The sequence below is a fragment of the Indicator indicator genome, chromosome 11, assembly GCF_027791375.1.
Source record: "Indicator indicator isolate 239-I01 chromosome 11, UM_Iind_1.1, whole genome shotgun sequence".
Lineage (NCBI taxonomy): Eukaryota > Metazoa > Chordata > Aves > Piciformes > Indicatoridae > Indicator > Indicator indicator.
In genome coordinates this window covers 25,002,531-25,074,619 of record NC_072020.1, presented here as the reverse complement: position 1 = coordinate 25,074,619, position 72,089 = coordinate 25,002,531, and the positions used below count along the sequence as shown (strand labels likewise).

Here is a 72,089-nt window from a genome sequence, read left to right as displayed (position 1 = left end):
TCTGCAAATCCAGTTTAAAAATACGTTAAATGGTGCAACATGAGGCAACAGGGTGACCTCCACCAGCGTATTCCATGTACAAGACATTACAATATTAAATCTGTAACTCCTTTTAATAGAGGAAGTGTATTACAGCATGAGAAGTTCTTGTTTAAGACTGGTGATTTATACCACTACTCACAGGATCACAGGATCACAGGATGTCAGAGGTTGGAAGGGGCCCAAATAGACCATGGAGTCCAACCCCCCTGCCAGAGCAGGACCATACAATCTAGCTCAGGTCACACAGGAACACATCCAGATGGGCCCTGAAAGTCTCCAGAGAAGGAGACTCCACAACCTCTCTGGGGAGTCTGTTCCAGTGATCTGCGACCCTTACGGTAAAGAAGTTCCCTCTTGTGTTGAGGTGCAACCTCCTGTGCTGGACTACTATTGCATGCAAAGCAGAAGCTCAGACCAGAAATCATTATTTTTGTATTTCTGTAGTATTTCTGTATTTCTGTAGTAATAGAGGCCTTCTAGGACTGTTGATCTATAAATTACACATATATAAATACATCATCATAAGTGACACAACACACAGGAGATGCAGGGCACACGACCAGATTTGCAAAGATTGAACTGTGGTTAGAAATGCTGAAAAATGTTTCTGTTTGACAAGTATTTTCCCCTTCACCTTGCTCTGTATTTGTACTCAGATTTGGTGTAACTTAGAGATTTTACAAATGCCTCTCTAAGATTAGTATCTTTTTGTATAACTTTCTCTGGGTTTTTCCAGCTAAGTTGGTAGCTGTCTCCTCTTACTTTACCTAGCAGTGGAGAGATCTGGCTTTGTGTAAAATGATGCTGTCTGTATTCACAAGAGGAAGAATGTAGATGTCCAAGCAGCAAATAAAGTGGCAATGGCTATGCAATCTCTGATCCATTCAAAGCAGTTAAGGGCAGTCCTCTGAGGCAAAGAAGTTTCTAAGGAATTTCTTTTGCAACTGTATCTTTATCCTCTGCTATGGGAGAGAAGCTAGGAGGTAAAAAGATAAATGAGAAACAAGAGAACTCAGAGAAAACAAAAAGTCTTTCTTTTCCCACAGAATATACTAACTGTACTTAAGGCTGATGTCTGTCATCTTTATGGGGATTAATGATATCTTACACATGGCAAAGTCTGCCATGGGGAGTAAAATTCCTTAAATGACTTGGAAGGGTTTGGGGTTGTTCATTTATTTTTTTATTAAAGCAATGAACCTACTTACACACTTTTATGTATTTATAATAAAATAACTACTCTTACAAACTGATAATCCATTTATATATGATACACTTGTGTCACACACAAGATATTAAATGTATCATTGCACATGACACATACTTACATACTGTGCATGTGTATTTTCTTCCAGCTGGATATATATTATTCCACAGAAAGAGTACAGAACTTTGTCTCACTTATATCCTATTTTCTTAATTATTTAGATCCTTGCTTTTAGAATAGAATGTGTTTGTTTAAAGCAGTAGCTGTGATCAGGTTTTCCATGTTTTGTAACTGCATGCTTACAGACTCACTTTAGGCTTATGAACATTATCGCCTTTTAGTATTTTTTAGTTTAAAACACCAACCAATGCTTCTTTTCTGAACAGATCCTGCCTCGACCTGTCCTTTGCCCAAGATTAATACTCTTGTTTTCTACAGCATTTGAAAATTCTGGCAACTCTCCAAGTGCTATGTGGAAACGATTTTCTTATTAGCATCTTATCTGTATTTCTTGGAGGGATGCTTAGCCCTGAGCATATAATCAATAGTTTTCTAACATGTAAATTCAATAGGATAGCTTCTCAATTTCATACAGAAGATTCCCCACCCCCCACCCCCCCCTTGCCCCCTTTTCTATCTATTTTTCTATAGATTTGTGATTTTACAAGAAAATTCTGATGGAAAGAAACATTCCCTTTCTACCAAAAGTAAATATAAAACTTATGGCCATGCACCATAAAATCCAGCTTTCTACTTTAACAGAAAGTTTTGGATGACAGCGAAAATGTGCCTGAGGACAGCATGGAGCTTGGAGCAGGAAGATGTTTGTCTGAAACAATATAATGATTTATTGTTAAATGACAAGCCTTTTCTCCCCAGAGTTACGAAAGCTGCTGTACTTGGATTAGGAAAAGACATGATGCATTTTGGCATAGGCTTTTTATTTAGGACGTTTCTTCTGCCATTTTCTTTGATCTCAGCGAAACACAAAGTGAGCATTGCTAGAGGGAGAAGTTTTGTTTCAGTCCTATCAAAGCACTTTATTTGCAGAACATATTGGAAAAAAGCCAGGAGACTGAAATCAGTGAGAATGACACATAGCAGGATGATTACTCTTGAAAGGAGGGAACACCTTAGAACCCAATATCATCTACTGCATGCATTGAACTGTTCGTCCAGAATAGCTCCAATGCCACAGGTTTCCCAACCCAGTTTCTTAACAGGGATTTTCTTTCAGTGCTGCGTAGGAAAGCTATTGTCTTCTTCTACAGGCAGCATTTGTCTCTGCTTATGATCCATTTTCTTAGTCATTAGCAGTGAATGCATCAGCTACTATTTCTCCCTGGGCAAGGGAAATCCAGTCTCCTCATGGTCCCTTCCTTCTTTGCTTTTGTTACACAAGAATTCATAATGCTCATGATGTGCAATCTTGCCCAGCTTAGTTTTATTTACAGGCAGCTGACTTAATGTGAGAATGGTAAAACTCATTCTTACAGTAAAACTTGACTAGATGCCACTTAATTACAAGAAACAGGTAAAACAGAAATTAAAATCCCTTTAAAAATAAATTGTATTTGATCTCTTCTATTCACCCCTGCCTCCTCCCTAGGCTTCTGCATTGGGACAAGGAAAGCAAATCACTGTCTCTTGGTTAAAATACCTCATCCTTTAAGCTCTCTTCACAGCCACATCATGCTAGGTACTCAGAAATAGTTTCAATGAAAGAAGGTTTAAAAAAACTAATGAAATTGGAGATTTAGCTTACTTACTAATGCTCCTGAAATACTTGAACACACTGTATTCCAGGAACTCAGTTTATCCTCTTACATTGAAATACACAGTTTTAGGTATAATTATACAAATAGGAAAAGACCACTGAGACTTAATATTAGTTATTGAATCACATACTCAGCTAGAATCATTATTTTGGCAGTGCAGTAAGGAGGCAGTTTTAGTTAGATGCAAACTTCAAAACACTTAAAATGTGCCATCCTAAATCAGAATCACAGAATTGTTAGGGTTGAAAGGGACCTCAAGGATCATCCAGTTCCAACCCCCCCTGCCATGGGAAGGGACACCTCACACTAGCTCAGGTTGCTCAGAGCCACATCCACCCTGGCCTTAAAAACCTCCAGGGATGGGGCTTCCACCAACTCCCTGGACAACCTGTTCCAGTGTCTCACCACCCTCATGGTGAAGAACTTCTTCCTAACATCCAATCTGAATGTAAAGGTGAATAAGAAAGTGAGTAAACACACCTGTTGTTTGCAGCCAGGCAAGGTTAAAGTGATTAAGTCTCTGATGCCCACACATTAACTGTTTCCTTGCCCTCAATGTACAGGCTTGTTGACAAATGGATGCGTAAAAGGAACTGACTGTGAAACTCTCTAGGGCTCTGAGAAGAGATAGCTCTCTTCCTTGGGAAAGTGACCCCTGTGGCGTGTATTTTGTCACAGTGAAAGAGGTGGGTATCAAAAGTCAAGTCATCTAAATCCACAAACTTCCAAAACTCATAATTCTGCAATTACTTTATGGGCTGAGAAATCTGGAGCTTGAAGATCAGTTCCCTGGGGCTGGACTTAATATACAGCCTCAAGGATTTTACAAACAAAAAGAGAATCGTTTTTACTAGCTATCTTGCTTCTAACTGTTTGTGTCTTAAAGAATATTGGGTTCCTAGTAGATTTAATCCCAGAAAACTAAATTCTTGCAGTGAAGCCTCTTCCCCCACTCCCCTCAATCCAACATTCTTGCTACAAAGGCAGATTCATGCAAGTGGAAACTTCTTTTAAACAAACACACCAAAAAGACGATATTGATTTAGGATGGACATCAGAAGGAAGCTCTTTACAATGAGGGTAGTGAAACACTGGAACAGGTTGCACAGATTGCTGGTGGAGGCCCCATCCCTGGAGACATTCAAACTTGATGGGGCCCTGGACAGCCTGATCTAGTTGCGGATGTCTCTGCTCACTGCAGGGGGATTGGACAAGGTGACCTTTGAGGGTGCCTTCCAACCCAAAGCATTCTATGATTCTATGGAGTCCACTGTGAGTGGGGATTGCAGAAGGATGAACTCTCTGCAGTTCATAGTGTGCAAAGAGAATAGGCTGCTCACAGCTGAGACTAATTTCTCTGCATCCTAAAGTCGTTATCCAAGAAGTTCTTTGCCCAGCAGCCCTGCCAGCTTGTAGGGTCTGTGCCCAAGAGCAGTAGCATGTTATGGTAGCAGCATAGGACATGCACTCAGGGCATTGCTAGTGCGACTGGAAGCCGCAGCAGAGTAAAGCTTCAGGGATCTGTACAAAGTTCATGTGTGCCAATAGATGTCAGTGTTGCATACCTTATGTAGCTCGCTAGCACTGGCAAGCGCTATCCAACCTGTCTGGGCTCGGAAAGGTCTGCACATGTGTTGTGTCTCTTTCCACAGGCTCCTCTATGCTTTGTCATATAAAGGCTTGTCCATATGACAGAGCAACTAAACTAGGGCATCTTCTGGCTAGTGCTTCATCAGTTAGTCAAAAATAAGTTTGATCTGTCGTGTAATGGTAAAAGCAGATCTTTTACCATTGATCTGTTTTAATTTCCAGGCCTGGCAATTAGCAATACCATCTGCAGTGCAGTTGATAATCAGACTTCACCGAGATAACAGAGGTGAAACTGAGGAGCCACAGAGCTGCACATAGCAGCCTACAGCTGCTCTGATGTCTTGGTTGGCACTGAGATAATGTCTGCTCACGTGCAGTGTTGTTGTGGGCACATGTAACTGAGAGCAGGACTTGGCATGTTTTTTTGGCAGCCCCAGCATCTGGCTCAGGCTCCAAGAGAAATACCAGAGCACTCCTTTGCTAAAGCACCAGAAAAGGCACCTCTTCCATGCCAAATGCATCAGCTGAAGACTCCACTCTGCAGGGAGGAGAATTTACAGGAGGTTTATTCTCTCATCAGGGGTTTATGTTCCCTTACTGGCCAGATCATCCATCCTGGCCACCTCTTTTTCATGCTCATGCTCCTGCATCTCTGGTTATGTAGCAGGCGAGTCAGAAAATGTTACTATAATTAATGTGCTGCTGCAGAATCCTGTCCTGCCTGTGCTCCCATTCTTGGCTAATGACTCAGACCCTCTTTTATTCCCCCTTATGGCAATCAATGCACATCAGTGCCTTTGACCTCAAATGGTAATGTTTTTATTAAGGACATCGAGCATGTCCCTTGCTCGGTGATGCCAGGTAGAACCAAGCAGTTTTGATCCTGCCAGAGTAACCAGAACATCCAAAGAGGATTTTTGGCCTCCTGAGTTTCCTGCATCTCATTAGACTGACTGGCAGACATCTGTAAGAGCTCACAACCAGGGCTGTCAGCACATGGCTCATTAAAAAGCCATGGCTGCCAGCTTCTTTTGGCCTCCAGCCTTCTCTTCACGGCGTAATACAAATACTGCTCTGTGCACCGAGTACCTTCGTGGGAGCTTGAGGGAAACAAAAGCAATCTCTTATCAGACAGCTCAGCTCTCCGTGGGTGTCAGTGTAAGCTGATGTGCAATAGCCTCTGCACTTCTTGAGAGTGAGGAATTGGAAAATCCCCGTGGATGAATCTCTGACCTGAGGAATTTACCTCATAGATTATACAGAAGGGTCCAAGGGATGAGAAGGTTTTGGGTTGTCCTCATGCACTTATTTTCTGGTATCTCCCAATCATATCATATGCAACCTGCAAGGTGTATACTTAAAACAAAAAAACAAAAAAAACCACCACCACCACCAACAACAACAAAAAACAAACAAAAAAAAAAGAGGGAGAAAAATATATGAATATTTAAGTCAGGGCTGTTATTTCCAATTCCCCTTTACTCTGTCCTAACTAAAAAATATTTCTCATAAACTAATAGAATTTCATTCTCAGAGCACGTGAGTTACTAAACTCATGCAAAGGCAGAATACCTCAAACGTAAGCTGTCTTGAAACCTTTGTCATCCTAGTAACAAAATTTGGAGGTAGAGACTGAGCATCATCACCTTGCACTACTAATGTCTCAGGAATCTCAGACATTTCCTGCAAAGGGGATCCAGAGAATTTTTCACGAAAACATTGCTCAAGACCTATTTTGCCTAAAACAATCTTGATTTATGGCAACTTAAAAATATTTCACTGCCCATTGAAACATTAAAAAGCACTGAGAGTTTTATAGGTATGTATTAAGGAAAGAGAAAGTGTGGCTTTTTATTTAATACTAGCAAGTTGGGTCTTGGTTCAGTTTTTAATTGTTGAAATCATGTAATCAACCCAAATATGGATGAAAAGAGGTGACATGTCTCCTTTCTCCTCTGGGCCCTGTTTTTCCTGTGGGTGAGAATGTCAGAGGGGCAAAGCTTGCTCAGAAGGCCCAGACAGGGCAGTACCAGCAGCCCTGGTCCTTGGCTGTTTCCTGTGGGGCAAGGGAGGTGGAAGAGGTGTCCCACCTGGAACAGTCTTCAGGGTCTCTCCGGGCCAGAGCATGGCAGGTGCAGAGTGACACAGCCATCCTCATCACACTGAAACAAGTGTTTGTGTGCTGAGTGCTGGAGAGGCATAGCAAGGATGGGCAGCAGCCATGTCCAGAGGTCGAGGTAGCACTGGACACAGCATGGAGGACAAGAAGTTGTGGCTTCCTGCCGTTGTTCTCCCTTTCCTCCTCCACACATCTGCCTCCATCCATTTCCCATAAATCTTTCTTTCTCATCCTGCCTGAGCAATTTAGTGAGCATAGATGGGGTGACCATCAGGGTGTAGGTCCTCTTCTGCTCAGGCTGATGAGAAGGGCTCTGTAAGAACCACAAGCTCTTTCTGCTTCTAACTTCAGATGCTGTGTCCTCAGCCAAGCCTCACTAATGCTAAGCAGGCTTCTAAGACACTTTCCTCCCTGGCCTAGGTTATTAAGCCAATCTCTTTTCCCTGGTTGAGGCAAGCATAGCTAGAGACAGAGCAGTCTCACAGAGCATGAGCAGAAGATGAACAATTTTATTTATCTATTTATTTATTTATTAATCTGCTTTTCCTCTCTCCAGCCTCCCTACCTTAACAGGAAGTCACAGGAGTCACTTGCCAGTGTTGTATCCTGTTTATTGGAAACAGGGTTGGATGATTTGCTTTGGATGTATACCTTCTTCAGGAAAAAAAGGCAGCAGAGGTGAGCTAAAACTATTTACAGCTGAATATGGAAAATGGTTTTACCCATGAAATATTGCCCATGAAATATTTACCCATGAAATAAAAAGGTTGAAGATCTTTATCTCAATGTATCTACAACAACAACAGAAAAGATTTTTACTTGGGTGAATTGTTTCTAATCAAGAATTTTTAAAACAGAAACAAAACTTTCCATACCTGTTTGAACAAAACGTTCAAACTATTTGGCTTAGCTGAAATAATTTGTAGTGATTGCATTTTCATTCTGGCTTCCTCCACAGCACACATAGGGGAGAGCAGATTTGCAATGGGTCTGCAGTTTCAATTTACTAGGGAAGAACTTTTCATGGCAAAATTAATGATGTCAGGTAAGACCCTCCAGCTAGTTTTGGAAACCTTGGCATTGATCCTGGTGTATATGACAAAGTAACTGCTCCTGCAGACACATCTTGCTTCCCTTTGTCTCTTCAAGGCTCTCAAAGTGGCTTTGGAGGGCTGTGACAGCCCCCTCACACTTCAAAACTTGAACTGGGTGGACAGATTGCTTATCTTGGGTGTCGCTGGACAGAGAAAATCCCCTGTCCTGTGATCTGAGCATAGCAAAGCTTCTTAGAAAAATATGACCTTTTGAAATCTCTGCTACTAATCATCTAGAGAGCAGCCATATACCCGAAAGAAATCCTGTCTTTTGTTAGCTTCCTGTATCATCATTACTCACCATTTCTGGAGTTTGCTTACCCTTTTCATGCACAGGACTTCTGTGTTTGAGACCCTTTATTATTGTGCTTCGTGTGCTTGGAAGTACTCAGTCAGGACTGAAGCTGAACAGTGCTAGTCATTTGATAAACAGCTTGGAGAAACACCTCCCCCCTTTCTTGACAGGTTTGCCATTTAATCTGAAGCAAAATAGGATCAAGTGAATGTGATGACCTGAAACAGGGAAGGCCACGTGAAAGATGTATGGCTAATGTCCTTGTAGAATGTCATTTGCCCCTTGAACTTCATGAAATATTTCCAGAGAACACACATTTGACTATCATTCAATTCAGCCTTTAATTGTTGCCAAGTTCTTTTGGGAGGTTAAAATAGTGCAGAGCCCTGAGGAAAGATTTGGAGGTTTCTGTGTGTATATCTAACCACATACTTCAAGTGTTTAAGGATCCCCCTGGTTTGTTGTTTTTTTGTTTGTTTTTTTTTTTTTTTTTACCAGATTGGTCTCATTTGGGGACAAAATTTTCCCTGCCTCATCAGAAAGAAGATGGCAGATTTTAGAGGTGATTGTCTAAGTCATAAATATGACAACAATTACAGTAGAGCCCTTCTGACTTTGACTTTCCATCAACCTGGGGTTACATGCAGTGACTGCATTTCAGTACTGGAATTTCCCAGACGTTTCCAGTTCTAATGGTTGATCTTTATATCCATTTTTATATCCTCCCCAGTAAATGTAACACAGAAATCCACTTTTTTGTGTTCCTGTTTCCAGGGAAGCGTGGTCTCAAGTAATGTGATCTCATGAAGTGGGCCCCTGCCGGGCTTAGTGAAGGGTGGAGCTACCAGAGTAGCTCAGTTGCTTTCTCTGTGGCAGTTTGCACCTGAGACATTGACTAAAATGTGGGGTAATCTGACAGGGGATGGGGAGTGAAGGAAATTCCATCAAATTCTGAGAAAAACAAATAGATCTGCTGATGTAAAAAAACTGTTATACATTTTGCAGCAGATAGCTGTAAGTGATATTCTGTTACTGGCAAATCACACATAATCAGGTAGCATAACCTATTATACACAAGATGAAAAAACACTTACCAAACCCTGTTCTCTTTTGCTTATGCTCAAGGATTTTTTTTGTACAGAAACCCTGAGATTCAGTTTAAATATGACTTAGCACAATTTTATTACAAAAACATGTGGAAGTTCATGGGAATGTGCCAGTCCTGGTGGCATTATGACTTAACAGGAAGAGTTAAAATGTATTTTTAGGTGCACTATACTCCCCATAAAGATGAAAAAATGCTAAAGAAGTTGTGGCAAAAGTTGAACTTTAACCAAATGTGTTTTAAATGTCACCCACAACAATACAGTTCTTTACTGATGCTTGCCAATAACTATGTGATGATGACTGGGGTGGGATAAACTGTGCTCCTGTTGGCTTGAAACAGTTTGAGGACACTCAGTGTGAGAGTGTTGGCCCATGACAGGTGGCACTGCTAGGCTCCCTGTGTGCTGAACATTTTCTCAGCACTGATTGAGGTCCAGAACAGCAGCAGCAGGGCAGTGCTGCCCCAATGTCTTCCCGAGAATGATGTGTAACTGTGGGATGGCTGGGGAAGAGTGAAAATACGAAGCCATCACAGGAAAGCTGTGCTTTCTGAAAGAAAGCAAGCCTCTGGCAAAGCAGAGAGATGAGGAGAGGTTTCATTTTGCTGCAAGAAGTGTTTGCAGAGAAGCTGGTTTGGGTTGTGTAGTTTTTTGTAACACCATCTCCCACAGAAGCCAGGGGACAGCTTCTGGGGTCTGGAGAGACCCACTGCTGCTTTCGCAGCATGAGCTGTCTGGGCTTTTCAAGTGCAAGGAATTTAATTGCTTTCTTGGGAGGCATTGGCTAAAAGACCTGGACTTAAAAGATAAAAAACATTTATCTGCTGAAAAATGGAATAAATATTAGTGAGTAATTAATGTCATGTGAGCAAGTGGAGTATGTGAGTCAAGAGTGATGGCTTAAGAGTCTGACTAAGCCAAAAAGAGAAATTGCATCATCAAAGCTTGATGACTGTCAGAAGAAAAAGCTGCTTTTGACTCTGCAAGATTGAATTGAAATGATGAAAGTGAATGGAATTTCCCCATTATTAATTTGAAACTCTTGGATTTGAAAAACTTGGATTCTTTCCAGGCTTCTGATCATAGGGGAAGTCTCTATTGAAATACAGACAAATATGTGTTTTTTAAATGTAAAACTATATATCCATTTAAGTATATTTACATGTATTACAAAGTAAATGATTTCCTGTCTTTCATAAGTAGAGCAGATTAGATGTTTTCTCTCAGAAAAAGGACATCCATAACTGTTTATTTGTGAGAAATAATGAAGAATCAAAGATTATTTAATGATTGTGGATACAGAAAAATTTATCACAATCAATATAAGTTATAACATTAATGCAACTAGGTCCAACTAAATATGTAAAGGTGAAACAATTATAGCAAGGTACTAAGTTATATTTTAAAAAAAATAGAGAGAGAAAGAAAACATTTGAAAAGTCTCATAAGGATTGGCATAAAATCATGGAAAAAGTTGCTCCAAGTCTCAAAGTATGTGTGAAATAAGAAATTGAAGAAAATAGTCATGTGAGTCTTTATTGGGAACCCCATTTATGCCAACTAAAGCTACGTTAGTGAATATTTAAAAGTACATCACATTACAGATGTCTTTTCACATTGCTCAACCACCATAAAAATGGCCCATTAAAATGTTGGTTTTGCATTCAATGTTGCTGATATACACTTCATTTATAGTAAATAAAAAACATGTACTGGGTTTATAACCAAGATCACCAAGATCATTAGCGGAGTATAAAGTGATGGTGGTGTGGTTGAGTTTCCTCTGAAGCAACACACTCAGCATGTTGCCAGGTGTATGTTCATGTGAACTGCAGATGTGAAAATGCAAACTCCACTCACCTTTCTGAGTGTGGTTTCGTAAAACCCAGGCATTGTATGGAATTGTCAGAGAGACACCATCTATTCTGATCCCTGAAAATGTTAACTCCTTGTTTAAAAAATTCCCCATATGCCATCTAATTGGGAAAAAATAATCCTAATTCACTTATTATTTTGGATGCTTCTCCAGTCTGTGCATTTCTTTTCCATCTTACACATTCAGGATAAATAATTCCTGTTTCCTGAATGTTTGTCCTTCACTTCAACCTTCTTGCGCTGCTAATACCTAGATGAAGAAACTTCACCCTCCTGCACTGCAGAAACCCTTCCTCTTCCTCAAGGCATTCCTTGTCTGTAAGAGTACATTCCCCATAGCCTTTTCGGTCAGGACCTCCAAAAATGGTTAGCAGTACTGATACGCTGACCGGGCAATCTGTTCAAGAAAATCACACATTCAGAGCGGGATTCTCATCACCTAATGTAAATAGACTATCTGAACAAAACCTGAGACCTCTCATTTAGATTTATGGTGAAAAACAGGCACTTCCCTGGTGTGGTTCACTGTGTGCTCAGACAGACATTCAGAAACAGATGAGTCATGCCCTAGAGTGTTTTAAAGGCAATCTGATTGATTGCTTCAGTCCTAAATGTCTACACTTGAGTCCCACCAGTGCCTCTTTACCCATTGTTTCCCTCTTGCTGGAATACCATGTGCATTCTCTGGGAATGCTGCCGGCAGTGGATCAAATGCTGAGGTTATACTTGTGCAACCAGAGATGAACCTGAACAATGATTTCCACAAAAATAGCCCTTCTTTCAGCCCTCAAGGACCATAACAAAAGGAACTATTCTAGTGATGATTAACTGTGAGGTGGTTTTGCTTTGGACAACACAGGAGAGGGCAGCAGTTACAATGTTCATAATGATTAGAAAGAAATTAGAACGTTTACTCCTACGGATGCAACAGCGCAAAGAAATATGTAATGGTCAGTTCAACAGATCCACAAAATCTATTTGTTGAGCTAAAGTATCTTTCTGTGAAAGCATTGAGTAAAATCAAGATTGGCATTTTCAGGAGAATTACAGGAAGGCTTAGAGAGTTTGCTTTGGAGCATGTGATGCTGATGTCATTGGGGATAACTCCAGCAGATGTCTGAACTTCCCTAAGGGCACAGCAAATCATTATTTCCAGACAGCAAAGCATGCTTCAGAAAATCATTTCTAGACATAAGTGCTGATGATCCAGGTGGGCAATAAGTGGTAAAATAAGATGACTGCTAGGGTCTCAGGTAGATAACAGCTGCCTGCAGTCTGGATGACAAAGCACAGCACAGCGGCAGATGGAAGCAGCCCAGTGTAAATGATTCACTCACTCCATGCTGAGAAATTTTTGATAATTTCAGAAAGTAATCCTTTTGCATTGCTATTGCTTTTGGCACTTCCTCTCTCTCTCTGTCTACTCTTTTGCATCAGATCACATAGTGCAGCATCTGCTGTGTGTGCTAGGGAAGGTGCTTGAGGATCAAAACCAGCCCAGGCGACAGGAAGAGAACCATCAAGCAGAGCTAAAGCCCTGGAAAATGTCAGGGTGATGGGCAGTCTGTGGTGTGTGCTTATATACAGGCCAGCTGGAGGTTGATAAAGAATAGTGTTTCTTCTTTGCATGGAAAACTATCTGTCCTGTACAAGCACCTAAGCACCAGGACTTAGCAAAATAAGCCCCTCAAGTATAGTTTACAAGAAGAAACCACGGATATGCTGCTAGGGACCTCATTGCCAGGCTTTTTTCTATTCTTGCTGAACTATGCTGAAGATCTTAGAAACACCTTCATGTCTCAGACCTGGAGAAGATGTTTTACAGAAGCCAGGTTTGTCGTGCATACAGCAGCATGGATACAGGGAAGCAGATCATGTAATGTACTGACTTTGATCTGCTGTCTTGACAGGTTCACGTACAGTTCGGGTACAGCACATTTCTCCAGTACAGTTCAAGTCTATTTGCAAATAGAAGGGTTTAGAGATAGCTTGGAAAAGCTCTCACCTTATTTCCTTCTTCAGCAAGACACAACCACAGCTTCAGAGATGCTGTATGAACTCTTCTGCTTTTGGTTGTTTCTCCTTAGAAAACAAAGCATTCCCTGGGTCGAGCATCTGTGCTAGCTGGCAGCAGGTGAGTTCTAAATGCAGGCAGAGCTGGAGAATTGCTATGACAAAAGCTTCATCTAGGAAAAGTGTTTAACCCCTGAAATCCAAACTCCATTGACACTAGGCTACCAGCTGTTCTTCTGATACCTATAGGGTAGGCTCTAACAAATCAAGACATGGTCGTGGTTTTTTTTTTCTTTTTTTCCTCTTTTAACGGGTGTTACAAGGGCAGCTTTTTTCCTAGAGCAGTCAGTCCAGGAGAGCAGTTTCCCTTTGAACCCTCCAACAATGTCAGGTGAGCAGACCTTAACGGTTCTGCATAATCTCTGAGCGTTTCCCTTAGTAATTTAGGTGAGAACAACTGCTATTAACATTTTAATAAGCTTGCTCCCATGTGTGACAGGTATTTTCCTACAGCTCAGTATGAGAAGAGCCATTTGAGCTCTCCTTCAGCCAGACACATTCCCACTTGCAAACACATAAGCAAAAAGTCAGCTCTGCAATGGCTGTTGATGGTGGCCAAGAAAGGACATGTTAGGTACCACCAGAATTTTGCAAAATCTTCCAATTTTAATTAAACTCATAAATCTAATCCAGGCACAGCTGATGTGCTAGCATTTCAGCTGAGCCTATAAAAACCTCCATTTGTTCTTCTCTCCCCAATTCTCAACCCAAGAAGATAGTTTCTCAAAGTATAAGGGCTGTGAACTGCAGTTTCAATGAAAGCTTCCTTCTGGCCATACAACCAGCATTGTCACATAAGTTCTTTAAGAGGATGTATCCTTTACAGGTTTTAGATTAGTATAAATTGACATTTTGTATGCTGCAGAGAAAAGCAAGCATTTGGGAGAAAAAGCATGATTCCTGAATTGCTGACACCCACTGGGACAGTTGCACCCCAATGCTCATACAAGTCTTGTTTAACACCTTTGTTGGCAACATGGACAACGACATTGAGTGCACCCTCAGTAGGTTTGCTGACCACACCAAGCTGTGTGGTGCAGCTGACACACTGGAGGGAAGGGATGCCATCCAGAGGGACCTTGACAGGCTGGAGAGGTGGGCACAAGCCAACCTCATGAGGTTCAACAAGACCAAATGCAAGGTCCTGCATCTGGGTCAGGGCAATCCCAAACACTGGTATAAGCTGGGCAGTGACTGGCTTGAGAGCAGCCCTGAAGAAAAGTACTTGGGGGTGCTGGTGGATGAGAAGCTCAACAGGAGCCACCAGTGCGCACTTGCAGCCCAGAAAGCAAATCACATCCTGGGCTGCATCATGAGAAGCATAACCGGCAGGTCAAGGGAGATTCTCCCCCTCTATTCCACTCTAGTGAGACCCCACCTGGAGTACTGCATCCAGTTCTGGAGCCCCTATTACAGGAAGGATCTGGAGATGCTGGAAGGGCCATGAGGATGATCAGAGGGCTGGGGCACCTCTCCTATGAGGACAGACTGAGAGAGTTGGGGTTATTCAGTTTGGAGAAGGCCGTGAGGAGACCTTATTGTGGTCTTCCAGTATCTGAAGGGGGCTACAAGAAAGCTGGGGAGGGACTTTTTAGGGTGTCAGGTAATGATAGGACTAGGGGGAATGAAATAAAACTAGAAATGGGTAGATTCTGATTGGATGTTAGGAAGAAATTCTTCCCCATGAGGGTGGTGAGACACTGAGCAGGTTGCCCAGGGAGGTGGTAGAAGCCTCATCCCTGGAGGTTTTTAAGGCCAGGATGGATGTGGCTCTGAGCAACCTGATGTAGTGTGAGGTGTCTCTGCCTATTGGCAGTGGGGTAGAAACTAGATGATCCTTGAGGTCCCTTCCAACCCTAACAATTCAATGATTCTATGATAAAAAAGAGGGCAGTCAACACTTCAAGGCTATAAAAACAATAGCGTTCTCTACCCTTTTAGGTCACTTGCTTCTATCACCTACTCATACCACCAGGGCTTCAGTCTGTATCAGTAATTAACATTGTGACTAGATTAACAATTGCAAAGCTCTAGTCGAATTTAACAGCTATGTATGACACCACAATGGAGCCAAGTGTTTAAGAAACACTGGATTCTTTCTCCAGAATCACTTATGAATGTCTTCTCTGAAGTCTTCACTCTTTTAATTTCCATAGGAGTAGTAATTCTGTAGGAGGCTTAGATCAGTGCTGGCATAAAGCAAGTGTCTGGGCTAAGTGCAGCTTGTCTAGTCATGAACGAGGCCTTTGGTGTTCCTTGACAAGCATGGGCTGATGTGTTTCCCTCATCATTATCCTTGTGGCAGTCATTTTAGGGTGAGGTCCCCAGTGATGCAAGCAGTGACTCACCACCTTGTGGGCATGTTTGGAGAACACTAGCCCCTACTTGGATAGGAACAGGGAAATTTTTTATTAAACTCTGGTATCTGGGGTAGATGGCAGCACAGGACTGTGTGAGGGGGGCCATCAAACCCTCTGCTCTTAAGATGTGTCATCAGGCTTTATTGTCAGGGCTAATTCTTTTGATCTCTGTATCAGTCAAGGGTTTGGTGCTGAAAAGGTGCTTTTAACATACATTTGTCTCCAGATTTAGGTCTGCGTTTAGTTGGAGCACAGCTAGTCTGCAAACTCTATGGATGTATCCAGCTGGAAGGGTGACTCGAACGGTCTGAAATAAACCATAAGTGCACAGAGTTTGTTGTTAGTGCCTACAAGCTGAGTATATAAATCTATTTATATCTCATGGAGTCAGTACAGTCATCCAGCTTCGCCTGTCTTTTAGCAGGCATGCAGGAACATGTGCTTTTGTCATTCTTACAGACACTTGGGATTTTGCTGTTTCCTTGCTTACCACCTTTGTTGAGTAGACCTTGTGTTTATCTGGTGTTTTTCTTGGGCCTGCAACTGGTCTTTTAAACAAGGCTGTGATATGAGTGGATTTTAGTATGTTTGTATTCAGGTAAATTAGTAAAATATGTTTCCATGTTACATAGCACCTCACTTGTGAACATAAGCAGATCAACACCGTTTACATCAGTTGTGTTTTCTGTTTCCCCTTTTCAAGCAGAGGACGTTCTGAGGCAGAGCACTCCAGCACTGCTCTTTCCACAGCTGGTTGTCACAGCATGGAGCAATGCACAGATGCTGCCTCCATCATGACATCATCACTTGCTTCTGCCTCCAACTGAAACCCACACTTGCCTTTCTGTAAGGAATGATCCTTAACATACCTAGCTGCTACTGAGCGTGCTTGCCTATCGCAGCATGAGAATGCTTTATGTAAACAAGGGTGAGGACCATGACAAGTGCAATAATTTTTCTGACCAAGGCAAATTTTCATCCTGGGCTGCATCAAAAGAAGTGTGGCTGGCAGGTCAAGACAGCTGATTTTGTCACCCTGCTCTGATGAGCCTTCCCCTGAAATACTAGGTCCTGTTTTGCAGGCCTCAGCACAAAGACATGAAGAGGATCTAGGGAAGGGCTACAAAAATGATCTGAGGGCTGGAGCACCTTTTCTACAAGGACAGGCTGAGAGAGTTGGGGGTTTGTTCAGCTTGGAGAAGAGAAGGCTGCTGGGGGACCTTATTGCAGTGTTTCAATACTTAAAGAGGTCCTATGAGAAAGAGAGGGACAATCCTTTTAGCAAGGCTTGTTGTGACAGGACCAGAAGTGATGATTTTAAACTAAAAGAGCTGGGTAGATTCAGACTAGATACAAAGAAGATTTTCTTTTTTTCTTACAACGAGGGTGGTCAAACACTGGCCCAGGTTTGCCCAGAGAGGTGGTAGAAGTCCCATCCCTGGAAACACTCAAGGTGAGGTTGGACAGCACTCTGAGCAACCTGATCTAGTTAAAGATGTCCCTGCTTACTGCAGGGGAATTGGACTAGATGTTTTTTAAAGATCTCTTCCAACCTATAGCATACCATGATTCTTCCATGGTAAGTAATGTTGACCTCTGAAAGGGCAAATAAGGGGAAACATAAGTCATAGAACTTGTTTTCTTTCTAGCCTAACCATGCTGCAGCTCTTTCAGCACCTTCCAGGTCAAATAAGACATATTTCCTCACTCCTCTTGCCCCTGAGTTAGTAAATAATTCCAGGCTGGTGGGAAAGAAGCAAGTTTTGGATTCTTCTTTGTTATCTGCCATGGATATGAATGCAGTATTTTCCACAGAGATACATCATTTAACTAGCCCCAGATGTTAAATGATTCATTATACTACAGAGCCATACCTTAGTGACTGTTTTCTCCTTTGTATATATTTACAAATTAATTTTCCATTCTTACTTCATCTTACTTAACTTTTACTGAAGTAGATAACTTATTGCAGTGTTAGAAAAAATTATTATTCATCACAATTGTAATAAAAAAATAAATATACATCTTACCCAAAAGTACAAAATAGCTTCCTTTCCCCCAAAGATTTCTGGGTTAAGAAATTAGTAGAGTTTATTTTTAAAATAAAATACCTTCTTTTGTTTTTGGACTGGAGTTAAAATTAAAACAGGGAAAAGGGAATTAATTGGAGCCCACATTGGATAATTGGTAATGTAATAAAGGCAGCAGCTCCTGTAGACTCTGCCTATCAAGAGAAAGTGAAGAGGTCACACCAGAGGGGTGCCTGAATGAATGATAACTCCCTCTTGTAATAGTTCCTGAGAAAAATCGTGTGAGGGAGAGCAACTGTGTTTGTTTTGGCAAAGCTGAGAGTAGAATTTGTTTTCTTTGGTGTGTTTTATTCCCCTTGTGGGTCCTGATGCCGGAAAACAATTGAAAAGAGCAAAGGAGATAGTCATTACTGTAAGTTTTGTCTGCTACAATTGAGCAGAGTTATCTGGAAATTATAAAGCATTGCAGGTTGCTCCAGGCCATAAATCCTAACTCAAAGCCATGTGCAAAGCCTTGGAAAATTAAAATGCTTCAATTGGGTTTAACAAGCCCAAAAAGCCCCAGCTGCTGAGTCATTCTGACTACACAGTACTTATTCTTCAACTGTTGAAGGATGGATTGCAGCACTCTGAGGACTAGGTCAGAGAAAGAACCAGTTATGAAAGTACATGTGTAAATGAGTTCTGCCAACACTTCAAACAACCTCTAGGATTATTCATAGAACCATAGAAACATTTAGGTTGGAAAAAGACCCTTAAGATCATCAGGTCCAAGCACTAATCTAATACTTCCAATTCACAGAATCATAGAATAGCCTGGACTGGAAGGGACCTCCAAAGGTCATCTAGTCCAACCCCCTCTGCAGTCAGCAGGGGCATCCTCAACTAGATCTGGCTGCCCAGAGCCCTTTCCAAAAAAAGCCACTTTGCCTCCCCTGCAAGACTTTTGATATATGTAAAGAGTGATTAAACTGTTAGGTCAGCAACTGAAACACACTAAACAAGGTGATGGTATCTTTTGTGCCAGTTTGTGTGGAAAGCTTCTCATTATTACAATTACTGTTGGAAACTGAGTATTGAATCTCCAAGAAATGTGAACCAGAGCAATATTAGAGATGTGGCATAAACTGGAGAAAAAGGACCCCAACAACAAACTCACAGATCCAATCTTAATTTAATGCAAATGTCTTTATTTGGAGTCTCAGTGGTCAGTAAGGATTGACAGTGATCTTTGGCTAAGAAGACTTTACAGCTGCATCTAGCTAGTGAAGAAAGCCAAGGGGCAAGCACAAGCACCAGCTCACTGCTTATGCATGATGGTTGATCTCTGTCATACTGAGGTTGTCTGTGGTATCAGGTATGGGCCAGGGTATGAGTGGGACAAAGAGAAGAAGGTGTCCCATCTCAGTCATGATGTAGATGATATGACTCTGATATGACTCCGGATCTGGCTCCCTCCAGCTCACACAATCCCCAAAACTGCCCAGCGGATTCAGCCTCTGGGACATCCCTGTGTACCTTCCATGACTTACCCAGGGGCATGCACTGCTCATCTCCAGAGTGTGTAGGGCAAGAGAAACACTAGACAGAGCAACCAGGCTGCAACACATGGTCCCTGCTCCATCAGCACAGACACAACCAACATTTTCTCTCTGTAAGCTTTTCATGTCTTCCCAGGAAAAAAAGAAGAAAAAAATAGTAATAATAAAAAAAATAAATCTGTTTACAGTACTACTTAGAGACTTGTGCATTTACAAGGGCATAGTATTGTCCCTCCTTTGCCATTAACTGGCTGTGGGTGCCCTGCTCAACCACCCTGCCGTTCCGGATCACTGCAATGATGTCTGCAGTCTGCACAGTCGTCAGGCGGTGAGCAATGACAATGCAGGTTCGACCTTGCCGGGCGTTATCCAGAGCTTTCTGGACAATCTGCACACAGATGTCAGGAAAATGCTGTTAATATTTGGAAAGCCTTCACTTGTCGTAAGAACCATATTTCATTTACCTTTTAGCATCACCTGAATATATTTCCTATAGACATACATGAGATCCTTATTCAGTGGGTTTCTCACTGAGGTCGGTGATTGATCAGATGAGCATGAGACTCGTTCACCCAATTAAGTTCTTGAGTATCCACTTTGGGTCAGATTGCAAAGTCAGTGTTTACTATCAAATACAGCTAGTAGAAGGATAGGTGAAGAGTGTTAGCTCCCCACAGTGTTTTCTGCTTAAAGTTTTGCCTTTTTTTCCCTACTTTAGAGGTGCTCAACTTCCTATCATGGTTCAATTCACAGCTTGCAGTTGGAAAAACGACTGCGATGCACCTGCACCATGTTTCCATTGGTTTTATTCTACAGAAAGTAACTAGCCACATCCATAGACATATGTATTTCCCATACTAATCATTACTCACCTTTTCACTTTCTGTGTCAAGAGCAGAGGTAGCTTCATCCAGAAGCAGAACAGCAGGATTACGAACCAGGGCACGGGCAATTGCTATTCTTTGTTTCTGACCTCCAGAAAGCTGTGTTCCTTTCTCACCCACTCGGGTATTATATTTCTGGATGTTAAAAATTAAACAAGGCCTGTGAATACTCTTAGAGAAGGAAGATTAGAAAAGTAAAGTTTTATGTGAGGCTATAAAGGTCATTAGGTATTTCCATCTTGAAAGAAAAGAATAGTGCAAGTGGTTTTAATAAAGCTAAGGTTTCATAAACACCTGTGATATAAACAGTTATATATACAGCCACACATTTATACCTGGTCTGAAAATCTGCTTTCCCAAAGACTGGAATAGGTTTTGAATGGTAGCCTCAGCCATACAACAATATGGTGTCCACAGGCTTCTGCCCATGAGCATATGATCATAAGATTAATTAGAGATTTAATGCTTACTGACATATAAATGAAGGACTTGATCCCCTGTTACTTGAGAATAAAGAGTCCCAAACATCATTAGTAGTAATGAAGATGAAATATTTTTCAGCATCATCACATCATTTTCAAGTTATACAGCACTACAGTGAAAACAAACTATCAAAGCATTTTTCCTTGTTAGAATCAAATTCTTGGCAAGCATGAAGGTCAAATGCCATGTCATTAATTTTTGATTTATTGTCCCTTCATATTTGTTAAGAAACACTCCCTGTGCATGCCCATCCAATTAGAAATAGAACTTTCAGTTTTAGATGATTTTTTTCTAAAATAATTCAGTTTCTCAGAGTAACTTAAGAAGTTTCAGCTGTCAAAAAAGAAAAAAAAATTAATCAAAGAAATTACGAGGACTTATTTATACATAGAATGTCTCATTATTCCCCTCCCCCATATGCTGCTTTGTCTACCATTGTATCACTGGGAGCACAGGGGGGTTTTGAACAAAATAAGGATTTTAAGCTTGAAACACACTGATATTTTTTTAACATAAGTTCTATACTCTTACCCGTTAAGGGAAACAAAAATATTTCTTTTTAATTTGATCTATGTAAGGGAGCATTAAATAGATTTTTCCATATCATTCCAGTTCTATGAAGATCACTGTCTTTTACCTCTGGCAGTTTTTCAATGAAGGCATGAATATTTGCTGCTTTAGCTGCTTCTTCAATTTCCTTCTGACTAACCACTCTGCTGTTGTCTCCATATTGAATATTTTCAGCAATGCTGCAGTCAAACAAGACGGGCTCCTGTGACACCAGGCCCAGTCTGGACCTCAGCCATTGTAAATGCAAAGATCTGGTATCAAACCCATCTGCTAACTAGAAAAAGCAACAGAAAATGATGCCAAGTTTACTACAGAGCTCATCCACAGATACAGACCATAAACAGGAAACACGAATTGTAATAGGAAACCTGTTACATGTCGGATTCCCAGCTGAAATCAAGTAAACTTTGCATGCAAAATGGAAAAGAACCAGCAGTGTAGATGAAACATTTCCTTTCATTAGTTTTTAATTGTGTGTGTGTGTGTTTGCTTCCATTTCCCAATAGACAGAGCACAAAGCTCAGGCTATTCCTGCAGTCCTTCCAGCCCTGCTGGCCACAAGAAGCACTGAGAACATCGCAAGAAAATCTGTCCCTAAGAAGCTGATCACAACAATAAATATTCTTGGCTGAAGGTGGTTAACTCAATTGTAAAACCTCTAAGGAGGATTTAAGACCTTTCTATACCCATTGAAGGGGATTGCTTCAAAAACCCACTGCAACATTCTGACAATGATGCAGTAGTATCCCTGTGGGATTATATCTGCATTACCTGATTTGCAATGTCTATGTCTCTATGTGTTCATTCATATCAGTGAGACGACTTACACACTGACAAGCAAGTGACATGAACATCATGCCCCTGCGTGACCAGCCTGTGAGCAGCTTTGAGGAGGCAACACAGCCTAACCTGGCCATTCTCTCCTTGGTGGGACCTGTACCCCAAGCCAGTGCACTGTGACAACACAGGTGCCAGTGCTGGTGTGTGTGGTGAATGCACAAGGCAGGCAGTGACACAGGTGCCAGTGCAGGTGTGTGTGGTGAATGCACAAGGCAGGCAGTGACACAGGTGCCAGTGCAGGTGTGTGTGGTGAATGCACAAGGCAGGCAGTGACACAGGTGCCAGTGCAGGTGTGTGTGGTGAATGCACAAGGCAGGCAGTGACACAAGTGCCAGTGCAGGTGTGTGTGGTGAATGCACAAGGCAGGCAGTGACACAGGTGCCAGTGCAGGTGTGTGTGGTGAATGCACAAGGCAGGCAGTGACACAGGTGCCAGTGCAGGTGTGGGTGGTGAATGCACAAGGCAGGCAGTGACACAGGTGCCAGTGCAGGTGTGTGTGGTGAATGCACAAGGCAGGCAGTGACACAAGTGCCAGTGCAGGTGTGGGTGGTGAATGCACAAGGCAGGCAGTGACACAGGTGCCAGTGCAGGTGTGGGTGGTGAATGCACAAGTCAGAGGCAGTGACACAAGTGCCAGTGCAGGTGTGTGTGGTGAATGCACAAGGCAGGCAGTGACACAGGTGCCAGTGCAGGTGTGGGTGGTGAATGCACAAGGCAGGCAGTGACACAGGTGCCAGTGCAGGTGTGTGTGGTGAATGCACAAGGCAGGCAGTGACACAAGTGCCAGTGCAGGTGTGTGTGGTGAATGCACAAGGCAGGCAGTGACACAGGTGCCAGTGCAGGTGTGTGTGGTGAATGCACAAGTCAGAGGCAGTGACACAGGTGCCAGTGCAGGTGTGTGTGGTGAATGCACAAGGCAGGCAGTGACACAGGTGCCAGTGCTGGTGTGTGTGGTGAATGCACAAGTCAGAGGCAGTGACACAGGTGCCAGTGCAGGTGTGTGTGGTGAATGCACAAGGCAGGCAGTGACACAGGTGCCAGTGCAGGTGTGTGTGGTGAATGCACAAGGCAGGCAGCGACACAGGTGCCAGTGCTGGTGTGTGTGGTGAATGTACAAGTCAGAGGCAGTGACACAAGTGCCAGTGCAGGTGTGTGTGGTGAATGCACAAGGCAGGCAGCGACACAGGTGCCAGTGCAGGTGTGTGTGGTGAATGCACAAGGCAGAGGCAGCGACACAGGTGCCAGTGCAGGTGTGTGTGGTGAATGCACAAGGCAGAGGCAGCGACACAGGTGCCAGTGCAGGTGTGTGTGGTGAATGCACAAGGCAAAGGCAGTGACACAGGTGCCAGTGCAGGTGTGTGTGGTGAATGCACAAGGCAGGCAGCGACACAGGTGCCAGTGCAGGTGTGTGTGGTGAATGCACAAGGCAGGCAGCGACACAGGTGCCAGTGCAGGTGTGTGTGGTGAATGCACAAGGCAGAGGCAGCGACACAGGTGCCAGTGCAGGTGTGTGTGGTGAATGCACAAGGCAGAGGCAGTGACACAGGTGTCACCGTAGATAGGTTGTCTACAGCTCCATTGGAGCCACAACCTCAGGAGCCCTTATCTCTAAAAGAGGATGTCTTGCCAGAGATATGGCAAGGATTGTTTAATGTCTTTGAAACCTTGGAAGAGAAAGAGTTCTGTAGATTTAATTATTATTAATAGCCACACAAGTCTATTTTTACCACTTGTCCTTCCACAGGGTCATAAAATCTCTCCAAGAGCTGAATGGATGTACTTTTGCCACAGCCGCTGCTTCCTACTAATGCCAGAGTCTGTCCTTTGTTAACCTTCACGTTGAGTCCTTGCAAAACTTGAACTTCTGGCCTTGTTGGGTATACAAAATGGATGTTTCTGAACTCCATGTTGCCTTCAAAATTGCTCTGTAAAGTAACAGAGAGTTCACATGCTCAAATTGGCATTTATTAGCTTCAACTACAATAACACTTGTAAGACTTTGTTTTTACAGTGAAAGAACTGACAGGAAAGTTTGGGAAGCTGTTTTCAAAATTGCTTTTGAAGTGATTTTAAATTACATATTCGATTTCATGTAGATTTATTTATGGGATTATCTGCAGACGTTATGTTGCTAGAGCCTTCTGGAGAAACAGTTTTCGTCATCTCATCCATTTTTTATTTCATCTTTGAAAAGAATATCTTTAGATAAATAACATTAATATTTTTCATTTCTGACACATGAAATTGAGGCACTTCTATTCTTGATATAATCTACAGCATTTGCTTTCCTAATCTCACACTGGAGGTAGCACAATTTGATCAAATGGAGCACAAGGTCAAGATGAGCTATTAAGATAACAGAGCTAAATTCTCCAGTAGGCAATTCACAGGCATGTAGGATAAGGTGTGTTGTAAAAGGCAATGATAGTTGCTAGTCAGACATTCTAGGCAGGTAGATTTCAAAGCAGAAGTGGAAGAAAAGGGGCATGGTCCTACCCCTGTCCTACTCCTTGGGGTAGGAGCCAGCCCCAGGTACATAATAGGGGCACCACTAGAACAGTGCTTTGACACCAGCTGATGATGTAATGTAATGGGCTCAAAGCTTTGCCTTGCTAAGTCACAGGTATCACTGGTATTTGAGTCCAGTCTATACAAGGAATACTTTCACTTCAGTTTTATCTTACCAGGATCTTCTGTCAAAACTGTAAAACACCCATGCTGGAGGACCCCCGTTCAAGAAGATATGTGCTCAAAACTTTAAATGCTGAAAATCCTGTGTATAAGGTTGAAGTTATAGAACCTGGATTATGGCATCCTGACTAAGGGCTACCATCTAAAACCTAATTGGGAAGATCATTTTAAATTCAAATAGATGTGCGAATGTCATCCTTCAAGATCATGTAAAATGAATACCTTTCATGCAGAAATTTGACAAGTGCTGAAGTCAGTTTCCTTAAGGTCAGTTTTGCTTTAGGTATGAGGGGTATTGGGGATTGAGGGTTTTAAAAAATTTATCTTTTTTACTTTTTCCCTTTTTTGTTGTTGTTTTTCTTGTAGTTCCTTCTTCACAAATTTAGAACAAAACAGATTATTCCTCAAGTTAGTTTTGAATCCACAAGAGCACAATTGATACTTGTAAGAGTTTACACAGTAGTAAGAGGATGGTTTTGGCAGCTGTATTTCTGAAGGAACTAGTCTCTTTTATATACAAAAATAATGCATTTGTGTTTTGTTTGTGTGTTATTGTGCGTTATCTACTACCAGGCAACACACCTGTTAGTAGAACTGGCATTGTCAGTGTTTTCCTGAATCCGCTTAAGGTGTGGTTCAGTAGAATGAAAAATATTTGGTTTAGGTCATTCAGAAAAAAAATACACCTAAGTCTATATGCTTCTGATTGAAAACCAGAAATAGTATGATCCATTAAAAAAAAAAAATCACTACCACTCTTTTATATAGTGTCTGTCTTTTGCAATATGCTAAAAATAATGAAGCTATGAATAGTTGCAGACAATAAAATGTTGTTTAACATTTTTTCTGAAAAACTAACAAACAACCACCCCCCCCCAACCTCAATCCTTGCCACCCCAAAACCCTTACCAATTTTTCACCTTCTTCACTGTAGCTGTCAATTAGAGGTTTTCTGTCCAAAAGTTGAAAAATTCTTTGGGCTGACATTCTAGCTTTGCCAAAATCTGGTGCTAGGGAAGCAGACTGACCAACATTCATAGCTGCAAATATGACAGAAGAGAAAACTCTAAAAAGAAAAGACAAAGCATCATTTGTTTCAGGTAGAACAATGCATTGGGTTTCTCATGTGTAAAATAAACCTTTGGAATAAAGGTTTTTAGCTTCTTTATGATATTTCTGGAGTTCCTCACACCCCCAAAATGTCATCCAGTATAAGGAAGTTCTGTTTGTGCCTATAACTGCTTTATAGATGAGCAGTGGTGTCACGTCATGACTCTGCCTACAAGGAATATTAAAACAGCAAAGAGTTCCTCAGCATAGGTGTCCTGAGCACAGCTGCAAGCTTTGGGCATTCACTGCCCAAATATACATCTTTCCCCAAAGCAGCCCTTCTGCCCAAACTGCACTTCCAACCAGACTGAATTCCTGAATCTCTATGTGCCATTACCCTGTGAGGGGATGAAATAATTTGCATGCATTGAAATCACCATCCTGTGTACTGATTAAAAAAAATTTATATAGTATACTCACATAAAAACATTCTCAAAGTTGCTCAGACAGTGGGCAATGAGCCATGCCCCAAATCTGAAGACTGCTGCATTAATGAAGAACTCTGCAGACTGAGCTACTCCATAGGTAAATCCGTAGAAAGGAGCTTTTGTTAGAGAAACTCTGGTAAAGAAAGAGACTGTCCATAAACAACTTGTAAAACACACAGCAGACGCTGGCTGGGGGGATGGACAGGTTTCTGGGTTAAAGTTCAAGAAATACAGCTCACTCCCCTAAACCCACAACAGATCAGCCCAGAACGTAGGAACACTCACAAACAAACCCTGCCAGACCCTGAAAGCATCCCACATCGTGACACGGAAGTGCCCTTAGGACAGAAAGCAATGAGCTTCTTCATCCTCAGTTATGCTAGCCTGAATCTCTTCCTTTGCTTTTCTACAGCAGGGCAGGTCACTAGAGCAGTTAAGTAATAAAATTTAATAACTACCACATATGATCCTTTTTATTGAGAAAACAAGCAGGCTCCAGCACAGCCTCAGAGATGCCTGTGGGCTTCCGCCAGGTCTCATCTGAGCAGAGCCTGATTCGGAGCAGGGACATATTGCTGGATATCCCCACAGGGATTCAGACTAAGCCTCTGTTTCTCAATCCTTCCTTTTGGAGAAGTTTCATTTTGTGCAGATAATTGAATGCATGCTGTATCAGAGTAGGGAGGACTCTCTGACCTCATGGTTTAGGATGCTCCCTGAGGAAACAGAAATCTCCTTTCTAGTCTGAGCTGTATATCAGACCTTTGACAGCCCAGGCAAGCATCCTGCTCATATCTGGTGTATTACCAGTTCATCATACACTGAATTTTAACATTGTATTGGCTGAGAACAGATTATACAATGCACAATTTTCAATTCCTTCTTTTACATTAGTTATTTTGAAGGAGGGAAAACCCAATATTAGATTTTTGGCTATCTTGTTTAAATAAAATGAAGCTAGAAAATTCTGGCATCCCTGGTGTTTCCAAAGTGTTTCAGTGGAGACAGGTCAGCGTGAAGTATCAGGTCAGACAAGGGAAATGTATGAAGTTCATGTCAAGGTTCCAAAGTCATATGAGGGGAATAAAACCGGTTATATTACAAAGGGTGTGGTATGGGGGTTAACTGTCAGTACCTGAGTTAACTTGTGTCAATGCAATACACTGAAATGGAGTGGTTTTATGTCCTACACTCTAGGTATACACAGGCAAACAATATTCTGTAACGTATTATGGATAGCAGATAGGCAGAGAATGCAGTTTATAAAGTGTTTGCATAATAAAAAGGTAATTTCTGTAAATATTTTTTTCACTTTGCATTTAAGGATGTATATGAAAATATACCAAGTGAACAAATTTCAAAGCTAATATCCATTTACATAGCATCCTTTCCAATCTTTTGGGTATGCATTTATATAATGTCCTTTCCAATCTTTTGGGTATTGGACAGTCTGAAAGAAATGAATTCCCAATAAATCTGAAAGACTACAAAGAAAGAATTATAAAAATAAATATCCCACCTATATGGACCATCCAAACTAGTGACATATCTTTTATAAAATGCTTCTTCCCTGGTCAGTGAAGCCACAGTCCTTATGTTTTCAACAGCTTCTGTTGCAATCTAAATTGGGAGATAATCGAAATGTGAGACAGTTTCTAGCAACTGCGATCTACAATGTATCTCCTAAACACTTTGTTTCTTCCTTAGCACTTACTATTTTAGATCAGAAAGTGCTTGCCTAGGAGGGGAGATTGAATTTATTATCAGGTGAAGAGATTGTTCATCCCACAGTCACAAGACAAGGTGAAGCTGAAGCCAACAACATATTTGAGTTGAGAAACTTGGGCCAGCACACAGGAAGCATCATCAGCCCTTGCCCCAAGCTGTGGGTTGTGATCCCAATGAAGTAAACCCTAATTATTAAAATAAGAACAAATCTCAGTCATTTGGGCACAGCTTGCATTTTCACATGGACTACTGTCTCCTGAAGAGTGCTATTATGTGAATGAACGCAGTACTCTGGAACTCTTGAGAGCATTAATGGTTTGCATTTTATAATGGGATAAAAAAGTAGCAATATCAGAGCTTGGTGGCTCAGCCCTGCAAGGCTTCTGGCCACAGCACAGTGCAGTGCAGAACTACACTACTTGCCTTAGGCATAAGGTGCACCAGTGCCAGTGCTGCTGCTGTTACAGCTGCTTCTGCCCAGAAATCTGCTATGGAGGCTTTCCAATGAATTTTCGCAGCCCCACTTACAGATGTTTCTTATTATCTGAATTTTGCTTTTCTTGGGGATATATAAACATTCCCTTCATCTCCCACCCTGTCCTATCCTCTCCTCTTCCCTCTTGATTTATCTTGGATAACTGAGTCAGCTATAATATAGCTGACTTAAAGTGATCTCATACCGTAGTCCTGTAGTTAAAATTGGAGAACTTACTCTTCCAGCCTCTTCCAAAGCTTTTTGATCTTTTGCAGCATGACCAGACACAGAGCTAACACTTGCAGCATTTGCAGCAATAATGAAAGGAATGCAGGCCAGGATAAGCAAAGTTAGCTGCCAGCCGTAGACAAAGGCGATAATGATGGCAGTCAGAAGGGTAAAGACAGTCATAGTCACCAGTCCAAGTCGACTTCCAGTTGCCTAAGAAAACCCCAGAAACCCCAAAATATCTGTCATTAGATTTTATCTTTGTTACTTACATCACCACTTCAAACTGCCATAGAGTCAAGGCCAGGGTTTCAGCTGGCAAATGAATCCATGCGTGGTCATGTGTGTGAACATTATGCATCTACTTATGTAACTGTTCCTAGATGTTCCTCATACCTAACAGTGTTCAGGCCTTCAAGCAGTCACAAAAATCAATCATTCAAGTTGGAAAAGACCCTTGGGATCAGCAAGTCCAACCATTAACAATATTCTACAAAGTTCACCCCTAAACCATATTCCCAAACATGACATCAAAAGGACCTTTAAACATATCCAGGGTTAGTGAATCACCAACCTCCCTGACCACCCTATCCTGTGAAAATTTTTTCTTAATATTGAGTCTAAAAGTACCCTGCTGCAGCTTGAGGCCATTCTCTCTTGTTCTATCTCTAATTACCTGTGAGAAGAGACCAGCACCAGTCTCTCTACAACATCCTTTCAGGTAGTTGTAGAGAGTCTAAGCAGCTGGTCCTGATGATTGTTTAATGAAATATTTATCCAGAACTTCTCATGCTGCCTGAGGCACAGAAGACTGTGACCTCTGTCACAGTAGGGCAGATTGGTGGTTGGCTGCCCAACATTAGGCAAGAGTGGCTTTATTCTAACAAAAACCATTCACTGACCCATCCCACTTATGGTGATGGAAACTACTTATTGTCAGGTTCTCACACTATTGCACCTGGGGCTGAGTTCTCAGGAGAAACATCTGGATTTGACCACCTTGCAGAAATGCTTTATCTCAGTGGGATAACAAGTGAGAAAAATGAACTCATGCTGAAGAAATCCTGTCTCTTCCCAGAGTGTGTAACTTTTCCATCAAGAAATTTTAAAATGAGAGATGATTAGCATCAAGCATCCTTGTGGGCTCTGATCTGCACAAAGAAGCTCTGAAAACAGCCTCATGGAAATAGTTCATCTTCCAAAATTTGGCTTAATGGAAAAAGGAAAAAAAAAAAAAAAAACCAAAACAAAACTTGGGCGGGAAGCAAAAATTCTTCTCTCTTTTGCCAAAGACTTCTCTTGTTCAATAAAATTTAAAATAGTAATAATGAAACCGATGCCAAGGTGAATTGTTGCCATATGTTCTAGAGGCTGCACATAAAGATGGGTTTGGAAAACTTCAGCCATCACAGCATGCTGCTTACTTACAGACAGTCTATAGTGCTCCAGAAAACACAGTAGCTTTGGAGACCAATTTATGCCCTTAGTTGTCCTTTTTAGTTAGGGGACCCTGTGCACACCTCCTTTCTACTGCCTTGACATGTGATATAGTTCAATGCCACTGAAACAAACTGGAACTTCAAAAGATCAAGATGATTAAGTTTTGTCAAAGGCCACTTTCTCATTACAAGTCCATAAAGAAGGAGGACAGAAACAAAAGAATCTATGAAGACTGAAAAATATGCATCAAAAGCCCTTTAAACTCAAGGAATTGTGAAGAAAAGAAAACCATCTTGAAAAAAGTAATCTTTGCCCCCACAAGTTCTGCAGTTCTATTTTTTCTTTCTTCCTCAAGGAGAAGGGAAGAAACAGAGAGACAATTGGCAGGTTGTCAAGCACTCCTAATGAGGTGAGCAATAGGAGGAATCGTGTAGAATTTGCTATATTTTCCTGCCAGTGTCCAGTGGCCACTTCTCCCATAGCAGCACCTTGAGTCATTCCCTCCTGTGACTGTTGCCATCCCTGGTGTTCTTTACTAATGCTAGAATGTTTCTTATTATGATGTGAAGCAGATTTGGTGCATTCTCTTCATTAAGGTCAGTAAGATTTTGTGTCATCTACAGAAGCAATCTCTTCATGGTAATCAGGTGACATCCACCACAGAGTGTAAAAATCCAGGGTCCACTGATTCTGGTCCCTAGCACATATGCAGATTTCACTTTGCATGGTGAAGTGGTCTACAGTTACTATATACTTAGCATAAAGGCTTGCAAGGAGAAAGGTACACGGCCATCTGCTGGATTTTGATAGTTCCCATAAATTATCATCTGGGAAGCCATTTACAAAGTGTCAACAGCACATGATGTAAATGCATCTGCCAGTGTGTGAGGTAGATTTACTACCTTGTGAAAATAAGGTAGTAAATCAAGTAAGGCAATTACTTCTGAAATAATCTCAGTGTCCCTTACCAACTGCAATTAATGTTTGTAAGGGAAAAAATATTGTAAAAGCACACAGACACACAAAAAGAATGAACATACCCCTTTGACTTGGGAAGCATCTGTAGCAAGTCTAGTTAGCAAAACACCAACAGCATTTTTCTGATCATCATACCATCCAATCTCCTGCAAGACATTAAATCTTTATTTAAAAAGACGATTTACAGGTTCTTACCACATGTCAAGATTACCAATAAAATGAACAGACATTTCCAGCTCAGGTATCACAGAATCACAGAATGTTAGGGGCTGAAAGGGACCTCGAAAGATCATTCAGTCCAACCCCAATGCCAGAGCAGGATCGCTTAGACCAGATCACACAGGAACACATCCACACGGGTCTTGAATACCTCCAGAGAGGGAGACTCCACAATCCCCCTGGGCAGCTTATTTCAGTGTTGTGTCACCTCACAGCAAAAAAATTTTCTCCCCTTCACATGGAACTTCTTATGTCTCAACTTCCACCCATTGCCCCTTGTCCCGTCATCACCAAGAAGAGCCTGACTCCATCCTCTTGGCATTCACCCTTTACATATTTATAAACATTAATGAGGTCACCCCTCAATTTCCTTTTCTCCAAGCTAAATAGTCTCAGCTTCCTCAGCCTCTCCTCATAAGGAAGATGTTCCACTCCTTTAATCAACTTTGTGGCTCTGCCCTGGGAAATGGAAGTATAAGTCATGATAGCTAATTGCAATATTCTTCATCTGTAGTCAGCATCTTCCAGGCAAACCAAAAGAAAAAGAAAAAAGCTTAAAAAAATATTTTATGTGAATATCTAATTGTTTGCAATCAAAGTGTTCTTCTGAATGGACCTATTTAGACACTTGTAATTACAAACTTTTTTTGCTCAGTCCTTGCTTGGGCCCAAAGACATCAACAATTCTCTTCTTACAAGTAATTCCACTAACTAGGCAAGCAGTCGATTATCTGCTTTTGCACACACAGGAAAGAAATGAGGCCCCTTTACCTCCAAAGTCTATGGCAGGTTGTTCTTTTCTTTTAAATCACTATTGTCCCTCTCCTCTCCCTCACTATCGTCCCTCTCCTCTCCCTTTCAGATGTTCCTGTGAACACACAGGTTCCTGTCCCAGAGTGTTTAATAGCAGTAACTTTATTATTTTCATGGGTAACTCCTGATGCAATAGGGCAACTTGAATTTGGATTTTTTGTAGTAAAAAATGATCAGATTGTCTCTTTGCTATAGATTTCAGTATGTGGATTTAAATCTGCATAACTAAACAGATTAGATTTAAATCTATCTATTACCTACTTGCATCACGATCACCCATGTGAGGGGAAGTTAAACTTTTTTGGTCATCTGTGTACACAGACAGCTGCAAACCATGTGCATATTAACATGCCAGAAACAGACACATTTGCAATGACACTCCTTCAAAAAAGTGACACTCCTTCAAAAAAGTGACACTCCTTCAAAAAAGTGACACTCCTTCAAAAATTAGTCTGTTTGCAGTAGCAGCAGTGAGCCAAATTGCATGTGGGTTAGGACATTATCAGAAAAGTTGTAGTTTTTCTCTAAGGTGGTGGTAGAAGAGATGTGGTTTTGTTTTCTTTTCTCCAGACCACAGAATCAAAACCTAATGTGTACCATCTAAGTCTGCAAAAGCCATTTGGCTTTTGTGACACCCTAGCTGCATAATTCATACCTGCTGAAGTAACGCTTTGAAGGACAAAGAGCGCAGCCTCATTGTTAGTATTTCTCCAGACTTCCCAAACATGAATCCCTGGGGGAGGGAAGAGTCACATTTTCTCATCTGATGCTTTAACACTATTTGTAAAGCCACACAATAAAAGCAATGACACTGAAAACTCCCTAACCCCCTGTGCATTGATAAGCTTTGGGAAAAGTGCCATTCACATTCCTGGAACCTGAAACTATTTTCCCACAGGAAGGAAGTAACATGGTAAAGATGGAAGGAGCTTTGTCATAATGCCTTATTCATATGCACTAGAAGATAAATCAGACTAGTAAGTTGTTGGCCTTCCTACTACCAGAGATATTCACTCTTAGCATTGGATTTTCTGATATGGACATCAATGTGCAGTAGCTGTTTCCTGCAGGCTGTGGAGCAGTCATGACAGCAAACGATGGAGTTTGGAATAATGGTGGTATGGAAAACACCATCTGCTGTAGAAAAAGTCTATTTTATACTTTCTTTGGCAAAAGCCTATAGAGTGTCAATGAGAAATGTCAGTCATAACTTTGAATTTTAAGACCAGACTCTCAGCTTTGATTTCAATCACACTGAATTCACATTGCCTTCACTGGCTAAGTTAAGCCAACAGCCATTATGGCCATATGTCTTTAATGTAAACACATCCATAAACCTCACATATCTCAGAAAGAACCCTGGCATTTCTGTGTATTTTTGTAAGTTCTGAATGCCATTTTGCTTCTTAGACTGCATTGATATGAGTTATACCTGGAGCCTGCTGGGGAGTTAAGAACTTCCAACGTTCCTGTGTAGTGACGCTTACCTGGATTATGTATGCTGCTAAGATAATCACTCCAAGTAAAAGAAACATTAAGGAAAGCACCAGAGTGTTCTTACTCCTCTTTTCTGGATCTGTTTCTTGAAAAGCCTATGCAAGGAAAAGAAAAACGAACACAAAATTGAGTACACAGACAATAAGTGCCAGTTACATAAACCAACCTTCATCTCCAGAAGCCTGCCTACTTCAGTTTTGCCTGGCAAGTATCCTGGATCATGAAATCAGTCTGCAGTCAACGTCCTCTCTGAGGAACAGAAAATAGTTTAGCTTTCTATGTAACCCACACCTCACTAATGTATTCCCCCTCTCCCCTGCTAGACAGATGCAGTTCCACTGGGCTCTGCTTCTAGAGGGTCACTTCAACATTTACCCATTTTTCATTGGATCTAGTTTTACCTAGAGTCTTACAGAGGGAGACCTAACTGAGCAGGAGAGAGGCTCAGGACTGCAAACTGCATTTTCAAAGAAAAAAACCCCTGACAACTTACCCCAATAATTTTTCCAAATATAACAGCAAATGCAGGATGGACTGCACCTGAGATGGCAGCAGCAATCACTCCCAGCAGTACATACAACCACTCAGGCTTGTTAAGAGCCAAGATTCTTGAGTAAGGCACAGCAGGGAGATTTTCTTCCTACAGGAAAACACAAGCTGCAAGTTTTCCTTGGAAAGTTGCAGAACATGAAATTCCCCAGCCAGTGGGGGTGTTCATTAGGTTTTGAGTATTGAACTCTCTTGGTAAACCACTGAAAGCTGCCTCTGTGCTCTCAGGGTGAGCAAACACGCTGGATATCTGCAACTTTCCTGTTTCATATCCTAGAACTTCAACTGCACTGTAAAAGTTAGGAGGCAAAAAATGTAACAAAAGGCTAAGTCATGAAGGGAGAAGGGCCAGGACAGTTCATTTGAAGTCACAAAGGACTGGTCACCATGAATGGCAGCTAACACTTGAATCTTTATAAAGAACTAAAAGTCTCACTGTTTAGAGCACAGAGAAGATCCTTCTGGTTCAGCTAAATGCTAGTGGGCTGGCAGTAATACAACTGGGTAGAGAGGTCATCTTTCTCTTCTGCAAATTATAGCCTGTGCAGCATTACCAAAAGCATGAAAAAGGCATATGTAGCAGTCAGTCAGCCTGAATTGCCTCTGGAAGTACAAAAAATGCCCTGTTCTGCTTTACTAATTATTCAAGTGCTTAGGCCTCTGAAGCAGGGGGGGCTCTGGAAAAGCAAAAAAATGAAAACATTAGAAATGAGGCAAAATATTAGGCAGGACTACAAGTGAGATGCTCTTGCTTCCTGGTTATTTTATCTCATGTTTCAGATGTTGAATGAGGGTGGATAATCTTTAACTACAAAAGTGGGCTGAGTTCTCTGAAATAATTACAATTACTGGATGCTTGATTTCTTTAGGCTTTGGGAATATAATGAGTACTGAAGCCTTGAGCATGAGCACTTGCTGCTTCCTCTGAGGTCTTCAGCAATATTAATCTACAGACAAAAAGTACATTTTGAAATTGTATAACATCTTTGTGACAATGGATCCAGCTCATCTGTACTACATGAAATATGTATTAGCTTGAAGCTATATTTTAGTGAGAAGAAACATCAATACAAATCACAGCAAGGCTAATCATATGCTGTATTACAGATGGGATCCTAATTTTCATAGATTATAAAGGATCCATGGTTTTACTTCAGAATATACATTTTATTTCTTCACTTCAAGGGTCCTGAGGTCAGGTAAAAAACAGAGGAAAAGAGAGAGAAAAATAAAGAGAGAGGAAAAGAAAGAGGAAGAAAAAAGGTAAAAAGAAAAAAAAAGGCAAAAAGAAAGGGCAAAAAAATAAAAGAAAAAAGGGGAAAAAAGAAAAAAAAAAAAAGAAGCTGCAGTTCAAGCAGTACAAAATAGGAAAAACCATCAAGTTTCTGTTGAGTTGCTTACTCAAAGTCTGATCCAGGGTCCACCAGAAATCAGCTCCTCTTGATTGCCATGAGCAAGTTTTACTCAGCCTTGACAAAATGCTCTGTCTCTAAACCCTTAAGTTTCAATATGACTTTGGTCATATAGACCAAAGATAGACTATGGTCTATCTGAATAAAAATCTCCAGAACTGGATGTTTTAAAGGTTATAAGAAGACTCAGAGAGAATAATGGTTCTGTAGAATACACTTCAAAACAGTGGAGTTTTGATATATATTTTTTTTGTTTCACATAAGTGTAATATGATATTCAAAAGTGCCTTAAAGCTCTCTATGCACACCTCAGGGATTACATTATCCACTAAAATTTGTGACAGTGGATACCAAGAGGTAAAGAATCCTGCAACAAAATAATCTCAAATTGTTTTAATTAGAATTCTAACATCAGTAACACTGAAATAATACAGTAGATTTTATGAAGCATGACCAATCAACAGCATTAATTTCCTTCCTGTTCACTCTAAGTCTGTGCTGTTAAAACGAAGGTTTTCGGCAATATGACTGTTGCCATATTTCTAGGAGAAATACTCAGCCTGACAAGTACTGAGTGTAACAGTATCAGAGTAAAGCTTGCATGGTTTTCAACTATCTAAAAGTAAGTTAAGTTATATGCTTTGTGTTCATGCTTACATGATATCACTAAAATTGTGAACCAAATTTTTAATACCAACCTCCAGCTCTATTTTTTTCCTTTTTCCAGGGAATATTTTCTTAGAAGAGTGTTTCTTACTCTTATACTTGATGGATCTTCTTCGAATGCTGGCTCTCCCTGAGACCACTGATTCTTCAAAATGATCTTCAAGAGCCAGCTCCTCCACAAGATCATTTCTGTCATCTTCCTCATATTCTTCATCCCCTCTGTCTTCACTTTCTTCTGATGCCCCATCTTCTTGGACACTGCTGCTACAACCCTAGTGAGAATTCAGGATACACAATCACAAGATCTTTTGAGCAAGGAGAAAGAAATGTAGAATTTTCTTCTTCTAAGTATTGCTGTTTTGATCATATGATCATTGTTGCCTATAGGCCACACATGTTTCACTCTGCAATGGCAGAGCAGTGGACTATTTGGTCCTGTTTTTATTTTCCTCTTTTCTTTTTTTTTTCTTCCCTTTTTTTTTTTTTTTTTCCTTCAAGCAGTCTCTGGAATCCACCTGGAATCTAATAATTCTGCAGTTATGCCATAATTATGAAGTCTGTGCCTTCATCTCACTTATGGTTTTGATATATTGGATTGTGTAAATGAGAAAAATTTTTATAGGTAACCCCCCCCCCCCCCCCAAGAATTCCAAGCCTGTGTCCATGCTGAGGCTAGAGTGGCTGAGCAGCTGCCAGCTGGACAACATGCAAGAACTACAGAGAGAAAATGGCTCCACACACACCAACATTTCACAACTTTGTGCAACAGAGAAAGAAAATGCATTTGCCCTTACCTGCTGCATTACAAGAGAGTAGTAGACTCCCTTCTGCAACATGAGTTCACTGTGTGTTCCCTGTTCAACCACAACACCATTCTCAAATCCAGCAATAGTGTCAGCAGTCCTGATGGTAGAGAGTCTGTGGGCAATCACAATGGTGGTACGGCCAGTCCGAGCCTTAGAGGAAAAAAAAAAACCACAACAAAAGCAATTTAACATTAAAATGTGCAAGAAAACAGCACAGAAATAAAACAAAGCTATTTTAGGCATTTATAATGAAAACTTTAATTTTTTTTTCTAAAAGCAATTGATTTTTTTTTTCTCCTGATTTCATGCCCCTTGTTTAACAGTTTAAGGACACTTTCCCTAGCCTAATTCAGGTAGAAAAAGTCACATTAAGCTTATTAGACAGGCAATGCAAGTATTAAAGGCTATAATTAAGGCCGACTTTTTACCAAACTTGAACTGTTTGAGCTAAAGGAGCCCATAAAGTGTTTCCATGTGTATGCATGCATAGGAGGGAAATGCAGGGAGAAGAGTTAGATCTTTCTCAAAATAAAGCTAGGATAGCTAGGGTATAAGCAAAGGATATTTCCTTTATATACTGTTCACGCACATTTTTGGAAGTATAACGTTAGCATGACTTCTGACCAGGCTTAGCAGGAAAGAGTATAGAGTGAGGCACATCTGGGGTCAGAAAGGAGTTTTAACCACTCCCTAAAGCTCTCCCTCTCCCAGTCCTTTGAAATAAGGTACATCTCAAATTAGATGCCTGCTGGGATTTGGCAAGGAAAGCTGCCAAAGCCTTGGTCTGCAGGCTACATGCTCTATCCCTCTCCAGCTCTCACAAGCAGAACAGTGACATGCACAGTCCTGTGGCTGGTGGAGAGAGCTGCTTCCCTTCTTGCTTATGCTTGGGAGCAGATGATGGCTTGAGGCAGAAGGGGAAATCCAAGCGGAGCTCATGCAACAAATGTTCTGCAGTCAAGGAGCCTGCTGGAAGTTAATTTCTACGGAATTTGTACATCATATGGGCAAAGGAACAGGGGTGTGAAGATGAGGACAGCTTCAGTAGATGAGTGTTTCCTTGGAGATCTGGATTCTTCCTCTACAACTGCCATCAAGTTTTCATGAATCTAATACATGATACTCAAAGCCTGTCAGAGGAGGTCTGTTTGGTAGTTTTTTGTGCCTGTGCCCTAATGTGCAGAGGTGTGGAGCCTTCACTGCCTCCTGGCCCACTGCAGCTGGGAACTGTGGTCAGAATAAGCAAAGTGCTCTAAAGATGCTAAAATCCAGCAGACTATAAGCATATGCATGTGATTGCTCAGAAATGGTGTGCATTTGTGAGGTGAATATCTGCTCCTCAGCTGTAAAAATAACAAACATTAGCAGTACTTTTTCCACTCAGGGATGTTCAGAAGAACTGTGTAAGTCCCATCTGGGGACTATATTAATGGACATCACAAGGCTGTGAAAAGACAAGCAAGCTATGATTCCAGGCTCATTTTGAGATTTTGTGGGAACAAGCTGAAGGATGAGAAAGATTTTATAAAGCAATCCCCCTTAACTGAGTGATCTTCCTTCCATGTTATGCAACAAATGAAGCAATAATCTTCTGGAAAGTGTTAGTATTTGATCATAGAATTAAGCAACATGCAGAAGAAAGTTAAATTACGACTGACAGGGTGATCTTTTAGTGCTTGACTTAGCAACAATAATATAATTTATATACAAATGAAATTAGAGAAATATTTTTGCATCCACCTGTTAACTCAATACTAATAATATCAGTATAGTCACATGATAATAACAAATATCTACATTTACCTCAGATTTAAACTGAGTGGCAATGAAACCAGTAAACTCTGTATTTTCCTTGAGCCATACTTGTAACTATTTCTCTTCACATGACTAGCAAAACGAACGGCAGGATTTTTCACTTGCCTTTTAAAAAGACATATTAAAATAAATACCAGACAAATGAAAAGACATTTCAGCCCAAGTTGTTTTTTGTTTGTTTGTTTGTTTAAATCAAATCCTCTAGACTCCACTACATCTTGGTGGAAACTGCTGATGAATGAGGGATGTGAGCGGATGGGACAGAGGCATAGGTACAAGCTCCAACAGATCTGCTCTGCAGCAGCACCCATCCTAGAGCTCTGGGGTTAATAAAAAGCATTTTGGGGGGGAGGGGTTGGGGGCAGAGACTTAGTATTTGTAACTGGCCCTGATTTTGTTCTGTGATTTGCATTTGGTCTCTGTGAAGAAAGAAAATGGTTAAATCCCAGGAGCTTCTGAAAATTACAAAGCAACTGTTCACTGAAGAAAGAATACCGGGAGTGTTACACCATACATTTCTAATTTCTGAAAAAGGTCATTCAGTCCTTATACCTTGCCTTGATAAGATGCCATCCATATTTCACCAACAAATGAACAATTGTGATTTGAGGAAGAGAGTGCAGGAGACCTAAGTCAGAGTTACACGTGTATGCAACTGCCTTGGTAATTAATAATAATGCTAAAGAACCTCCGTGAATAGACATTGATTCATAAGTAAAATAATAATCATTTAAACTCTCTCTTAAAAACACTGAAATTGAAACATCCATCCAAATTTCATTTTCCAGTGTTGCATCTTTTCATGGTAACTGATAGCTTCGATAACATGACTCCTACCTTATCAAGAGCTGCTTGCACTATGGATTCACTCTGAGTATCTAGTGCGGACGTAGCTTCATCCAGAAGAAGAATCTTGGGATTCCTCGCTAGGGCACGGGCAATTGCTATTCGCTGCTTCTGTCCCCCACTCAGCTGAGCCCCTCTTTCCCCTACCATGGTGTTAAATTTCTGAGAAAGGAGAAAACAATCCAGAAGTTGTGGCAAGCCCCAAATGAAATCCTCACTTCTCTGTGAGGTGGCAAGTACTCAGCTTCCAGACAAGAGGTAGCTTTATTCAGCTGACTTGAGCATGGGCAGAGCAAACATGCAACCACATCCATCCATCCAGACCTTAGCCAAGCCCTTGTAGAACATGGTTTACATGCCTAACTTTGAACATATGGTTCTTAAAAGTCTTGATCTTTACTGCTTGCTCAGGGAATGCTCCAAACCTTTCACTTTCTCAAGGAAAGACTATAAAAGGCATCTCTGTATTTACTGGGGACTGCCTACCTTTCCAACAGGGTTAGGATCATAGGTATCCACCAGAACCTATAACATTGCCTCCTCTGAAACATAGGCAGCCTCCCCTCCCTGTCCTGGGGCCATGGCTTGGTTTCTACTGTCTATGTCACTCCCTCCAAAGTAGCAAGTTTCAAAATCTAGTGTAGCCTTTAATTACATAGCTATTTAGGAGTAAATACAATTAAGCAACTCTTCCTAAGAAGAGGGAAACTTGGAACAGACACTCTAGGGATGGCACATGCTTGAAAGATGGGGGCTGAGCTCTCTGAAGTAACAGAATAAAATCCAAGGTAAGCAATTTTTCCATGTTTTTTTTAACTGCAGGACCAAAAGAAGGAACATATTCATTCCTGAAGATGCATTTTGAATGTGACTGATCTCACTTCCCACCTCCACCCTGAAAGGAGCAAAGTGTTTACTGCTCAAAGAGGGCTCAAAACTGTGAATCTCAGGGAGAGAGGGAGCTTAAAATCCCAGCTGCTAAAATGGCCTTGGTTCAGGGAATAATTATTTATTTCCACCTTCCATTTCCTACCAAATGTGCAGGCAGCTCCTGACAAAGGGTTTCAAATTGCTGGATCTTTTCTTTTAAAGTCCAGTTCTTCCCATGCCTTGTGAGACAGATAGGGATGGTAAGCTTCCTTTCTTCTATGTTAAGGCACTGATATGTTTTTCCTGACTTAGGCACTAATCCTTTGAGTGCAACCAAACAAAGGCACAATACCTAGTCCAGAAAGTCCCTGAACCAAATGCTGCTGGAGGTTTGGCTATTTTGGGAAGTTATAGTACTACAACTTGAATTCCCATGCTCTCCCCCTCTCCAAAACAGGACACCAGCCTAAATGGACTTTTCATTCTTACACTCCAAAGAAGTTCATGAACTCACATCAGGCAATCTAGAGATAAAGTCAAAAGCATTGGCTTCCTTGGCTGCTTGCTCAATCTCAGCATCAGAAATATCCTCTCGGCCGTAGCGAATGTTCTCAGCTATTGTTGCTGCAAACAGAACAGGCTCCTGACTCACAATGCCAATATTTTCTCGGAGCCACTTTACATTAAATGTTCTAATATCTCGACCATCTAAGGTAATCTGAGAGAAAAAGCATATGTCAGACAAGTTGAGGAAATGCATTCTGTTCATAATAAAGCCATTAGTTACTGTTACTCCACTCAGCGACAAGGACCAAAAAAAAAAAAAATTGTCTGTGTCAGGGAAGAAGTTAAAGCTAGTTTTTCCATCCCTCAGACAAGCTAGAAAATGGTGAGGAGAAGCATAAAGAGAGAAGAAATCAAGGGGTTTTGTTTTGTTTTTGCCCCCCCTGCCCCAATAACCATCATGTCTAAGCTAGCTTAAGGGTTTTCCAGTTTCCCTGCATATTTTTTACGCTGTTCTCATGCCCCTGTACCAGTTTGCTTCCCTCACAGTTGTGGTTATACAATTGCCTCTGTGGCTGTGCTTTACACCAGAACAAAGAAAGAATCATGGAATAGCTTAGGCTGGAAGGAACCTCAGAGATCATCTACTCCAACCTCTCCACTGTGAGTAGGGAAGCCTCTCAACTAGACTCAGCTGCTCAAGACCTCAAGCAACCTGGCCTTGGACACCCCGAGGGAAGAGGCATCCACATCCTCTCTGGGCAACGTATCCCAGAGTCCCACTACCCTTGTACTGAAGAGCATCTTCCTGAGATCTGCTCTAAAGGAAAGGAAAGTTATTTTTAACCTAGATAATTTGTAATGTGGTCCTATGAACACTGACATTAGGAGCAGCAAACTGAGGCATGGGAGCAGGAATGAACAGCCACATAAACATGAAGTTTAAGAAACAAGTGCTAGTAGATAGATGCCTTCATACATTATGTAGTGATGGTCCAGTGTTTATTATTTGCAATGCTTACCTAGCTGCAGCTAGAAGTAACAACTGCTAAGTAACATTCTTCAAATACTAAGTGTGACATGTAAATTTTCCTTAAAAATATATTCTTCATTTTTCTCTTTTTTCCTTTGAAAGTTTCTTATGAAAAGCATTTGCCATTTACTGGCCACATCTAGTGTTTAGTGGTAGAGGAGACATGCAATATATAATAAAGGAAGCTTTTGCTGTGGGTTAGCAGATAGAGAAAAATGAGCCAAGAAAACAACTATTTGAAACAGGAAAACTCTCTTCAGGTTTTAGATTACATTCAATAAAAAAGAAAATCAAAATACAGCAGAGTGTATTTGTTTGAAAAAGTTACAGAATCTTGTAATTATTTTCATGAACAATCGGCTTTTAAATTTATGTCTTCCATCTATTCAAAGATATTTTGGTATTTACTACTTCTGGTGTAGTACTACAAGAAGGAGAAGAATAATGAAGTCAAGCCAGCAGACTAAGATAGTGACTTGAAGTTTAAACTGTGAAAATGCTGAACTGTACACACTTATGTTAAAATAATAAAAAAAAAAAGATCAAGGTTCAGTCAATATGAGAAACTCAAGTTTATCCTAACAGCTCTCAGTTTTTATGGTTCACTTGCAGGCACTCACTTCCCCCTGGAGAGGATCGTAGAATCTTTGCAGCAGCTGAACAGTAGTGCTTTTTCCACAGCCACTGGCACCAACTAAAGCAATGGTCTTCCCAGTTTGAACTTTCAAGTTTAAACCTTTGAGGATCTGGAGAATAAAAAAATAATTATATACCTTATTTTAACAAGTCTATCAAGGTGACTGTAACAACAATCAATGCAATAGTAACAGGCACAGTCTGAAGGTATAGCAACATTAGTAAGCTAATTGTACCTGGGAATATTCTGGGGCACTGGTATGAAAGAGCCTACCTACATCTATGCTTGTGAAGTCTATTAGCCTTCAAAACAGGATGGCTACATGCAACCTGCCTTTGGGGAATGGTCTCTGGATCCTTCTGATTACCAAACCGAGCCTGGGAATTATTTGAGAAGATTGAGAACTGGAACAGGCCAAGTTCATGCCAAGAAACATTTTAAGAGTTCCCTTGCATAGACCATTGCATTCCAGTGCCTGGGAAAATTCCCCAGCACACTCAACTAATATAGACACAGGCACAGCACTTTAAACTTGGTAGCTCATTTTCTCCAATTTGCATGATCTGGTAGCAGCCTTGGGGTATTAGGTGCTCCTGATGTCCTCTGTTTTCCAATGCTTAGACAATGGCATAACACTTAGTTATGGATCTCACAGAAAAATACTTCTAAGGTGCTAAACATCATTGCTGAGAAATAAAAGCCTGCTTTCTTCTAGTTTTAGAATATAAAAGGATGTTTTGATAAGGTAACTATGGAAAGCCCTTAATAAATCCCACTTTTAATTGTTAACAGCTTCAGCAGCCTGGGGAGTAGTTACAGATTAATGCTCTGTTGCCACCTTCAAGTTTAGGAACGTTTTACCTCAAAAGATGTCCATGTCATATACAAGTAATGCTGTGTAGCTGCCAAAATATTTGTCTGCTATGGGAACTCCTCTTGTTTATACCAGGCTGATTTACAATTTTGCCTACACATGTTTTTGCAATGAGTTACTAAAATAGTTGCAATATTGCTCTCCTCTCCCTGCATTGCATCCAGCAGTTTGTATCTCCAAGAACTGGATATCCTGGAGCCTGCATTATCAAGCAGGATAATTTCTCCAGATTTAAATTGTCACAACCACCTAAGAGTCTACTTTTATCAGGCAAGGTGTTGTCAAGATAAAAACTGACAACAAACAGACTCCTTTGATCTCTGATTTTGTTTAGCCTAGACAGGGGAAATTATACTGTGTTGCATCAATTTCTTGAGAGATTGTGGATAACTTCTACACATTTTTGCTTATTTCCTTTTGGCTTTACTAAGTATTACTGATATTCTTAATAGGGAGAACTAGTGACTTAGCATATTTGGAAAGGATGACAAAACATTTCATATTTTGCTCCCATTTGGCAAGCAGACCCATGGCATAGCTCATCAGCTTGAATGGTATTTTTAGGAAGAAGGATGAGAAGCCTCCTCTGTCACTTCTGATTTCTGAGCCAAGAGTAAAAGGAGATGCATAGCATTGACTTCAGTTAGTCAGAAAGCCTAGCTCTAGGTCTGTCCTTCAGCATCCTCTGTGTCCTGGAAACAGATTTGATGAATGACCTCAGGTAACTGAGTTGAAAAAGCCATCTCAAGAAACAGCCACAGTAAAATGAACTTTCCCATTCTCACCAATTAATTGGCATGTCCGGCTACTAACTGTTGACACTTGAAATCTAATTCTACCTTTTTCTTCAAATAACAACAGGAGAAAATCCCTTTTTTCTTTTACCTTTTTCAAGGCCTTCAAAAGATCATAAGCTGTTGAATACAGTCAAGAGGTCAAACCAGCTCTACTACCACAAAAGTAATCAGTATGAAGTGATGTGCACAACACTGCGCAATAAAGGTGCTAAGGAAAGTTTAACTAACAAAGAGTTTATTGAAACAGCAATTTTAACATCTTCCCCAAATGACTTTTGACTTCCAAATGTATGTTTAGGGTGATATGTTTCAATCTATTGGATGGCATATTGTTGTAAAGCCAATCCCACAGGTCATTTTTCACATGGGGTACCACAGTAGCTCAGAACAACCAGGGTACAGAGCAGCTTCCTGGTTCAACTATTTAAGGTCTGGAAAAGTCTTATGTGGTTTATCAGAGCTCTTATACACAGAAATTCAGATTAGGAGCAACATATCCTTCTTAATTTTCTCCAGCAGAGGAGAATGGTGAGCAGGTAGCCAGTGGCAGCAAATCTACAGCTTTGTCTTTGTGCACTATTGGGCAAAAAACTCAACATCCCATCTCCCAAGATAAGAATGCCTCTTGCATTCAAGAATAAGATTAGACAAATAATAATGACATAGGATACAGAATTTCCATACAGTAGACTAATATAAAATGAACACTTACTTTAACATCAGGTCTGGATGGGTAACTGAAATGGATGTTTCTGAATTCAATTTCTCCTATAAGTCTGTCTGGTTTGTAGCCTTCCTTAGAACTGCTATCTATGAGTCGTTTCTGGAAAGAATTTAATAATATGATCACTGGTTATTATGCTTTTGGAACTGTTTTTTTTTCAGCTGGATACATTGTTCTCTCCTTCACTTTCTCTGCTGCTGCTTTACACTGCAGCACACCATGGCAGAGCTGCTGCATTTTACTCACATGATGCAAGAGAATTGTGAATTCTACTTTGACAAGTATAATGTATTTCGAAACACAACAAAATCCACAGCAGATAATCTGTAATAGCAGAATTTATCTCTACCACCTTGCAGCCAAAACATGGCCCTCAGTAATCCACATGGGAGAATTTTATACTCACATGAACTATGTAGTGCTATTTGTTTAAAATATTTTATATACACAGATATCTAACTGCTGCATAACACAGGAAGACCAGGGTAATAACAATGTGGAAACCTTTTTTTCATAGTAACACCAGCACTGCAGTTTTATATCACTCTAGCTTTCAACTGCACTGTCAATCTCTTCCTTACCAATTTACCCTTCTCCCCAAAAAAACCCCAACAAACACCCCCCCCTCCAAAAAAAAAAGAAATTCAGCTCAGTTGAAATTATGTATGCATGCATGTTTAAAATAATACTGCCTTACCACTATGGAGTTGCAAGTCTAATATCAATTAAAGACTTCCTAAATCTCAGATACTCATGCCAGGTCTCCCAACATGCATTGTGACACATGAAGAAGCAGTTTTCTTAATGAAAATGGAAACATTCTGGATTTCAGTAGCAGGTGTGTACGGAGTTTAGGCTCTTTTGAGTGTTTTTGTTACATCTCTTGAGAAGAGAAGAAAAAAAAAATGAGTGTGGCTGAAAGACCTCTTTTCTACTTAGAGACTTACCTTATTGATGACCTGATACACTTCATAGGCAGCTCCACGTGCATTAGCCACGCTCTCCAGGTTGGGAGCTGCCTGGCCTAGGGAGAAGGCTCCAACGAGAACAGAGAAGAACACCTGTCAGAGATGGAGAAAAGCATCTTGGCAAACTGGTTACAAAGCCACCACTGTCTGCCTGTTAGATGACCAAGTTTTTCCAGAGCATCCCTTCCAGGAAAATTAAATACAGAAGTGAAAGGTGCATTTCACAGTTGCTCCTGTCCACTCCCCATTTCCCTACAAGTGAATGATAACTACTGACAGGTGCTCTTGTGGCACAAATGACTTTTCTTTTTTGTGTTCTTGCATTTTCTATCATTCACAAATAGAACAAATCTTTTTCTGTTGCTTTCCAGATGCTCCAAAACTTAAGAAGCTTGCAAAATTTAGTCCATTTTTTTTAACTGAAATCTCACCTGTGGGACCAATGCATAATAAACTTTATATGCTGTGAGGAACCATACAGAGAACAGCTCATCAGAAGTCACTTAAGTGTGAAATTTAAACATGTGGTCAAACTTTTGATGGCAAGATGACAGTTAAATATCTCAAAGCATTGTCAGCCTAGACATATTGGTAATGTATGGTAAGCATTTGCAAGTAAACAGCAGAATGCACAGAAGACATTGTGGCTAAATAAGATGTTGAGGACTTCACCCTAGTATCTAGCTAGACTCTTTTTGGCAGTCACTAAGCATTAGCTTAGTGTTATTAAGCATTAGGTTATTCATCCTGCCCTACAACAGGATCCAAGACAAATGAAGGAAGTGCAAGTGCTCTTACATCTACAGTGATTAAAGTCAAGGTGCCCTGTTCTAACTCATTATACCAAGAGCTTGGTAAAATGAATGTGTTCTTCCAAGGTCTTTTATACCAAGTGATTTTTTTATATCAAGTGACTTTTTAACAGCTAATTTAGCAAACTGTTAAAATAGAAAATAGAAATAAACAGGAGACAGAAAATAGAGATAATTATATGCACCACTGACAAGTGTTTTCATGAAGTTAGAGAGCATTTTTCAAAGCTGTGTTGCTGTACTTACAATTAACACACGGCCGATGTTGTAATTCTCATCCTCAGCAGTGAGCTTGGTTCCATACCAAAATGCAAGAGCATAGGATCCAAAGATAAAGAATTGTGAAACACCTAGAGATGTGTTAGTAGCAATGGATTTTTTTAGTCCAACACTTCTAGCCATCTCCAAGTTAGCATCATATCTGAAAGTGGATAAGGAAACCACTGATTTGATGGGTACCACATGCATGTCTGATTGATATTTCCCTGTGTCCTGTTTTTTAATTGAAAGGATTTCTACTGTAAAATGATTGAAAGTCTCTCAAAAAGGATACATTTTTTTTTTTGACAGAGGACTAGTAGCCATATCATTCCTTTGAATAAATCTGCTCTGACATATGCTGACAACTTTGTCATTCAACTATGGAAGACACATTTAGAAAACAACTGAGTAGTGTGACTATGTTATCATGATGGAAGACACTATGACACTCCTGAGCCATTTGCTTGCATTACTCCTGAAGGGAAACCTTGAAAGAGTTTTATCAACAGTACCTATCAAAGACAAGAGATGTTCCTAGGAAAGTTCCATCGTTGTGTGGGTGGGTTTTTTATGCATTAAATGGGGGTGAAATTATGGAAGAAGCTAACTGGTGAACTATGTTAGAAAAGATTTACTGGCATGGGGTTACCTGGATACCATTTTTTTTTTGTCTCTATACCTTAAGAAAAATAAAAAAAAAGTAGTTTGAATTATCTCCTAGCAATGGATTTTCAGACACTGGTAACTGCAGAAATCAAGAAGATGGGGAGGAGTGGGACAGCTGATCTAGGTCATCTTGTTTTCCTTTTTCCTTTACTGTGTAAGCAGAAAGCATCTTAATATTGCAACTACAAGATTGTCAGAGCTCAGCCCTTGGAAGCAGACAAATGCAGGAGCAAGCTGTAGGACCCTGAGGCTACCACCCCCTTAGAAATTTTGCACAAGACCAGGGCAAACTGCAGACATGAACAAACCAGATCCTATGGATCAGTTCTTCTGGTTTGCCTTTCCCAACTACACGGCATTGGTGATAATAAGAATCACTAATATACAGAATGTTATTGTTTATGCTTGTTCAGTTACCTGATACATGTGTGAACGAATTTGTGGCCAGACATATTCACCTCATCTTTTACGGGTGATTAGGGCCAACACTAGGTTAGGTCAGCTACAAGTGTTATTTGCAAATCACTGAGGTAATAAAAGCCAGTGATGCAATCTCACTTAAGGCTGTTATCCACTGAAGCATAGATATAAGCTTACTAATCAAAGATCAAAACATCAGTACACAAGTTCTGGAAGTTAAGCAATTAATCACATGCTTTGCTACATTTAACTACAAGGTAAAGATAAGCTTCCCATCACTTTCACTTTAAATTCAGCTCCAGATCTCAATCAGAGGAGTAATTTGACTCTGTGCTTCAGTTCTTACATCAAGTAGTCTGTATTCACTAAGTCTATTTACATATCTGAATTTTCAGGTGAGCTGTCCACTTATAGAAGAATAAAATGACACTGAGAGGAATCTTGAAGCCCCACAAACCACAAATCCAACCCACAGCCAAACTCTTTTTTCTGTATTCTAAATAATAAATATGTCAAAAATCTTACTTTGCTAATGCCTTCTGCTGTCCATTGAAAGCCACAACAGTCCTGATTGCTGTCAAAATTTCTTCTGCCACAGCTCCTGCTTTGGCATAAGCAGACAGCTCTTTAGCTGTAAGGGATGCCAGAAGCTGGAAAGTTGAAAACCAGATGTTATTGCAGTGTGTTGAAAGGGTGGGCACACTGTATTGGTGAATAAGAATAATCAAGATTCAAGGCTTAAAATGAGTTTTAGGAGAGAAGGAGTCAGCACCTCTCTGAGCCCTGAATCTCCCCAAAATCCAGCTCATTCTTTCATTGTGTCCTCACTACAGTGAAAAAATACACAAGTGTCAGATGAACTTCATGACTGAATCCAAGTACAGCCTATGAACCACACTGTGGTGGGTCTGTATGGGGGGGGAAGGGGTCAAGGAGGTGTGTCATAGCTGTTCTGGAGAGTGTCAGAGGTGTTCAGAAACTAGAGCACCAGTAGACATTGAAATAAACAAGGTAGTTACTTTACATCTTCTAATGTTCTTCTTCATAGCTTATTTGAAATGCTTCAAGTAGGAAAAAAAAAACAAACAAACCCTCAAGTATTATAAGTAACCACTCAGGAATACAAGCCATAGCCATTAATGTGACTACAATGGATCAGAAGGGAAAAGCCAACCTCTCCAGATATTTCACTAATTTCTATCACTCAGTGGGCAGCAGCTGTACATCTATCCATCCATCCATATATATCTATATATATATATCTCTATATATCGATATATATCGAGATATATGTATATCTATATCTATATCTATATCTATATCTATCTCCTAGGGTCTACTCTGTACACAGCACAAAACTTAGTAAAAAGTTTGCAAGAGGTGTGCTATTGCATAAGTGCAGATGGAAAAAGCCTGAAAAGCATTTGTGTTGAGGCAAGAGTGAGGGTCACAACTGTGTGGCTGGGCTTCCCAGAACTCTGCATGAGGAAACGCTGTGCAAGGAAGATGCTCTGATGGAGGTTACTCTCTCCCATAGGGCATGAGGACAGAGTGCATAGACAGAAAGAATACGACTTGCAACTGTGTGCTTGGGAACCCAGAGAAAATCTACAGGAGGAGCATAAATCATGAAGTAAACATGGGGCCAACCTGCCAACTTGGAAACCACACTAGTTTCTCCCGTTCTCTCCCCTTTTGGTGTCCATAAGCATAGTAATGTTTTCCTGGTTTGCTTTGTTTGTTAATCCCCACACACTTACACTTGACCAAACTGCTGCTGATGCAGCAAGCAGAGGGCTGACTGACAAAACCACGAGTGTCAGCTTCCACCCGTGGATGAATCCTATAATAACTCCTGCCACAAATGTGGCAAAAAACTGTACGAAGATACAGATCTTGTCTCCGATGCCTTGGTGGATGGTATTGATGTCACTTTAAACAATAAAAAAAATATTTGTTAACTTTGAAAGTCTTTCATTCTGACTCCCTCCCACTCAGTCCCATGTTGTGTGGCCTAATGTTAGAAGCTTTGCCATTTTCTAACTGGCACAGTGAAATTTCTAACCACAGCTACTGAACGGTGCCATTAGTCTTTTGTGTGGCCAAAACACAGCAGAAACCTCCTAATTTTTAGGACTCATTTTCTGTATTTTCCATCATTTGCTGTTTCTATGTCCTGTCACTAGGTCACAGATGACCTAGTTTCCTTACTGAGCAAAGCAAGTGGGCAGCCAAACAGCCCCCTCCTCTCCCATGGCCAAATGATTCTTTCTGTTCAGCTCTATGATGCATTTTACATTCTTCATTTTGGCTACAGGCTCAGATCACAGTTCTGTCAGAACAGTCATGGTTTGGAAGAACCTCTGTCTTCCATAAATATTTTCTTCCCCATTTTCTCTTCCCAGCAAATGCAGGTATTAGATCTAAAAGTGGTTTCTTACATTGTGCAGGATACAGCTCTGTCCAAAGCTACCTTAAAATCCAATAAAACCCACCCCATTTCTCTGTTCATGAATCTAGCACCCTTGCATCTTGCAACATACAATCTCCATCTCTAAGCCTATTTAAGAAAAAAGCTTCAAAGACTCTTCTTAGATGGAATCCAGCCTGAAATCTGGCAGAATGTAAATGCAAGTTCATTTCCATACAATAAAGTGTTAGAGCTTTCAGTGTTTGTAAACTAGTTGGAGATAGCAGAGCTGTTTATCAAGCCTCTGCCACATACTTCACAGACATAAGAAGGGCAACATCAGGCATTTCACAGCAAAAAAACCTTCCAGTGCATGCCTCATGGAAACTGCACAAATAAAGCCGAAAATTATAATGAATTTGAATTTCTCCCTCAGAGCTGTAATATTTCTACAGTTTAGGACTGAATTGGCTTGTTTACTGGTCTTCTTTGTTGTTTTGGGGGTTTTTTTTTCCTCTTTTTTTTTGGGGGGGGAGGGGCAGCATAGGGAGGCCATGTGTGTGTGTTAGTTTATGGTGGTGGGATTTTGTTTGTTTGTTTGAAAAAGCTCTCTGTAGGCTTTCCCATACAGAATAAATAGTGGAGTTTAAATGTCACACTTAAGGGGGTAAAAATGGAATAGAGTCCTCACTCTGTCAATCTGGTGTTCAGTGTTCCTATCTGGGTAGTATCAAACCAAGACATCTCCTGATGGAGCACTGCGAAAAAGAACTTCTGCCGGATCCTTGCTGCCTGCCTGGTAGCAGCAATCAAAAATGTCCATACTTGGATGGTGCTCAGGATCAGGACAGCAAAGCCAATTGCCACATAGTAGTAAGCAAACCTGTGATGAGGGAACAAAAGGCCATATGACCCCACTGTAACTTGTGAGAGATGTTAGACACACAAAGCAGCAATTAGCTTCCATTTATCCCACCAAAGTAGATATTAGTGCCTGTGATCAATTATTCAGAAACCTTTTTGAGAAGACAAACCCTGCTCAGTGGGATAACACAGTAAAAAATATTTAAATCCCAAATTCCCTTTTAGCAGAATAACTACAAAGACTCTTACTTTGTCATTTCACCTTGTATATCTATGGTTGAATTTGATGAACAGCTAATACTATTTACTGAAGTCTCTGTGGGGAATAAAAAAAAGAAGCAGCAGTAATATTTGTGAAAGTCATATGGAAAGCTAGGGTCATGATTTTGGGAACGTGCTGTAGTTTGCAGGTGGGGGTTGAAAAAACACAAAACCATTTGGCAAATACACATTTATTTTTAAGGTACTTGTAGTAATTAGTGCCTGAACACTGGTGACACAGACTATCTCCCTGAAGGTCGAGGTTCATTCATAAAAAAACCACCCAACACATTGCTTTTGTCCTGGTCTAGCCATTAAATATTGATTAAAAGGATTGGGTCATTTGCAGCAGGACAAATTTTGCTCATTATATACTTGTGCACCAGTATGCATAGTCTGGGGGAAATAAAATCTTAGCCCCTGTAGCAAAACATAACTGGTATGTAGAAAAGTCCAGTTGTAGGTTTTTACCTTCCGACACATTAGATTTCACGCCACTTAACACAAAGCTGTTTGTCATCTCTCCGAAGACAATGATCATAAGTGGCAATCCAGTACCATTTGCAGCAGCTGCCAGCAAACCAATTACCATCAAAAGGATGTCCACCCAATCAGCATAGGAAAACTGTGCATTACCAAAAAAAAAAAAAAAGGAAAAAAAAAAGAATTTATGCCTGACAGTTCATATATTTGTTAAAGTACAGTACATTTACAGAACATGCTTTGTTTCTACCCTCATATTCTAAGTAGCAATAACAGCAAGTGAAGGTAAACTCAGGACATAAGAACATTGTATTAGGTCCCATACATCTATAAATCAGTACTCAGTAAAGCTGCTAAAGGAATATTGGCAGGACAAATTATTCTTCCCCAGCTCAGCAGTAAAAAACCCTGCGTATGTACTACATGTTTTCTAAGTGATGATCTTCTCTGTACAATATATTGCATTTTGTGTTCCAGCAAGTTACATGTTTACCAGGATCAGAGGATGTTAGGGGTTGGAAGCGACCTCCAGAGATCATTGAGTCCAACCCCTCTGCCAGAGCAGGACCATAGATTCTATCACAGGTCTCACAGGAATGCATTCAGATGGGTGTTGAAAGTCTCCAGAGAAGGAGACTCCACAACCTCTCTGGGCAGCCTGTTCCAGTGCTCTGTAACCCTTACAGTAAAGAAGCTTTTTCTTGTGTTGAGATAGAACTTCCTATGCTGTAGTTTACATCCATTGCCCCTTGTCCTATCACAGGGCACAAATGAGAGGAGCCTGTCCCCTCCTTCTTGACACCCAGCCCTCAGATATTTATGAACATTTATTAAATCCCCTCTCAGTCTTCTCTTCTTCAGAATAAAAAGCCCCACAGCTCTCAGCCTTTCCTCATAAGGCACTTTCCTCATAAGATAATGCCTTTGAAATGTAAAGAAGAGTAAGTTATTGACCAGCAGTTGGGCTATACTACCAGTTGAAAACATTTGTACTGGATCAGCCTCAGCAAGGGTGAGCTTCATCCTCCAGCAGCACTGAGGTTGAACTGCTGTCAGTGCTCACAATACACTAAGGGAATAATCTGATCTAACCAGCTAAATTTTAAAGAGACTTACTATCAGTAAGTCTCAGGCTTCTCTTGTTTTTGATTGCCTATTAACTGCAATTCATAAACATCTCACAATGGTAAAGAAAAGAAAATAAAGCAGACCATCAAAAACTAGGCACTAACCAGCTCAAAAACGCCAACAACCCGTTTCTCTTGCTTTGCATTTTCCTTCCTGGAGGAAAAACCCAAAAGATTAATCGAGATTAACTTTTTTTCTAGCAAAGCCATACCAGACTCTCCACCCATCCAGTACACCAGTGACTAATACATTAACTTCAAAGAATACCTACGTTTTTTTATTGGGCTTTAACCGGTTGCTTTGTTCAAGCTTTTCATCATGTTGGAAAGAAGGGTTATCATAAGTGTTGCTTGCAGATTCTGTGAAATAAAAAGAAGATTTGTTTTTAACATAACCACCCATCTTTTTCACTAGTTTCTTGCAACTTTCTCTGCTGATTCTTTTTCATTTAAGGCTTAAAGTCCAGTTATTTCCTCATGTTCTTGGAACAGCCTGGTGAATTTCTCTCCAAACTTCCTTTCATTTCAGTTCATCTCCACTGTGCTAGGGGAAAAGAAAAGTTTCCAACTCCATTTCTGAGATATAAACAAGCTTCATTTTTACAATTAAAATGCTTTTATACAGAAAGTATTAGACTAAAAGAATTAATTCTGCAAACACCTACAGAACTGAATGCAAACAAGGAAAAATCCCATTTAAATAAATGCAATTGCTTATAGTGAACATTATAATTGCTGTAGGTAACATGGGACAGTTAAGAAAAGTCATGTCTTTGCCAGCAGTAACCATCTTCATTATTTTTTGTTACGATAGTTGACACATCTCACTTCCTTTGTGACAGGAGCTTCAGAATTCTACACAAAAGAGCAATGCTACCCCATAAAGTTTATGATTCTAAATGCATAAAATGGGACATCATAAATGGATAAAGAAGCTGATAAGCAACCACAGAAGGGAAGCAGATATGAGTCTCATGGGAGGAAGAGTGTTTCACACACCAGCCACCCCCAATTTACATTTACCTTAACTTTAGCCACTGACTCACTGTGAGTAGAATTTTCCACATACTGTTTTTAATGTAATAGTTAAGACAACTATAATATTCTTCCACCTTACTGAGCTTATCTTGGAGCATTTTCATGCCGAGGCTAGGACACACCTAGATAGCTTTGCCCGTGTAAATGGTTTTTGTTGAACTTAGTAGAATGATTGAGGTGTCCCTGCCCATGGCAGGGGGTTGGAACTAGATGATCCTTGAGGTCCCTTCCAACCCTAACAATTCTATGATTCTATGATTCATGCATAAATGTTTTCTAGGTGGTGGTTTTAGTTCACTGGAAAATCATCTTATCTCCTCTGAAACTCCTATGGCAAACAGGAAAAACTTATAATGCACTTCAGATTTGGAATTGTGGAATACTTTCCTCAAATATACACTGGGCTTTCTTGCCTGTGGCTTACCAGCATCAGAGGGCTCCTTTTCTATGGCATTTATGTAACAGTCCTTCATTGTTCTTCTTTGTTGTATGTTTATGAGATAAAGTCACATTAATCAAAACCTGTGTTAAAAAAAAAAAGACAACAAAATATTTACAAATATTTGAATTGACGTTGACGTTAAAATATTTGTGTGTTTTTCCATGACATTTTAATCTCAACAATGTCTTATTAAAAAAACCAACCAAACAAAAATGTGTGATCAAGAACTACTTTTAATATTAAGGACAGTGCAAACTAATACAAATGAAACCTCACTCACTAGTCTGTTTTTGTAGTCTTTTATGCCAAATCCCCAAATCATTCACATACAAATTACTGTGGATTATCTACTACAGAAGAGAGGCTTTCCCTCATTATCTCAACTTTGACTAAAACTTCTTAAACACATCCTAGCACCATCATGATTATAACCATAAAGACTAAACATACGTAGGCATTATGCCATATATCAACTAAACCAGATTTAGAGGTGGTATGTAACTGATGCTCCACTTTTCCCCAGGCTTTTCCTCCTAAGACTGACAGGTTTGAAGAAGAAAAAAAGACAAAACACAGTACACGACCCTGAAACAGGCTAAAAGAGTAATGAGCTTGACTAAAAGAATATAATCAGCCTGATATAATTTTCTACTTTATTTTTTTGTTTAAACCATCCTTTCTAACGGATTTCTGAGTGTTTCCCCCCTCGTGTTATTTCAGCTTACCTTCACACCCCGTGCTGTGCCCATACGCGTGGGTGCCCACAGCCCCGCACGGCCGCCCTGGCGGGCACGGCTCGGTGTCCCTGTCCCCGTCCCCAGCCCGACACGGTCTCGTCAGTCCGGCCCGCTCCGGTCCTTGCGGGGCGCGCCGGCCATCCGCGTCCCGGCCGTGGCTTTATAGCGGCGGGCACCGTCTCCCTCCCCTCCCTCTCTCTCGGCTCGGGTTTCAGGTGAAGGTTGGTGCGGTAGCCGGCCAGGAGCAGCCAGGGAAGAGCGGTCCGCAGAGAGGTTTCAAAGAATCGCAGGATGGTGAGGGTTGGAATGGACCTCAGAAGATCATCTAGGGCTAGGGAAGGTTCACCCAGATCACTCAGGAACAAGGCTGGGCAGGTTTTGCATTCAACCTCCACAACCTCTCTGGGCAGCCTGTGCCAGTGCTCTGCCACCCACAAAGTAAAGAATTCTTTATGTTTGTGTGGAACCTGCTTCGTTCCAGTTTGCGTCCACTGCCCCTTGTCCTGTCAACTGGACACCACTGAGAAGAGTCTGGCTTCATCCTCCTGGTTCTTGCCGTTTAGATATTTGTGTTAATTTCGGTCCCTGCTGCCCTCAGCAGCCCCCTAGGGGCAGCCCACCTGCGGTTCTCTAGACCTGGGCACCATGCACAGTGAGCTACTCAGACCCATTATATCAGAGTGCCACCTTAGGTCTCATCATTACTTAAATCAGAGGAATTTTACTTTGGAAAACCATGCTGATAAACAGAGGTGAGGGGGCATCTGAAAGAGTCCAGCAAAATATTCAGGCTAGTGAAAGTTACCTGCAAAGTCATACCTCAGCTAAGAGTAAAGATATGCTGGTGAATGTGAACTAAGGCATGCTATTAAAAGAAGTGTTTTCATTCCTCATTTCTAAATAACCTGAAGGTCAAAGCTAGTCAAATTTATTATTGATTTTAGGGAGGCTGAGCATCACCTTTTGCTCATTGAGTCCCCACCTCTTCCCCACAATGTGTGTGGATTTTTGTTTTGGCAAAAGTGACAGTTTCTTGTTTTGGATTGTCTTAAAGGAGTGTTTATGGTTGTCTTCTTTTGTTTTGCTTTGTTTTTTTCTCTGAAGAAATCAGGTAAACAAGTTAGATTTTCTGCACAACCTTAAAAAATAACAGTTTTCCTGCTTCCCTACCCACACATATTAAAAATTCATGTTATTTGCTTCCACTGATGCCTTCAGTGTTTTAGTGTTTATGAAAAATGAACTCTTACTTGTTTTCCCATCCATGCAAATGCCATTATCCCAAAGCTGGGTCTCGGATTATCAGTTGCTTAACGGAAGTTATTCTCAAGTAACAAATTTAGGACTCAGCCTAATCTCAGTTGCCCTTCTTTGCCTTCCCCACAGGATTCAGATTACATTACATGATTGTTGTGATGCCCTGAAAGAACCTCAAAAAAGGCATTATTAGGCATCCTTGTCTCCTTCGCACTGGGACACCACATGTTCACTTACATTCAAACTACTACGTGTCAGACTTATTACTTTTTTTAGTACTTTCTTACCTCATCAGCGTTACCCAGACTTTTTATTACAGAATCAGCATTAAGCCTGAATAACACTCATTCACAGCTGTGTTCTCTGTTCCAGAAAATTAATGAAAAGCTTTGGCTTCTGCTGTCATGACGAATCTGAATTTACAGATTTTTAGAAGAGACAGAGCATCAAGCTGAAGTACTTCAGTGTCCCAGTCCCGAGATTCACAGCTGTATGCAGTATTTCCTTCACTGAAGGCAACACTTTTTTTCTTATTCGTCTCAATGGGAGCAAGAACACCTCCTCATCACATCTCAGTTTTTGTTAAAACAGATGGTTAACAGTTATTTTCAGAAGAAACTATCATCACATTTAAGGTTTTAAACATAGGAACCCCTCACCTAGAAAGCAAGTGCCTGGATTTGATGCCAGGTGTGGGGCTGACAGAGCACACAAGATAAAGCAGAGAAATGGAGGTAGCATGAACCCACAAATCTCTCTTGGACCAGTTTTCAGTGCTGCTAAATACACACACATCTTTGCTATCACTGGCAGCTAGGGAGTGTTGAGTATGCTTGGAGCAGAGACACTTCAACTTTTCAAGGTTTCATTATCAGTTATTCACAGTCAGTAGCAGTAAAGTGTCAATTACAGTTCAGATCCCATTGTTTTAGGCACTACATGCCTGTTAAGAAAAATCTTAGGAGTTCTACTGCTTAGAAAAGTCAGCGCAAAAAGGATGTGAGAGATGAGCAGGACAAAAAATGAGATTGCAGGAAAGAGAAGCATGGGGGATTGTCAAGAAAGTTGCTTCATTCTCTCTTCTCCTTCTTCCCCATCTCTTCTTTTGGGAGCAATATACTCAATGCCGGTTATTGAGCATCTCCATGGTGGGGGGGCGGGGAACCCCCAAATCATGAACAAACAGATTATAAAAGATAATAAACAAAAAGACAAGAAATAGTATCTTGCAAAATGATTTCTGATCTATCGTATTGAGAAATGTGGACTCAGTAATTGCAGCTAACTATTCCACGCTTAAATAAAAATAAGTTGGTACAATCTGACATTTTTGCAGAAAAAAAAAAGTTCTGGACTAAAGCACATGTGTCAAACAGAGAAGATTCTCATCAATAAAAGAAGGCAACAAAATAACACAAGAAACAGTAGTTTTCAATAATGTCCTTGCAATTTTTGAGGGGGACATATTTTGATAAGAGAGCATAATGTGCTTAGGAGAATAAATACTATTTCTTTTTCTTTCTTTCTTTTTCTTTTTTTTTTTTTTTTAATCCAGAAATATGTATGACTTTGGAAAATACTCATTGTATCTGAAAAGTAGTCTATTCCAAATAGACAATATATACCCATGCCTCATGTGTTTGGTTCATCTGTCCAAAAGCAGTCAGTGACAGGAAAAACCAAAATTAAACACAGTTAAATATAATTAATTAACATCAGCCATAACTGGAAAAGCTATTTGCTTTAAAGAACTATTAACCAGAAGCAAAACATTATTAGAACCAACCAAACAAAAAACCCCCATCAAAACACAAACTGGAAATGAGAACTCATTTCCTCATCAAAGCATTAATACCAAAGAAGAGTTCAACATATGTCATCACAAAAGTAGTGCACACCCAACTTTACTGAAACACCTCTTCAACAGTCCAATACAAAGAAGATGAATTGTACTTCACAAGTGTCATAGCTGCTTATTTACTACTTTTGGACTTTTTCAAGAGACCAGAAAAGCACCAGGAAGACACCCAGCCTGCACCCACATGCCATGTGTGGAGAGTCAGGGCTAGTATTTGATCCATTACTTTACTGCAGTTAATCCTCTACACTTTTCACACAACAGGGTTTTATAGCTGGCAGCCATCAAACACTTTTATCTTTACTTACTGCTCTTTGCTGTTAGGTGCTTTGTCACTTTTGCATCTGTGCTGTAGCTGTGATTCAGACAGAAAATATCTGCCAGAATCACTTAAAAAAAGAATTTAAAACATCCTATTTTCTCATGTATTTGTCAGAAATCAGTCCAGACTGGAACACTAACACAGCAGGTCTTGTAGACTTTATGAGCTGATCACCATTAATTGTTGTCAGCTTCCACACATCTTCAGCAGTACAGGGACATGTATCATGCTCAAGCTCAGTAGTAGTATTAATACCCACCAATGGTACCTGTAGTCATGGCACAGTACTTGCAGCCTTGTGGGCATAAAAGGAGTGGCTCATCTTTTGATCTCCACTGAGTTCACTGACTAATAGGTAATGACTGTTGGCCTTTTGAATTTTGAATATGGGACTTACAACTATAATTAACTTTTGTCAATATAGAATTGAATAGAAAGACTCTGCTTAAGCTTAATTAACATCTAGGGAGTGGCTGAGGGATAGGGTTTTCTCCATCACTGCCTGACTGGTGTAAGTTGGGCTATGGAACATGGTCTAGTGGTAACAGAGGTTCTGGGCAGAAGGTTGGATTTGATGATCTTAATGATTCCATGATTCTATATGACCTAGCAGTACCAAGTACCTGTGCACATCTGTTTTAGGAAAGATTTAGTTGGTAAGTGTAAAGAATTTGTAGATTTGTCAAGTAATTACTGTAATTCCTCTTGCCTTTAGAAAAACAATCAAGTCAATATGGTTCATTGCTTTCTATAAAAGAAAATACCTTTTTTCCTTTTTTTTTTAGTCTAAGTAATAGAGTGATATAAGTAGCAAGATTATAGGAAACACAGAAGGCAGTGATTCAGCTGAACACTTTATATACCTTAAAAATCTACACTCCATACATTATCCAAATGATGACTTAAGCTGGAAAGACCTACAGAGACAATTTACAGGACTGAATGTGAAGTCAGGTACCTACTTAAAAAAGACATGGAGGAAGAAAGGGAAAGAGAGGAAGAACTGCTTTATGTAAGCAAGGTGCTTATTCCAGGGCCTTGTATCAGGAGAAAGAAAAACTAAGGGGTTTTGGTCCATCTGACCAGGAGTATTAGGAAGAGGATATTTCATTAGTCTAGCTAAAGGAAAGGACTAAAGAGACCATTCCATGCCTGAACATCTGTTGGGTAACACAAGTAAGAGGGGAAAAAAATATCTCTTAAATTGCTGGAAATTGCCAGGAACCAAATTGTTCTGCAAGAGGTAAGAGAAGTGAGTGGGCTTTTCTACATTTAATCCTGAGAAGTGGAATGTGACAGAGAAAGAAAATTTGCATGAAAGTGAAATTGCAAAGTTCATGATTCTTTAGGAAAAAGAAATGATTGACAACAGAGTAAAGAGAGTACATTTGAGTACAGGATTATTGTTAGTCATGGAAAGGCATTTTAAGGGCAAAGGGCATAAAAAAGTTGACAAGACCAACTTGTTATGGACTTGAAACACAAGCAAGAGGTCATTCTTTCATGTAGAAGCACAAGATCCTTATGTAGGAATAAAATATCAAGAAGCAGGGACTGAGAATGATTTTGTAGGCAGCTCTTCTGCAGAATGACGTCTAAGGAGACATGCTGGATGGAAAACTGAACAGAAGGCAACAATGTCAAACTGCTGTGAAAAAAAAAAGCAAGATTCACAAAAGCAGAGAAGAGTCATATGTGAAACACGTGGAGCAATCTTTTCTCTGAGTAGTGCTGTTAAGTCCTCAGTTGGAGTGCTGGGTCTGATTTTAGTTATTTCAAGAAAGATGTGGGTGATTGGAATTATGGAAGAAAGTGGAATTGAAGGGGTTTAAAAGACATGACCTCTGAGGAAAGACAGATGGAATTTGGTATAGTGGAAATTCATTTTAGAAGAATATGAGAAACTGTTGCAAAACCAATGTAATCCAGTATCCTCTCTATCTGCTGTGGCATTAAATTACAGTAAGAAAGAAAAAAAAAGATATTAGGAAAACAGCATTAACTCTATGGATAGTTAAGCACTGGGCCAGGTTATTGATGGAGCTATTGTTATCAAGATTTTAATTTTTTTTTTCCCCAGGTAAAGTCAAGAAATTGCTTACAAGTGAAAAATTTGCTAGAGATGATTTTGCCTTGAGGATTGAGGAAAGATGAAACTGCCCTCTGAGATTGTCGTTGGCTCTATCTTCTCTTTTGTGCTGATAAGCACAATGAAAGGCAAAATGGAACAAAGGTGGTACATCTTGCATTTTGATTAAAGACATGAGTTCAGGTATAAAATGAGTCTGCAGAACAGCTGATGGCAGTTTTGGTGGAGGTTTCTTCTGTAGAGAGATGGTAAATTGGAAAAATGACAGAGCAACTTCATTGTCTAGTTTACATCCCGGGATGGAACGTTGACGTGACATAGATAGATCCCAGTTTTTGTCCAGTTGTAAACTCCAGATCAGGACTGTCTGTACTGTTTTCATGCAGTGCTGAACTATCAGCTCTAGCTGTGTTTGCAGTATTAAGCTAGTTATGTAAGCTTACATTTCTGTATGCATCACTGCACAGTCATGCTTAGGCTTTCACCAAACTTTCCTTCTCTTGTACTATTTTTTTAATAAGAACTCTAATGAACTTGTGGCTGGACCTAAATTAACATAAGCATAAAAAAGGTCTGATGAAGGATATTTCCTTTTAAGAAGGAGTTGGTTCTTCCAAAGTATGCACAAGAATGTACTTGAATAGCTCTTAAAGATTCAGGAAATGATTAGGCTTTACTAGTTAACAACAGCCTGCCAAACAAGATTAGACTATCAGAGACTAGCTTTCAAAATATATTGATCTTCTTTTATGTGCCTGTGATTGTGAAAGAATGGATAGGAACACTTGAATAACTGTAGCTACTACTATGTATTTTTAAATTCTTCTTTATTCTTTCCAAAAGGATGTCAAATACTCTTTGCCATAATATCAAAATCTATTTGAAGCTACTTAATAGTCTCATAATTGTTTAATGAATGACATAGTATAAGAATAAATTCAGGTAGCACACCTGTTAATTAACTGGACCATAAAACACTTAATGTTCAGAGAAGCAATATTTAATTGTATGAGGTTTTTTTGGCTGCATTGCAGAAACAAAAATAAGGAAGTAGAATAGACTTTCTAGAAAGTAACTATTTGGGATCAGTTTCACCAAAAGTAATCCCAAAGAAAAAGAAGACATTCAGATTGGTTGTTAGTCAAATAATGCTTTGATTTGTTAATGGAGACAAATTTACTTAGGTCAATTCTTCCTTACAACGGTCTCTGTCATTCACTATGACCCAGCTGTACTGTTCTGATGAACTGATACTTATGGAAATAATCAGAAGATCCCTAGCTGGCTGCACTACTCATTACTTAATATCCTTGAAGTAAATATGCCCTGTGTGTTTCCCTTTTTGATGTCATTAAAAAAAAAAAAAAAAGCTTTTAATGAATTACAAGGAAATTCATACCATATGTCCAAGACAGCAGTCAGGAGGAGCTTTCAGAAAGTATCACTGTGAATGCATTGGAGTTGTTTGCTGGTTTTTCACTCTGTTTATATTGGATGCTACCCTATAGCCAATAAGAAGATACAATCTGAACATTTCTAACTCACTTTTACACCTCCAAGTCATATGTATTGTAATGCTGTGGAATAGCAACATTCCTCTACCTGTAATCCTGGTAAAAATGAGTCTAGGCTCAGGATCCAGTTATTTCTCCTGAGATCTTGGAGGCTTTTTTTTTTGTTTGTTTGTTTGGGTTTTTTTTTTTTTTTTTTTTTTTTTAATCAAGAAAGCCATTATTGTCTCTTTTCCAGCTCTGGACCTCAAAGTGAACTTACAATAGCTTTAACCAGAATCCAGTAGGGAACAATTCCTCTTTTGCCAAAAGCACATAAAATTTCATCCATGAAAAAAGATGGTCCATTGAAGCGTTAAAAACAATCAAGAGGGAAGGTGAGAAGCCTTTCTCTACCAGCAGCTCAGAACATGTTGTGACACACTACATCTAAATTTCTGCTCTGCTGGAAGTGGGTCTCAGGTGTGGCTTTGAGTCTCCCAGAAGAAAAGGGTGTGGGAGAGAGGTGATGCAGTCATGCTGGTGGGAGGTCCAATAGCTGGCAGGCCACTTTGAGTCCTGCTTTTGGTCCAATTAATGCCAAGTTATGAACACAGCATGAAGCAGATTTACAGGTGAGACTAGAAACCAGGTGATTAGCAAATTGAACTTGCCAGTGAGGGAAGATTAAAATTCTCTTTGGAAAATTGTAGTCTGCACTCAGCTTTTCTACAGCCTACACTGGGAATGGGGTTCAGCTGGCAGACTCTGTTAGCTCTGTTTATGTGACTACACATTGATGCCTCCATGTAAACTATTTGTCCAAATTCCCATTATAGTCAACATGAGTCTAGTCAATAATGTAGATATTTAATTTAAGGAGAGATGACCAGTTTTCTACACTCTGGATTTCTCACTCAGTGGACTAGATCTTCATTGACAGTAATGGGAGCTGGACCTTTATGTGCAGACATCTAAAACAATGTGTCAGAGTGTGGGAATTGTATCCCTTCTTGAATGTAGGGGGTACACCATGGCATTTTTGCATATGTCAATCCATTGTCCCCAGGTAAAAACCTGTAAAGAAGATGATTCAGGATGGTCAAAATTTTCAGTAAGCAAGCTATTCATTTAAATAAGTCAAATCCAGAATCTATTTAGCTCCAGCATCCTCTTGAAATGTTTCATGGGAGGATTCATAGTAGTCTTAGTTGGCATTCATGTGGAGACCAAAACATTAGGTTGAGTTTAGGCTGTGCTTCTGCTGTCTGAGACTTAGTAGATAACGCTCACTCTTTCGAAAAATGGAGCATCTGACTTGGTTAAAAAGCTATGCTTATGTTTGTTTCCTTTTTTTCCACCCACATGACAAGTGGTGTCTTGAAAATATGAATTTAAAGCAACCAACAACACTAAAGAGGAATGGTGATTTGGTAAATATTATGGACTCGCATCTAATGATTTGAGTATTTGTATGCAGAAAAGTTGTGTGGTTTGTGTCAGTGGTCACAGACATGAAAAGAGACTAAATAAAATTCAGGTTTTAAACCACATATTTTAATTTCTCCTGCTTTGATGGTCTATTTTATAGAAAGCCAAGAATGTTGTTGAATTGCATAAAATATGCTGTTACTGATGTTTCCATTAAAACATCTCCACTGAAGAAGCAAGATTGCAGTATCACAGGCTAGGCTTTTCCTACCATTTAAGTTAGATTTAACACAAGAAAACAGAATAACAATATTTATCTACAACAATGTAGTATAATATTGGCACTGTACCTGTCAAGAAAGAGTTACAAGTTGAGCAGAGAGTCAAGGAGAGAGGTATATCTTGTTTTTCTGTGCTTTATTTCTAGGTATCACAGTGAATGTGCAAAGCATACGTTGCAACTTTAAAATTCCATAAGGATGAACAGTAAGAGTGAGAAATCATAAATCATTTCTGATATGTTGCTGTCATGACAACCTCAATATTTCCATGCCATTGAATAGAGTTCAGGTTACTTCCAGATGATTGTCACCTTATGAAGAAGGATTCTTTCCCCATGGATTTCAGTTGGAAGAGCACCTTGCACTAAGTGCAGCATTCAAAGAAGTTCCCAAAATGTGTTTAAGATTATTTTGTAGGCAAATTAATTTTTATATTGCTACAACAAGTCAGTGGCTTTTGAGATTTAGCTTTATTAAATAATATTCACCAAATGGTTAGCTTATTTTATATTCTTCAAAATATTACAGTTCAGAAACTTACAGAAATATATTGCAAAATGAAGGTTCAAAGTAGCTACCTTAAGATAGTACTTGCAACTTTGAGTACAGAGGAGACATTAACGTGGAAATTAAGGAGTCATATTGTATTATCAGCAGCTTAAGGAGTCATATTGTATTATCAGCAGCTGCTTTTATGTGCCTATCCTGAATTAAACTAAATAGAAGTACTTTCACCAGAAGCTAGAGTGTTCATAGGAAAGACAAATCAAACACCTGAAGTGACTGATTCAGTCTTGATTCAAGGAAGTGAATGTGGGCTGGAGAACCTCCCCCATGGGGACAGGCTGAGAGAGCTGAGGCTCTTCATCCTGGAGAAGAGAAGACTCTAGGGAGGCCTTAGAGCAGCCTTCCAGTACCCGAAGAGAGCAACAAGAAAGCTGGGGAAGGGCTTTTTACAAGGGCTTGTAGTGGCAGGATGAGGGGCAATGGCTATGAGTTGGAAGAGAGGAGCTTTAGACTGGAAATCAGGAAGAAATTCTTTAGAGTGAATGTGGTGAGACCCTGGAACAGGTTGCCAAGGGAGGTTGTGGCTGTCTTCTCCCTGGAGGTGTTCAAGGCCAGCTGGGCTTAGTGGAAGGTGTTCCTGCCCATGGCAGGGTGATGTGAACTAGATGATCTTTGAGGTCGCTTCCAAACTAAATGATTCTATGAATCTATGAAAAGAGAGGAAAAAGATTTTGGTATCTGCAGCCAGCACTGTTTTTTTAGCTCAGTAACAACCATACCACCACAATAAAACAGTAAGGACACACTAGTGGAAAAATGGTAGGGAAAAGCTGAGCAGGTTGCAGGGACAGGTGTGTACAAACATGTTCAGCCTGGATTTGCAGCAGCAGCTGCCAGCAGTGCAGCCTGGACTTTAGCTGAAACGTGACAAAAATGTGAAGGGCAATCTAATTAAAAAACTTGAAACAGTGTGCTGAGGTCATTCCTGTTTACCTCCCACAATCAAAAACATGCTCACTGTCGCACATGATATAGTAATAAACAACCCTATAAAAAGGCAATTTGGCAACTCCTGTTCTAATTCCTGGGGCTATTCTTTCTCCCCACTGTCCTCAACCTCAAATAACTCCTCCTTTCTGCCACCACTAGCTTGATCAGCCTTCCTGGGCAGCTACTGTCAAGGTTTAGCTGTTGCTTGCCCTGCCTGGTGCCTCTCACAGGTCACTGAGGATAGGTGCCCTTGCTGCTGCTCTGTGTGCCACTGGTGAGGAAAGGTAGTAAGAGGCCCAATATTGGCCTTGTAAGAACTTGCAGAACAAACTGAAAAATCCTTGTGCACCAAATGAAAATCCAGGTGTTTCTCTCCCCTCTCTGATCCTGCTTTAACCATTACCTCCTCACAGCAGGAATAATTTTATTCTCAGAGCTGTTATTACTTAGCATCCCTAAATTAGTAATGAATTTTGATAATGACTCATCTGAGTCTGAAGATGTTTTGCAAGAATTGCTTTATTGACTGGGTTTCAAATTTCTAGGGAAGACCCAAAGCCTTTTATCTCCCTTATTTTGTATCAAGAATTTGGGCAACAGTATCTGAGTAGATGTCCAGTTAAGTCAATCATAGTAAAGTAAACCTAGCTGAGATATGCTGAGCTCTACCATTGAGCTCCAGCTACAAAATCAGGCTTTACAATCTGGAAACTTGTGGTAAAAACATAATTTGAAATAGACAAGGGAAATTTTGGGAAATGGTGTCCCTCTCACTGCAGGGTCTCACTGAGGATTATGGGCTGGTGTGGGATATGTAGTTGCAATATATTTGGTGACAGGTTGGATGAATGCTTAGTCTGAACTGTGCTACTAAAGCTCTTCTCTATTTAATGTGACAGTTGTAGAATCAAATTGCCCTTACAACTGTTGATAACAAATTACTAGCAAACAGACTGAAAGTTTATACAGTGGCAGGCAGATAATTGGATACGACCACTAAAAGAGAGAGATAAAACACCTCCCTCCACCAAAGGGGCCATAAATAGTCAAGGGGAGTGCTACTGATTTGATGGAGGAGTCAGAAAATGCTGAAATAAAAACATAGTTTCTGTTTCTGCTTACCACTTAGAATTGGCATTTATTGTGTAAGAGGAGTAGTACCTTCACTTGGTTTCTGTTCTTCTCTCCCCTGATTTTGTATGCATGGAGCAGGAACTTTCCTTGAGCCAGAGAGAAAACTTGAAATTAGATTTCTTCACTGCCTTATCTGTTTTACAACTCCCTTACAATATGCACTATCACTACTTATCAGAGGGTGGTTTATGTTTAATGTTTTCAAGAGATTAAAAGGTTATGAACCAAGAACCTGCTCCTGACATTCACACAAGGTGACAGAAGCAGGGAGTGGAGTGAATTTCCATTTACCTTTGTGCATACAAAAGCTGCCTTTTGCTATACTCATCATACCATAACAAACAGTCATAGCAAGACAATGTGATACCTTGGACACGTCCCTTTCTAATATTAACTAATTAATCCAAACAAATATCACCGGGCTGGGCAAGTCGCAGAGCAGCTTAACTCTGCAGAATGTAAAAGAGTTGCCCTGGTGTGCAAGATCAATATTTAGAAGCTAATCATTACTGGGTAGAGCTCAGCCCATTTTATGTTTTACCAGGTTGATGTACATCAACAATCTTCCCACTGGATTTTGCTGTACTGTAAGTCAGCCTAGGGAAAGCACACTTACAGCCTTGTAAGCAGAACGGAGCCTTTAACATCACAACGAGGTAATATAAGGATGTGAAAGGCTGTAAAAATGCAGAGGTGTAAGTTTGTCTATTGCCTCAATTATTGTCTTTCTAATAAGAAAATTTAGAAGCTTCTCTAAATATGTGTCCTTCTTAGGCCACAGTTATAGCTGACACAGACATGCTCTTGTCCAGGAGCAAGCACAGGGGTATGCTTCAGGAAGTGGGGTGATCAACATTCCAGTTTTATATTTTGGAAATTGGTATAATTTATAATATATTATTTTCAGGGAGGTCATAAATAATATTGGTAAGCTGACACCCATTTCATAAAAAAAAAAAAAAAAGTTTTCCATACAATATGGAGCATTTCTAGCTTTAGTGATAGTGTGTGAATATCTGTTGAGTAAAAAAATCATGCAATTGTTAGGGGTTGGAAGTGACCTCCAGAGATCATCAAGTCCAACCCTCTTGCTAGAGCAGGACCATAGAATCTGGCACAGTTCGCACAGGTGACACAGGAACACATCCAGATGTGTCTTGAAAGTCTCCAGAGAAGGAGACTCCACAACCTCTCTGGGGAGCCTGTTCAAGTGCTCTGTGACCCTCACAGTGAAGAAGTTCCTCCACATGAAGTGGAACCTCCTGTGCTGTAGTTTATATCCATTGCCCCTTCTCCTATCACAAGGTGCAAACAAGAAGAGGCTGTCCCCTCCCTCTTGACCCCCAGCCCTCAGCTATTTATAAACATTGATTAAATCCCCTCTCAGTCTTCTCCAGACTAAAAATCCCCAGGTCTTTCTGATAAAATGAAGTGCCACAAAAGTTAAGTATTTGCCATGTAATTTAATAAGGAAAGGAATTATTATTTACTTTTTCATGATTAAATCTTCTGCATATTCTGATGTGTCTGTACTTAAGAAATGGGAGCCTGAAATATTCAGTAACGATGAATTTTCTGTTGTTTCCTTCAGCACCTGGGTAAACATGCCCAGGAAAGCTGGAATTGTTTCATGTTTTCCTAAAAGGGATTCACAAAGCTGTGTCTTCCCCTCCTTAGAAAAAGTGTTGGTTCCCAGTTCTGACCTATCTTCACTAAGAAGATTCCAGCCAAGTTTGACATCTGTTGTATACTATGTGAAGCATTCTTCCTATCAGTGTGGCATTTCAGCTGGAGCTTTCCAGAAGACATCAACATTTTTTTTTTTAATATTCCTTTCTCAGGTTATCCCAGTGGCAAATTTCCTTGTATTTTCAAACGTCTGGATTGGAAGGATCTTACCTGTAAGATAATAATGTTGATCTTAGTGTCAACACAGCTTTAGAATGGAAGGATGTCTAGACAGAAGGTTTCTGAAATGCATGCCACTTCCTGGAAACTCAAATATCAACAGAGGTAAATTCATTATATTTACCTGGTAGACTTCAAATGTTTTCAAAAAATTTCTATGAGCCACTGAGGTCTTCTTTATTCCATTTTATATATATTTCAGTTATTCCATTATTTATATTTCATTTCTCTTCTTATAGGCACACAAAAGCCAGTCCTTTTAGATTTGCACTTTTTTTTTTCTTTTTTTTTTTTTTGTAGAACATGTAAGAACAAAAGACCTAAAGAAGAGGAAGACAACTGAGAGCTGTGACAGGACTTGCACAGATCTTGTAGCCAAACCTTTGCAGTTTTTGCTTCAGGGTTACAGAAACTTTGAATACAGCAAATTCTTCTGCCAAAGGAAAGCAGAATAACATACAATGAGATCTTCTAAAAGTAATTACTTTTGTTGATTAGACCACTGATTTCTTATGCGAGGAAGATGTGCCCATTCTAGAGTACCTGCCATTCCTTAGTGCATTTGCACAGTACATGGAGACATGCAAGTCAGACTGGAGCAAGTGCAGATTTGCACAAACTGTGAAGCAATAACTGGCCAAGCGGGGGAACCACAGACCTGTCAGTCTGACCTTGGTGCCAGGGAAGGTCATGGAATAGATCATCATAAGTGCCATTATGCAGCACGTGCAGGGCAACCAGTTGGTCAGACCAATGCAGCATGGGTTCATGAAGTGTAGTTCCTGCTCGATGAACCTGATCTCCTTCTGTGACAAGGTGACCTGCTTACTGGATGAGGGAAAGGCTGTGGATGTTGTTTACTTGAACCTTAGTAAAGCCTTTCACACTGTGCCCCACAGCATCCTGCTGGACAAACTAGTTGCTCATGGCTTGGATGGGTGGACACTTCACTGGGTTAAAAATTGGTTTGATGGTGGTGGGGCCCAAAGAGTGGTGGTGAACAGAATTAAATCCAGTTGGTGGCCAGTCACAAAGTGGTGTTCCCCCAGGCTCATTGCTGGGGCCAGTTCCCTTTAATATCTTTGTCAGTGATCTGAGGTGAGGAAACCAAGGGCACTCTCAGTAAATTTGCAAATGACACCAGTTAGGAAGAGAGTGTTGATCTGCTTCAGGGTAGGAAAGCTCTGCAGAGAGATCTGGTCAGGCTGGGTAGATGGTCCAAGGCTAATCATATGAGGTTTAGCAAGGTCCAAGTGCTGAGTCCTGCACTGGGTTCATACCAACCCAGTGAAAGCTCCAGGCTTGGAGGGTGGCTGGAGAGCTGCCCTATGAAAAAGACCTGGGGGTGCTGGTTGGCAGCCATCTGAACATGAGCCAGCAATGTGCTCAGGTGGCCAAGAAGGCCAACAACATCCTGGCCTGTATCTGAAATGGTGTGGCCAGAAGGAGTAGGAAAGTGATGGTGCACCTTGACATTGGTGATGCCACACTTTCAGTTCAGTTCAGTTCAGTTTTGGGGCCCTTACCACAAGAAAGACAGTGAGGTGCTAGAGTTGGTCCACAGGAGAACAGCAAATCTGTGAATGCTCTGGAGAACAGGTCTTCTGAGGAGTGGCTGGGGGAACTGGGGTTTAGTCTGGAGAAGAAAAGGCTGACAGAAGACCTTCTTGCTCTCTTCAACTACCTGAAAGGGGGTAGTAGTTACGTGGGTGATGACAGCTTCTCCCTTGTGACAAGTAATAAGATGATAGAAAGTTGTACCAGGAGAGGTTTCAGTTGGATACTAGAAGAAACTTCTTCACTAAAAGGGCTATAAAACACTGGGATAGTCTCCCCAGGGAGGTGATTGAATGCCCATCCCTGGAAGTATTTAAAACATGCAGAGATCTGGTTCTAAGGGATGTGGTTTAGCACCAGACTAGGTAGAGTTAGATAATGGCTGGACTCAATGATTTCAAAGATTATTTCCAACCAAATCAATTCTAGGAGTCTAAGCAAATGGAGTTGCTATGAAGTATTGTTCAATGGAAAAAAAAATATAATGTGAAGTGAAAATTTTCTCCAGGCAGCTGTTCCCCCAAACTAGGAAGCCTGCTGTAAATAAGTGGATTGCAAGCTGACTTTGCATAAAGTCAACTTTATGTCATGAAAAGTTTGGGTGATTGTTTCCTTGCTGATCAGAAACTTTCTTATGTATTAAGATTCTTTTCCAGGTGGACCTTCAGGCTCCAGAGCAATATCCTTATGGATGACTATGGCTTTAGCTGCAGCATATAGATGTAGTTAGTGGAGATCCAAACACAAATGCTACTTAGAGATTCAGTTGCCTCTTGATCTAGCTTTCTGGACTAATGGAGGGGCCCTGGTCTGTAAATGAAACAGATTGATCCACCTCTTTAGCTAAGTTTGAAACTCATGGTTTTTGACTTCAAATAGAGCAGGATTGTGTGCCTTTTTCCCTCCCACACATATAGTTTGCTTAGATTTTGTCCATAAGCTGTTATCAGTATTTGGCGTTAGTTTATTTATAAGTTTCAGTACATCAACCAAAAATAATAAAATATTAATTTACCCATGGGGAAACAAAGTAGAGCCATTAGTATAAAGCATCAAAACATGGCTTGCTCCATATATTGTGTGGAGTTCCTGTACTGTGGAACATCTGTTTCTTAGCATTTCATGCCCTACTCAGCAGGTTAATCAGATGAAACCTCACTGGCACTGCACAAACCAGAGGGCTTTCTAACTTTCTATTTATTATATGTTCAAAACATGAAAGAAGACAAAACCCCATGGAAAAGAGATTCCACTGTGTAAATCATATGAAGGGGATATAGCCAGTTCAGAGAATTTACAGACACACTGAACACTTTCAGGAAATTAATAAAAAAAGCTTCATAGCCAAAGGAAGGTAAAACCAACAAAACAAAAACCAAAACAACAAACTCCAGCCTTAAACAAATCAAAACCAATGGCCCAGAAATGTTAGAGCAGAAAGTGCTTTTCCTGGAAGTTAACTGTTTACTGCTGTTACCTTCACTGAAATGCTGATTTCTTTCCGAGATGTCACTCAAATGTGAGATAAGGAAATGGATGACATCACAGAATGTATGTGGGTTTATCCCAAACTCAGTATCCAGCACTGTTGGAGGTTTACTCAAGTTGGCTGCCTTCTTAGCAAAGTTTATTTTTCATATCTGCTTATCTCAAAATTGAAGGACCCAGCTGGGATTCAAGTAGAAAAGCCAAAATGCTATCAGAAAAAATTATGCTTATAGTATTTCTACATCACAGAGTACAGTTAAA

The 72,089-nt window shown here is 40.4% G+C and overlaps 1 protein-coding gene across 1 annotated transcript; it reads right to left on the bottom strand.

The window, feature by feature from the left end:
- Positions 1-19,300: 19,300 nt before the first annotated feature.
- ABCB5 (ATP binding cassette subfamily B member 5) lies at positions 19,301-54,810 on the bottom strand. Its single transcript, XM_054384826.1, has 28 exons — positions 54,762-54,810; positions 53,572-53,659; positions 53,405-53,453; positions 52,161-52,314; positions 51,678-51,744; positions 51,256-51,447; positions 49,915-50,086; positions 48,680-48,804; positions 47,054-47,228; positions 45,975-46,088; positions 45,016-45,126; positions 42,616-42,741; positions 40,973-41,176; positions 39,580-39,750; positions 36,916-37,077; positions 36,154-36,393; positions 33,988-34,134; positions 33,485-33,589; positions 32,653-32,730; positions 31,028-31,111; positions 28,557-28,760; positions 27,636-27,736; positions 26,109-26,249; positions 25,488-25,644; positions 23,615-23,812; positions 21,115-21,321; positions 19,983-20,129; positions 19,301-19,498 (listed from the first exon to the last, which is right to left on the bottom strand). Exons 1-28 carry the CDS (start codon positions 54,808-54,810, stop codon positions 19,301-19,303), a joined length of 3,966 nt encoding a protein of 1,321 aa, XP_054240801.1.
- Between the last annotated feature and the right edge of the window lie 17,279 nt (positions 54,811-72,089).

Excerpts from the sequence above, each read along its gene's own strand:
- ABCB5 (XM_054384826.1), bottom strand. The coding sequence starts at position 54,810 with ATGAAGGACTGTTACATAAATGCCATAGAAAAGGAGCCCTCTGATGCT. Across the intron at positions 45,127-45,974 it reads TGTATCAGGTCATCAATAAG|AAACGACTCATAGATAGCAG; the intron begins GTAAGTCTCTAA and ends AATTCTTTCCAG. Across the intron at positions 34,135-36,153 it reads GGAAAAAAATAGAGCTGGAG|GAAGAAAATCTCCCTGCTGT; the intron begins GTTGGTATTAAA and ends GTTTTCCTGTAG.